Source organism: Eleutherodactylus coqui, chromosome 1 (genome assembly GCF_035609145.1).
Source record: "Eleutherodactylus coqui strain aEleCoq1 chromosome 1, aEleCoq1.hap1, whole genome shotgun sequence".
Lineage (NCBI taxonomy): Eukaryota > Metazoa > Chordata > Amphibia > Anura > Eleutherodactylidae > Eleutherodactylus > Eleutherodactylus coqui.
Window position 1 is genome coordinate 525,351,889 of NC_089837.1, and position 72,089 is coordinate 525,423,977.

A 72,089-nucleotide genomic window follows, 5' to 3' on the forward strand; every position below is an offset into this window, starting at 1 on the left:
TCCAGGGCCAGTAGTGGTGGTGAGGCAGGGACAGAAGACATATTTATTGAATATAGGCAGTGGGCCTTTCCAAAAACATTTGGGAAAAAAAAATCTATTTGGGCTGCCTGTGACTGTCCTCAGTGTACTGGGTCTGTGCTGGGGGTAGTTGTCCTAATTCATACGCAGCCAGCTAAGTGTTACAGCAGGCTTGCGCAAAATTATTTCCTGGCTCTGTGTTGGCTGTTACATCACCGCTGTATTCCAGTCCACAGTGCAACAGTCTGCAGTTATTTTACATACTCCAGGGCCAGTAGTGGTGAGGCAGGGACAGAAGACATATTTATTGAATATAGGCAGTGGGCCTTTCCAAAAACATTTGGGAAAAAAAATCTATTTGGGCTGCCTGTGACTGTCCTCAGTGTACTGGGTCTGTGCTGGGGGTAGTTGTCCTAATTCATACGCAGCCAGCTAAGTGTTACAGCAGGCTTGCGCAAAATTATTTCCTGGCTCTGCTGTGCGTTCCGTAAGCGAAGTCAGCCTCCAACCACAGGCCAATAAGTGGCACATTTAATTACAGCGTTCTGTTTCTGCACTACTGGTAATACAGCATGCTGAGGGGTAAGGGTAGGCCTAGAGGACGTGGACGCGGGCGAGGACGCGGAGGCCCAAGTCAGGGTGTGGGCACAGGCCGAGCCAGTGCGGTGGCCAGGGGTAGAGGCAGGGCCAGACCGAATAATCCACCAACTGTTTCCCAAAGCGCCCCCTCGCGCCATGCCACCCTGCAGAGGTCAAGGTGCTCTACGGTGTGGCAGTTTTTCACAGAGACGCCTGACGACGACGAACAGTGGTGTGCAACCTTTGTCGCGCCAAGATCAGCTGGGGAGCCACCACCACCAGCATGCGCAGGCATATGATGGCCAAGCACCCCACAAGGTGGGACGAAGGCCGTTCACCGCCTCCGGTTTGCACCGCTGCCTCTCCCCCTGTGCCCCAACCTGCCACTGAGATCCAACCCCCCTCTGAGGACACAGGCACTACCGTCTCCTGGCCTGCACCCACACCCTCACCTCCGCTGTCCTCGGCCCCATCCAGCAATGTCTCTCAGCGCAGCGTCCAGACGTCACTAGCGCCACTGTTTGAGCGCAAGCGCAAGTACGCCGCCACGCACCCGCACGCTCAAGCGTTAAACGTGCACATTGCCAAATTGATCAGCCTGGAGATGCTGCCGTATAGGCTTGTGGAAACCGAGGCTTTCAAAAGCATGATGGCAGCGACAGCCCCGCGCTACTCGGTTCCCAGTTGCCACTACTTTTCCCGATGTGCCGTCCCAGCCCTGCACGACCACGTCTCCCGCAACATTGTACGCTCCCTCACCAACGCGGTTACTGGCAAGGTCCACTTAACAACGGACACGTGGACAAGCACAGGCGGGCAGGGCCACTATATCTCCCTGACGGCACATTGGGTGAATTTAGTGGAGGCCGGGACTGAGTCAGAGCCTGGGACCGCTCACGTCCTACCCACCCCCAGAATTGCGGGCCCCAGCTCGGTGCTGGTATCTGCGGCGGTGTATGCTTCCTCCACTAAACCACCCTCCTCCTCCTCCTCCAACGCAACCTCTGTCTCGCAATCAAGATGTGTCAGCAGCAGCACGTCGCCAGCAGTCGCTGTCGCGCGGCGTGGCAGCACAGCGGTGGGCAAGCGTCAGCAGGCCGTGCTGAAACTACTCAGCTTAGGAGAGAAGAGGCACACGGCCCACGAACTGCTGCAGGGTCTGACAGAGCAGACCGACCGCTGGCTTGCGCCGCTGAGCCTCCAACCTGGCATGGTCGTGTGTGACAACGGCGGTTACCTGGTGGCGGCTCTGCAGCTCGGCAGCCTCATGATGCCTGGCCCATGTCTTTAATTTGGTGGTTCAGCGCTTTCTGAAAAGCTACCCACACTTGTCATACCTGCTCGGAAAGGTGCGCCGGGTCAGCACACATTTCCACAACTCCAAGACGGACGCTGCCACCCTGCGGACCCTGCAACATTGGTTTAATCTGCCAGTGCACCGACTGCTGTGCGACGTGCCCACACGGTGGAACTCTACGCTCCAAATGTTGACCAAGCTCTATGAACAGCGTAGAGCTATAGTGGAATACCAACTCCAACATGGGCGGCGTAGTGGGAGTCAGCCTCCTCAATTCTTTACAGAAGAGTGGGCCTGGTTGGCAGACATCTGCCAGGTCCTTGGAAACTTTGAGGAGTCTACCCAGATGGTGAGCGGGGATGCTGTAATCATTAGCGTCACCATTCCTCTGCTATGCCTCTTAGGCAGACGCAGACGCTTTGCACTCGGAAACGGAGGCGGGGGAAGACAGTATGTCGCTGGATAGTCAGAGCACCCTCATGTCTATATCTCAGCGCGTTGAGGAGGAGGAGGAGGAGGGGGAGGAGCATGAGGAGGAGGGGGAAGAGACAGCTTGGCCCACTGCTGAGGGTACCCATGCTGCTTGCCTGTCATCCTTTCAGCGTGTATGGCCGGAGGAGGAGGAAGAGGAGGATCCTGAAAGTGATCTTCCTAGTGAGGACAGCCATGTGTTGCATACAGGTACCCTGGCACACATGGCTGACTTCATGTTAGGATGCCTTTCTCGTGACCCTCGCGTTACACGCATTCTGGCCACTACGGATTACTGGGTGTACACACTGCTCGACCCACGGTATAAGGAGAACCTTTCCACTCTCATTCCCGAAGAGGAAAGGGGTTCGAGAATGATGCTATACCACAGGGCGCTGGTGGACAAACTGATGGTAAACTTCCCATCCGACAGCGCTAGTGGCAGAAGGCGCAGTTCCGAGGGCCAGGTAGCAGGGGAGGCGCAGAGATCAGGCAGCATGTACAGCGCAGGCAGGGGAACATTCTCCAAGGCCTTTGCCAGCTTTATGGCTCCCCAGCAAGACTGTGTCACCGCTCCCCAGTCAAGGCTGAGTTGGCGGGAGCACTGTAAAAGGATTGTGAGGGAGTACGTAGCCGATCGCACGACCGTCCTCGGTGACGCCTCTGCCCCCTACAACTACTGGGTGTCGAAGCTGGACACGTGGCCTGAACTCGCGCTGTATGCCCTGGAGGTGCTTGCTTGTCCTGCGGCTAGCGTCTTGTCAGAGAGGGTGTTTAGTGCGGCTGGGGGAATCATCACGGATAAGCGTACCCGCCTGTCAACCGACAGTGCCGACAGGCTTACACTCATCAAGATGAACAAAGCCTGGATTTCCCCAGACTTCTCTTCTTCACCAGCGGACAGCAGCGATACCTAAGCAATACGTAGGCTGCACCCGCGGATGGAAGCATCGTTCTCTATCACCATCAAAAACGGGGACATTTTTGCTTCATCAATCTGTGTATAGTATTCCTCCTCCTCCTCCTGAAACCTCACGTAATCACGCCGAACGGGCAATTTTTCTTAGGCCCACAAGGCTCAGTCATATAATTTTTCTAAACATTTTTATACGTTTCAATGCTCATTAAAGCGTTGAAACTTGCACCTGAACCAATTTTTATTTTAACTGGGCTGCCTCCAGGCCTAGTTACCAATTAAGCCACATTAACCAAAGCGATTAATGGGTTTCACCTGCCCTCTTGGTTGGGCATGGGTAATTTTTCTGAGGTACATTAGTACTGTTGGTACACCAATTTTTTGGGGCCCTCGCCTACAGTGTAATCCAATTAATTTTTTGCCCACCTGCATTACAGCTGACGTTACCTCAGCTGTGCTGGGCACTGCAATGGGATATATTTATGTACCGCTGGTGGCTTCCTGGCACCCACCCATGCTGTCGGTCCACACGGAGTTGTAACTACATGTGTCCACTTCTAAAGAACCCCAGTCTGACTGGGGCATGCAGTGTGGGCCGAAGCCCACCTGCATTAAACATGACATTACCTCAGCTGTGATGGGCAATGCTATGGGATATATTTATGTGCCGCCGGTGGCTTCCTGGCACCCACCCATGCTGTCGGTCCACAGGGACTTCACAATAGGGAGTTGTACTTGCCTGTGTCTATGAATTAAAAAGCCCGGTCAGGTTGGGGCATGCAGTGTGGGCCGAAGCCCACCTGCATTTAATCTGACGTTAGCTCTGCTGTCCAGGGCACTGCAATGGGATACATTTATGTACAGCCGGTGGGTTCCAGGGAGCCACCCATGCTGTGGGTGCACACGGAATTCCCATTGCGGAGTTGGGGATTCCCAGTTGTACCTGCCTGTGACTATTTATAAAAAAACGCGGTCTGACTGGGGCATGCAGACACCTTGACAGAATGAATAGTGTGTGGCACATAGGTTCCCCATTGCTATGCCCACGTGTGCAGCTCCTGATGGCGGTGGCACAGGATTATATTTCTCATTGCTTCTGTACAGCATTGTGGGCTATCGCCCTGCCCCTTTTAAAGAAGGTCGCTGCCTAGCCGTGCCAACCCTCTACAGTGTGTGCCTGCGGTTCCTCCTCATGGCAGACGCACTTATAAATAAACATGAGGGTGGTGTGGCATGAGTGCAGCTGAAGGCTGCGCAGGGACACTTTGGTGTGCGCTGTGGACACTGGGTCGTGCGGGGGGGTTGGGCAGCATGTAACCCAGGAGAAGTGGCAGCGGAGTGTCATGCAGGCAGTGATTGTGCTTTGTTGGAGGTAGTGTGGTGCTTAGCTAAGGTATGCATTGCTAATGAGGGCTTTTCAGAAGTAAAAGTTGTTGGGAGGGGGGGGGGGGGGCCCACTCTTGCCGCTATTGTGGCTTAATAGTGGGACCTGGGAACTTGAGATGCAGCCCAACATGTAGCCCCTCGCCTGCCCTATCCGTTGCTGTGTCGTTCCCATCACTTTCTTGAATTGCCCAGATTTTCACAAATGAAAACCTTAGCGAGCATCGGCGATATACAAAAATGCTCGGGTCGCCCATTGACTTCAATGGGGTTCGTTACTCGAAACGAACCCTCGAGCATCACGATAATTTCGTCCCGAGTAACAAGCACCCGGGCATTTTGGTGCTCGCTCATCTCTTATAAAGGTAACAGAAAACAACAGAAATGAACACCAGTACTGATCTGTATATGGGAGTATATCACCCAGCATAGAGACACCAACCTACTCCAATCACTCTTCTAAAGAACTGAAATCAACAGCAAGGGGAAGAGGGCATGGTAAGAATATAAAGCTCTTCACACCTGCTGATTGGTAGACCAGCTAGCAAGCTCTGCACAATGTGCATTAACCCTTGCCCTGCATAGTAACAGGGTGACAGGTCAGGCCCTGTGTCGTGGTCACCATGCCATGACACTGCTGCGACTGACAAGCAGCAACACATTTCTTCTGCCCATGTGCATAACCTTACATTTATCAATACTGAACTTCATTTGCCATTTATTAACCCAAGCCCCCAGCTTATCTAGGTCCTTTTGTAGCCGTACATTGTCCTCCGTTGTATTAATTATCTTGTATAATTTTGTATCATCTGCAAATATTGTCATTTTACTGTGCAGCCCCTCTATCAGGTCATTGAAAAATATATTGAACAGGATGGGGCCCAATACTGAATAGTGTAATGCTGAACTCTGTGGCCCCCCACTAGCAATGGTGACCCAATAAGAATACAAACCATTAATTATCACCCTCTGCTTTCTATCTCTGAGCCAGTTCTTTACCCAGATACACGTTATTGCCCAGACCGAGCTGTCTCATTTCATATATCAACCTATTATGCGGCACGGTGTCAAATGCTTTAGAAAAATCCATATATACGAGACCAATAGAATCTCCCAGGTCCAGACTAGAACTTACTTCATTGTAAAAGCCAATTCAAGCTCGTTTGACATGATCGACCCCTCATAAACCCGTGCTGATGAGAAGTTATACCGTTGTTTTCCTAGAGGTATTCTAGGATGGCATCTCTCAGAAACTCCTTGAATATTTTTCCAATTATTGAAGTGAGACTTACCAGCCTGTAGTTACCAGGCTCTCTTCTTGTCCCCTTTTTGTATATTGGAACCACATTGGCAATGCACCAATTTTAAAGGTCCTCCATCAACCTTTTAACTTTGTCATTGGTGTCAATGTGCACCATGACCACTGGATGTGCATTATGACCGCAGGACAAGGACCAATGTGCACCATGACCGCAGGACAAGGACCTCCAAGGTAGTTTTTTCAGAAATACTACCTGTACCACACCAGAAAGGTAGTGGGAGATTAGGGAGGCGAACAAGTGGTCTAAGCAAGACTTCAGACTGGCTGCAATGTTTTTTGTACAGCAGCGGCTTCCTTCGTGGTGTCCTTCCATGACCACCATTCTTAGTCAGTGTCTATTTAAAAGAAGACAAATCTGTATGGTCTTGTGAAGGTCTTTTGCTGTTCCTTTTGAGTCCTTCCTCGACTCTCTCAAGATTGCTTGCTGTGGAGTAATATAACAGGATGCTCCTGGGGAGAGTAGAACAGTGCTGTATGTTCTCCATATGTAGATAACAACCAGGGAATGATGTATACCTGGGTCTTTTAGTCTTTGCAGCCTTTTCCATCTTCATGCATCTCTATAACACATCTTCTGACAGCTGCTTACAACAAGGCACAGCTCACACTGACCAGCTTTACCTGAGATGAACAGATATGTCACTAACCAGGCTTTGTGTAGATTTATTAAATAGGTAAAGCACTTGTGAATTCCGAACTTCCATTCACATCCCCTTCATTGGGACCTCTTTTGCCAATTAGAGCACTTACTTTTCCACTCTGCACTGTGCATGACACAAGGATTCACTCTTTAATGGTCTTTTTCTCCATGCGTCATGCTCCATACCCCCCAGACCCTGCATTAGGTATAACACAATGCATCCACTGTGCCTGGACAGTTCCTTTTAGCAGCCATGGTAAACATCATAACCGGGCGGGTTGATATGAGAGGTATATGAATATAATAAAAACAATAACATGAGACGTTTAGACAGAACTCCAACCACATAGATAATTGTAAGATAACAGACGGGACTGGAGGTAAATACCACACAGGAGCTCGTGCTCCATAACAATAAGTCATGTTTACCCACCAGAGACGCCGCTCTTCAGTATATTTGTCCTCTACTTGTTCAAGATAATTTTATTGCGGAAGAAACAAATTATAAACATGATAGTATTTTCCTCTTACAGCAATACAGAGTTTCTCAGGACCTTTCCATTCATGTGAGTCTTCAACAAACACACTCTGGACCATTATGAAATGTTGTTACATTGAGTTAATATGCTGCTGAGCTGTGTATCTAAACCTGTTGTATGTGATACTGCCTGCTGAGCTGTGTATCTAAACCTGTTGTATGTGATACTGCCTGCTCAGCTGTGTATCTAAACCTGCTGAATGTGATACTGTCTGCTGACTGGCGAACTTTTGTGGTTCAAGCAATTTTCCACCAAAATGACACGAAGAGTGACCGTTGTGACTAGTAACGAATCTCTTACGTTGACATGATGTCCTGGATGAGTCGGTAAAAGGATATCCTTCATCCTCCCCAGAAGAACAGGGACGCACACGGTATCTGGTCAGGGCTGGACTTTCATGGTGAAGTTGAAACGTGTAGGTAATTCTGTTACCCACATCCCTTCTTCTGTGTTCCTAGGAAGGATAGGATTCTGTCTGAAGGTCTACACAGGTATAGTGTGTGCGTTGTGTGGGGGAAGAGCTCATCCACCCTCGGCCTGTGGGGATATTCGGTGTAACCTGGGTGGAGTTTTAGCGCACCCATTCAGTCGCTGTCCCTTCTCTTTTGCCAATGCCAGTCGGACAGAGAGGGTCAGCAGGCTCGTTCCTCTGGGAACAGACTGGTACAAACGGGGAGGAGGAAGACCTGTGGGGTCTCCACGGGGTGCCTGACCAGCCCAGGTGTGTGTGTCTGTGTGTGGGGGTAAGTCCTGAGAGACTGGGGCTGCCCTTAACCCTGGTAGCAAAATGCACCCCGCTGCTGAGTCCAGAGAGACAGAAAGATGGATAGAGAGGAGGTAGATGCCAATTCTGCTGCATCCTCCCATGAAGACAGTGCAGATGAAGAAAGTGAGAAATAGCAAAAACAGGAGAAAAAGTGTAAAGGAAGAACAGGAAGGAAAAACAGGGTATCTCCCTCTCAAGAGTGGGATCATTTAATGTGGTGCAGATACCAAAGGATGGCCGCAGTCGTTACCTCCTCTTCCTTGCCAAGGGTGAGGTGCCGGAGGTGGTGGCAGAAGTCTCTAAGGAGGGTACTCCGGGGAATGCTGGGCCGCTTTTTAAAAGGGATGTGGTTTCCTCTGGGAAGGGGGCTACCCTGAAACTGAAGGGTGAAGGTAAGGATAAGAGAAAAAGTAGGGATGTTACAGTTTGCATAAAGAGAAATAAAGGGGAGACCTCTTCCTTTGATAGGGAGTAGGCAGAGAGGAAAGCCATCCAATGATGGCGGCACTCACCCTGTTGACGCTGGCATCAATTAATGTTGCAAGCATTAGGTCAGATGCTGCCATGTTTGGGACCTCTGATTTTATAAGGCAAGTTGAAGCTGACATTTTATTTTTGAAAGAGACCAGGCGGATGGATTTGTCGGCCATATACAAAGCTAAGCGTGAGGTGTGGAGCCTCCTACTGGTGTCTTGCAGCCGAACCGTATAGCACGGTGGGGGATGATTTTAAGACCGCACAGATAGAACGCAGACAGCTTATCAAGGTGGAAATGAAGAGGTTCCTGATCTTGGATATTTACACAGGTGATCAAGAGTTGCCTCTTATCAATATCTATGGACCCCAGTCAGGATGGGGGTGCACAGAGCTCTTTACGAGAAAAAGGCCGCATATGGCCGAAACATTGCTGTCTGTCTGCGTTATGGGTGAATAAATGTTTCTTCATCATTTGCACCTATTTATGCTGCCAATCTTTTTTTTTCTATTTGGACACTTCTTGGGAACGGTGGTTTGGATTCCCAGCAGGCTGCTGCATTTATATATCTGATCCAGCCCAGTGTGGGCTTACTAAGAGCCTACTGGTGGGCTTACTGGTACACATCTTAGCTTTATCTCTATCTATGGACCCCAGTCAGGATGGGGGTGCACAGAGCTCTTTATGAGAATTAAGCCTTACCTTTTTACAAGCCGACAAGTGGTTTTGGAGGAGGCTTTAATAATGTCACAAGGGTCTGTAATAGAGGAGGTTCCAATGACCGGCTAGACTATGATAGCGTTGCATTACATAGCATAGTATGAGGCAGCCTTGTGGATGACCACGTTTGACACATAGGGTTCACTTACTTCAAAGGTAGTAATTGTAGGTCTAGGATAGATAGCCGTCTACACAGTTATTGGTGGTGGAGGTGGAGTTCTCCAGTCACTGATTGTTTTTTTTCTAAATGTCACAGAGACACCTTGGATGGGCAGAGGTTTAGGGAAGTTGAATTCGTCACTCCTGGAGGAAGCAGAAATAATACAGTCCTTTGAGGATTTTCTTCAGGGCCAGGAACTACTACTGGGCCAATGCAACAGTAAGTCAGAGTGGTGGGAGATATTCGAACATCGGGTAAGAAGGTTCTTCCGACAGCTCTCCAACCTCAGAAGCCTGAACAGAAGGCGTATGTATCAGAGCCTGAGGAGGATACTTAAGAGTTTGGTCTCAACCGAAGGTATCCTCAAGGAGGTCTTCAGTGTGAAATCCTTGCTCAAAAGATGTCAGTATGATAGACACGCTATTGATGGGCTTAGGTCCAAAAAGTCACCAGGTCTGAATGGCTTAACATCCAAGTTTTATAAAACCTTTAGGATAGTTTTGGTTCCCCTCTTGAATGAAGTTTTTAATGAGTGTCTATCCTCGGGAGTTCTACCAAAGTCAAGGAGGTCTACCCTAATTCTGTCAAATTCTGGTGTCCCATAGCGCTCCTCAATACAGACAAAAAGATTCCGGTGAAAGTGCTTTTCAGTATGTTGGTGAAATTTGTGCTCCAACTCCTTTGAGGCGCTCAGCTATGCTCTATTCCCAATCGAAGAATGTGCACAAGTCTCTGGAAGGGTTTTTTTTACTTTCCCTTCATCAGATGATTGCTTTTGATTGAGTAAATCATAAATATCTTTGGTCTGTCGTTTTGACATACGTTCTGCCGGTCGGGTTTGTAAATTGGTTAAAGGGGTTGTCCCGCGCCGAAACGTTTTTTTTTTTTTTTTAACCCCCCCCCCGTTCGGCGCGAGACAACCCCGATGCAGGGGTTAAAAAAACACACCGGGTAGTACTTACCCGAATCCCGGCGGTCCGGCGTCTTCATACTCACCTGCTGAAGATGGCCGCCGGGATCCTGTCTCTCTGTGCACCGCAGGGCTTCTGTGCGGTCCATTGCCGATTCCAGCCTCCTGATTGGCTGGAATCGGCACGTGACGGGGCGGAGCTACACGGAGCCGGCATTCTGCACGAGCGGCCCCATTGAAGACAGCAGAAGACCCGGACTGCGCAAGCGCGGCTAATTTGGCCATCGGAGGCCGAAAATTAGTCGGCACCATGGAGACGAGGACGCCAGCAACGGAGCAGGTAAGTATAAAACTTTTGATAACTTCTGTATGGCTCATAATTAATGCACAATGTACATTACAAAGTGCATTATTATGGCCATACAGAAGTGTATAGACCCACTTGCTGCCTCGGGACAACCCCTTTAAATATTTTGTTTTCAGGAGCTGAAAGTTTTCTATTTGTAAACAGTTGGGCTGGGCATCCTTTTGGGGTCTGGTGTCCACCAGGGATGATGTCTGAGCCCCTTACCTAATGTGTTCACTGTTGATCCCTTCCTCACGAGAGACCATTGGCAGGGGTAAGGATGGTGCCGGGCTCGGCCTTGAGGACAGTGGCATATGCTGATAATGTTTCTATCTTTGTCTCCTCCAGAGAGCAGGCAGGGTGGGTGATGTCAGAAATTCACTGCTTCTTGGGGGTCTCTGGTCAAAGATCAATCTGGTAAAGTGTGAGAGTCTCTGGCTGGAGGGGAGATCCTGATTGTGATCTTCTGGGTACCCTCCAAAGATTCTGCTAAGATTTTAGGCATTGAATTCGACCAAGGGAATTATCCCGAGAAAAATTGGGAAGACATATCGAAGAATGCTGCTTAAAGGGTGGATCAATGGAAAGGGTGGTCTTTGACCAAGCGATAAAGGGTCTGCTTGATTAAAACCTACATGCTCTCTTTGTTAATATATCAGGGAAGTATATGCAAAAGTATTTTGCCAAAACCTCTTTGGTCGCGGGTTTACAGGCTGTTCTTCCAGCTGTTTTGGGGGAACAGGTTGAACCCAGTCAAGAGGGAGGTTACTTACCATATAAAAATAGGTGAGTTGGGTATGGTGGCGAAATTGTACTGCCCATGACCGTGTACTCACACGCGGTCAATTTAATTGCGTATGGGCACGTGTATATACGCAATACTAGAGAACAATCGGCCCTATCGCACTATTTTGCGCTCACATATTTCGTAATTCTAACATGTTAATGTGAGCGGAGCTGCGTAAAGCAATGTTACTGATTGCCTGTGAGTTACCGCATATCACACAGTCGTGTGCGCCCGGCCTGACTCTTCTTGGAATATGCAAATTATCCTCCAGAAGCTCCAATGTCTGGTCCAGGGATGTCCTCTGAGCAGATAGACCCGGCTAAGCCCCCCTGTCCACGGCTGTTGCAGAATATCGCCAGCGATATTCCACCGCAGGGGAGAAGGGTGGGACGCTATCTGTCTGACAGATAGGCTCACCGCGGAGAATCGCAGCATGCAGTGGAAAATCGCTATGATTCTCCGCTCGTGGACGCCACGGCTGCGCTTTCCATAGCAACGCTATATAAAGCGTTCACTGCTTTACCTGTAGCCCGATTATTGTCGTGAGTAACGCAATCAACAATCGCCCGTGGACAGGCAGCCTAAACCCAGCAATTATCCGACTTACAGTGACTCTTCGCTCTCCCCAGAATGCACCAGGAATATGCAAATTACTTTTCGGGAGTTTTGATCTTTGGTCTCTTTGATTATCTTTAAATATATATTTTATACGTATATTTTGTATGAATGCTTATGTGACTGGACCAGTGTGGGTTTTTTTCTCTTGGTTATTCTGTAATATTTTGTAAATATCCCCCTTTTTTTTTGCTTTTGACTATTGTATTTTAATTAATTTTTGACTTGATATATTATGTTTTTTCACAATTTTCCTGTTATTTTGTTATTATTCTTTGTTATGCTTTTTATTTTTATAATAAAAAGATCTGCTGTGTTTAATTCTACAATGTATTACTTGTGTATCTAACCCTATCATGTGTGCTACTGTCTGCTAAGCTGTGTATCTAACCCTATCATGTATGATACTGCTTGCTGAGCTGTGCATCTAATCCTATCATGTGTGCTACTGTCTGCTCAGCTGTGTATCTAATCCTATAATGTGTGATACTGCATGCTGAGCTGTGTATCTAATCCTATCCTGTGTGATACTGTCTGCTGAGCCGTGTATCTATACCCTATCATGTGTGATACTTTCTGCTGAGCTGTGTATCTAATCCTATCCTGTGTGATACTGTCTGCTGAGCTGCGTATCTAATCCTTTCATGTGTGATACTGCCTGCTGAGCTGTGTATCTAATCCTATCCTGTGTAATACTGCCTGCTGAGTTGTGAATCTAATCCTATCATGTGTGCTACTGTCTGCTCAGCTGTGTATCTAACTCTATAATGTGTGATACTGCATGCTGAGCTGTGTATCTAATCCTATCCTGTGTGATACTGTCTGCTGAGCCGTGTATCTATACCCTATCATGTGTGATACTTTCTGCTGAGCTGTGTATCTAATCCTATCCTGTGTGATACTGTCTACTGAGCTGCGTATCTAATCCTATCATGTGTGATACTGTCTGCTGAGCCGTGTATCTAATCCTATCATGTGTGATACTGTCTGCTGAGCTGTGTATCTAATCTTATTATGTGTGATACTTTCTGCTGAGCTGTGTATCTAATCCTATCATGTGTGCTACTGTCTGCTCAGCTGTGTATCTAATCCTATCATGTGTGATACTGCCTGCTGAGCCGTGTATATATACCCTATCATGTGTGATACTGTCTGCTCAGCTGTGTATCTAACCCTACCATGTGTATCTAATCCTACTATGTGTGATACTGCCTGCTGAGCTGTGAATCTAATCCTATCATGTGTGATACTGTCTGCTGAACTGTGTATCTAATCCTATCCTGTGTGATGTCTGCTGAGCTGTGTATCTAATCCTATCCTGTGTGATACTGTCTGCTGAGCCGTGTATCTAATCCTATCCTGTGTGATACTGTCTGCTGAGCCGTGTATCTAACCCTATCCTGTGTGATACTGTCTGCTGAGCTGTTTATCTAATCCTATCATGTGTGATACTTTCTGCAGAGCCGTGTATCTAAGTCTATTATGTGCTTTACTCTGTTGAGCTGTGTATCTAATCCTATCATGTGTGATACTGTCTGCTCAGCTGTGTATCTAATCCTATCATGTGATACTGTCTGCTGCGCTGTGTATCTAATATTATTATGTGTGATACTATCTGCTGAGCCGTGTATCTAATCCTATCATGTGTGATACTGTCTGCTGAGCCGTGTATCTAATCCTATCATGTGTGATACTGTCTGCTGAGCTGTGTATCTAATCTTATTATGTGTGATACTTTCTGCTGAGCTGTGTATCTAATCCTATCATGTGTGCTACTGTCTGCTCAGCTGTGTATCTAATCCTATCCTGTGTGATACTGTCTGCTGAGCCGTGTATCTAATCCTATCCTGTGTGATACTGTCTGCTGAGCCGTGTATCTAACCCTATCCTGTGTGATACTGTCTGCTGAGCTGTTTATCTAATCCTATCATGTGTGATACTTTCTGCAGAGCCGTGTATCTAAGTCTATTATGTGCTTTACTCTGTTGAGCTGTGTATCTAATCCTATCATGTGTGATACTGTCTGCTCAGCTGTGTATCTAATCCTATCATGTGATACTGTCTGCTGCGCTGTGTATCTAATATTATTATGTGTGATACTATCTGCTGAGCCGTGTATCTAATCCTATCCTGTGTGATACTGTCTGCTGAGCCGTGTATCTAATCCTATCCTGTGTGATACTGTCTGCTGAGCTGTGTATCTAATCCCATCATGTGTGATACTGTCTGCTAAGCTGTGTATCTAAGTCTATTATGTGCTTTACTCTCTGCTGAGCCTGTATATCTAAGCCTATCATGTTGTCTACAGTGTATCTCAGCCCATGATGTGTGATACTGTCTGCTAAGCCTGTATCCCAAAGCCTATCATGTATGATACTGGCTACTTAGCAGATGTATCTAAGCCAATCATATATGACACTGCTGTGCTGGTGTATCCGTTCTGTCATTCATCGTCCGCCCTTGTTTTGCAGCGTCTGCGCCGTTGTCTGAATAACATATTTGCAGCCGGCCGGCTCCTCCTGACATCAGCACATTAACCTGCCGAGATAAACATGTGGGAAGCGGAGACACAATATTTTCCGGGGGAATTACATGTGGTCGCACCCGCTGCCCCTCAGTCTGCAGGTTAGATGTGTTTGGGACACTGTGGACGTTCCGGTAATTGATAATTCAGACAGAAAGCAGTGAATTATACAAATATCCTAATTATAGCAACAAACACAAGTATTAACGAGACCGCGGCCGGGGGGGGGGGGGGGGGACACGCGGCTGGGAGGGGGGGGGGCACTCGGAAGTTTTGTTTTGTTTTTTAACTCGGAAAACAATATTTTATTAGTACTTTTGTCTGTTTTATTTTGCAGTATTGTGTAATTAAAGGTGAAATCCAAAATATTTCCCTTCTGCAGTAGAAATGATAACAGGTGACACCCCGTAATTATCAGTCTATTGTAAGGGGAAGATGTTATCTGCAAGGTATCCTCATATAATAGGAGGATCAGAGGCTCTAATGAGACCGAGATAAACATGGAGACAGTGGAGAAAATCAGGAACCAACATTTAGAGCCCCCCATCGTCATAAAGCCCCCCCATCGTCATAAAGCCCCCCATAGACATTATACTTTGGGGCCCTTTTACACGGCCAATGACTCCCGCTGGATGTAAATGCCGCCCGACTGAACGACGAATGAGAATTTGTTTGCTTCGTGTTTGTCGTTCACTTTTTGCATGCATAAACCTGAAGAACGGATCATCCGTGTAATCAGGCGGTCGTGCGGTATGTGCCGCACTGCGGTACTTGTTTGGCGCTGTTGGGGTGATATTTTGCAACATATGCCTTGGGGTTTGCGCCCTTGATTTTTTAAGCCCCTCACAATGCCCCTGCTGATGTGTACGGGTACCTTTACATGGGTGATTATCGCCCCAGTTCTGGGTGGAAACAGACAGGATTGGGGCCGCTAAATTTCAACACCTGATTCTATTGTTCCCTGGGAGATAAGCTGATGCCAAAGCTGTGTGACTGCGACTTACCTCCCCAAACAAACCTTCATGTCAGGGGCGTACATACCATAGAGGCAGACCATAAGATTGCTATGGGGCCTTTGGAGAGCAGGGGCCCAGCTCAGATTGCATCATGCCTTTTACTACTGGGTAGCAAGAACATATGACCGTCCTCCAAAGAGAAACGGCATTGCAAGCGAGGAGTTGAAGAACTGACCACCGAGGTGAAGAACTGACCACCGAGGTGAAGAACTGACCACCGAGGTGGAGAACTGACCACCGAGGTGAAGAACTGACCACCGAGGTGGAGAACTGACCACCGAGGTGAAGAACTGACCACCGAGGTGAAGAACTGAACACCGAGGTGGAGAACTGACCACCGAGGTGGAGAACTGAACACCGAGGTGGAGAACTGACCACCGAGGTGGAGAACTGACCAATGAGGTGGAGAACTGACCAATGAGGTGGAGAACTGACCAATGAGGTGGAGAACTGACCACTGAGGTGGAGAACTGACCCAAGGAGGTGGAGAACTGACCCAAGGAGGTGAAGAACTGACCACGGAGGTGGAGAACTGACCACGGAGGTGGAGAACTGACCCGAGGAGGATTTAAAGGACATAAACACACACACCAGGCCCTCCACAGCATGCGTAAGCGCAAAAACGCAATAGCGTGCCTTTTTGTGGCGTGAGCGTTGCGCTATCGCACGTGTATCTGCACATCTTACTGTACTTTTCGCACATCCCAAGACGGTTCACATCGGCGTGGGACACATCCGCCCCACAATTTAAAATTTGCCAGGAGTTTTCGATTCCCCACGAAATTGCGCACCAAAATAAAGAATTCTGCCGGTTTCTCTGCACGTGCGAAAGTGAGAAGGTACCCATTGAAAACAATCGGTTCTATTCTCGGAGTATTGCGCATGCATATCTTGCTTGTATCTAAGCCACCCTAAAAGCGGACACCATACTGGGGGGCCCATTTCAGTTTTTGCAATGGGGTCCCATCAGCCCCTGGTTATGTGTACGGGGGAAACGGGGAAAATGGACGTCAGATGAACAACGCGACAGTTGTTGAATGTGTAAGGCAGCTGAAGGCGGGGGTCTCACATCAACGGATTCTAATTGCGGAATCCATGATCGCCGTCTTCGTGGAAGATCCGCAGCAAAACGCACTCCTGTACCTTCGTTCTTACTTGTGGATACAAACTACGTATACTGCCAGCTGAGGAAAAATCCCAGCATGCACCACTTTGCCGCGGACGCCTCCGACCCGCAGCCCATACGCAATTAATATTGAAACACAAAAATTGAAAAAAAGCGAACTCGATGGCGCATGACTGATGGCGAGCGACCACAGCCACCCGCAATACAGAAAAATCAGGTGCGCAGGGTCGCTGCAATCCGCTGCGGGCCTCCTGCATGCGGGATCCAGTGCAGCCGTGTGAGCCCGGCCTGAAGGTCTTTTACATCGCCGAGGATCAGGCCAATGATCAGATTTTGAGCTAGCGGTCCTGATCGTGTCAGACGGAGGGGTTCTTCTCCACTGCCGACCAATGGGATCAGCCTTGGTAATCTGGATTTGACACAAACCAATTCAGAAAGTACAGAGTATGATCGATCGTCCGCAGGATGGCTGCCCCCGTACAGTTCCGTCATGGTCAGCGAGGACGAAGACGTTTTAGGCTGCAGTCATCTGAGCGTTCACACATCTGATGATCGAAAACGTGAAGGTGCCTATGAACGTCCTCGCCCCATCAGCGGGTCGAGTAATAGGCCTTTAAAGGTGAACAATCGCCTAAACTGTTGGTCACACAGTCCACCGCACTGTGATATCCGCATGTGAGTGGAAACCAGTGAACAAACGAAAGCTTTGCTATATCGTCGATTGTTACTTGTAGCTGGCAATATTGACAACGGGCCCTAACCGGGGGGGGACGCTCACGCCAATGATCGGGACTTACGCAACTTCTTTATTTGCCCTTTAGAAAAAAAAAATTCAAAAAAATCCATTAATATAAACAAAAGCTAAAGGCACTGAGCTGTGGTCATGTACTCACTGCAGCATAGGCCGGACAATGGGGAGACCGTCTCAATGCTTCGCCACGATATTTTCATGTGATCTTAAAATTTTATCTAGCTGATTCTTTCTTTGTCTGTTTTCAGGAACGCTGTGTGACATCCAATATGGCTGCCATTACACCGCTCACAGGTGATGTCACTCTGGTTTCCCAAGTCTGCCTAGGGCTAACTGCACAGGGGCGAGTGTGATATCGGGCTGAGAAACTCAATAACGTGCCTTTTACCTGCGGACACGGGGCAATTTTCATGCAAAAGTACAACGCTTCTGAGAAATTCGATCCCCTCGTGCAAGTTTCACGCGTGGTAGCGGATCGGAAGTACTGAAATCAATGGGTAACCCTGCATCGCACAGCGTGTGCGAGTCATGTGATATATTTAGGGTCCCACTGAAATCAATAGGCGATGCGTTCCGAGGAACACGAAAAAACACAACATGCCTCACAGCATCGCTCATGTGTAGGACTCCTTCAAAAGAACGGAGTCTCCTCAAGCATTCTTGTCCGAGCGTGCTCGGGGAGGCGGCAGGGGTGAGAGTGAGAGAGATCTCCCCCCCCCCCGTAACCCCTCGCCGCCCCCTCGAGCCTGCTCGGACAAGAATGCAGTTACTCGAGAAGAGCGATGCTCGCTTATCTCTAGTCTGCACCCATCTGACCAGGAGATGTTTCTCCGCTGCTCAGTGATACAAGTTTTGCGCTCTTTTGCCCGCTGGAGTCTTTCTGTTTCTCTTAGACACAATGGTGCTGGAACTGGTCGCCCGCTGTTATACCATCCGTGCGGAGGAACGGCGAGTTGTGCGGTCGGACACGTTAGTTGGAGCTCCAGCGTTGTATTCGGCTGACTGTGCAGCCTGTTGGTCAGAACGATTCCTGACATCCTCCTCCGACCCCTTTCAGTGATGAGCTGTTTCCGTCCACAGGATCCTCTTTCACTGATGTTTTCCTCGATCGCGCCATTCTCTGTATACTCTCCACACCGTTACATGAGAAAACCGCCCGCGGTTGGCAATGAGCCCCAATGACCGGGCCGTGATGCGTGGGTGGTGTTTTATCGCACCACCTATGCTGTTTGGTACCCTGATTTGGGGGCCATGGTGACCATGCACTGACACCGCCATACATGGACGGAGGACGCACCGCTGACACGTCTCCATCTTTGACCGGCCTCGTTGGGAGTCGCTCCGATCGCTGGATTCTCCCATCTATGGCTGCTCTCAAACCGACGCCCGTTCTTCAGCGTGTCCGACAGCGTTTTTCACGCACCCCATCATTACAATGGGCGAGGAGGTGCGATAAACATCATGGGATCATTCTAAAATAGCGCAGTCGGCGTTAGAAACCGCGCTGAAATCAGTGGAGGCGTCTTCCAGCGTTTCGCGCGCGGCACAATGTGGATTCACGCTGAGACCGATCCACGGGAATCTTGTCACGTGATTTTATGCCGCACGCCGCCGCGGTCACGGAGGGAATGTCCGTCCAGTGGAGGGCCAATATTACCAGTGTTCTCCTATGGGGCAGCAGGACTTTCTGGGTTCAGGGCTGTCCTTATAGTTACGGCCTTCATGCTGGGGGATCATGAGGCCTGCAGACCCCTGAGGATCCACATCTGGGGTCACCGGGCGCCGCACTCACCTCTTCACACACGACTCTCGGTTTACCTCAGCGCCGCACCGTGCAGTGGCTCCCTGCGGCCGCTAGATGTCCTCGGAGGGCGCTGTGTGTGGCGGGAAGGGGCGGGTGACGTCACTCCGGGCTCCTGTGATAAGCGGCTGACTGGCACTGAGCGCTCAGAGCGGCGGTGTAACGGCTGCGGGACGATCGGAGCCACAACCTACCGGCTGTCGGACTGTCAGAGCGCTACTTACGGTCATTCCCCGGAGTTTAGGGTGAGTTCTGACTGGAAGTTGGTGGGTCTCAATTGTACAAGTACATGTGGGGGGCGCAGGGGCTCTCGGGCTGCTGCACCGGCAATGCAAGGGTTAATTTTGCAGTTTTCTTCAGTAGCTGAGGTAAAAAGTGATGCTCTGCAGGCTGAGTGCTCCACAGAGTTATGGGGGGTGAGGGGAGACTCGGTGAGTGATGGTCTGCAGGGTGAAGGCTGAGTGGCTGTCAGTCTCCTGCAGACCATCACTCCATGAGCCTCTCCTGTGAGGGGTCTGCAGAGGTCTAGATGGGGTGGTCCTCAGGGGCTAGTGATGGTCTGCAGAGGTCTAGATGGGGTGGTCCTCAGGGGCTAGTGATGGTCTGCAGAGGTCTAGATGGGGTGGTCCTCAGGGGCTAGTGATGGTCTGCAGAGGTCTAGATGGGGTGGTCCTCAGGGGCTAGTGATGGTCTGCAGAGGTCTAGATGGGGTGGTCCTCAGGGGTGATGATGGTCTGCAGGGGTCTAGATGGGGTGGTCCTCAGGGGGTGAGTGATGGCAGCGCTCTGGGTCAGGGGTCCTCAGGGGCTAGTGATGGTCTGCAGTACTCTGGCTGGTGGTTCTTGGGGTTAGTGATGGTCTGCAGGGGTCTACATGAGGTGGTCCTCGGGGTAAGCGATGGTCTGCAGCGCTCGGCGTGAGGGGTCTGCAGGGGATGAGTGATCTGTCTTAAACTCTGGCTGGTGGTCCTTATGGGGGTTGGTAGCGATGGTCTGCAGGGGGGAGCGGTAGTCTGCAGAGTTCAGGATGGGTGGTTTGTCCCAGTCATGTCCTCTGCAGACTATATGTAAAGTTCCTGTATGACCCAGGACAAGGTGCTGTGCGATGCTCTGCAGAGCTGTGTGCTGCCGGCTAGGATGTCCTGCCTGACATTGGCAAGCTGCGGCTGCTGCGGTCCTCTTGTATAGGTGATGCTGAGCTCTACGTCAGCCGCTGTATCCCCGCTCTCCCGTGTGACTCCTCTGACGTGATACATTGTATCGCTGTCCGTGAGGCTCCTGCGTCTGAGAAAATAATATGGAAAAATACGTACATTGCAAGCGGATGGTTTTAAATCGCGCGGTTTACGGTTTTTTTTTCTATTTCTGTAGCCGAGGCCTCCCGCGATCCCCAAACCGTACATGTTGAGCGTGTGGAAACGTGCCGCCATCCTCCTTGCATTGACGGCGATATTACTAAAGTGTTTCCATACTTTTTGTTTTTCGCCGGTGTGACTCCTGCCTGACCGTAGACAAACGGCTGCGTGTTTAACCCATTAGAGCCCACAGATCTGTGAAATGCTGCGGTTTGCATCCGTTATTTGGACAGAATCGGTGTGCGTCTCACAGGTAAACAGACGCCGCCTTGGGTTGCGTTCGCGCGGGGCAGAATGTGCCGGTGTTAACCGTTTGTAACACCGCTCTGGTTGAAGAGGACGACCGCGCAGCGTAAACGGCGCTAACCTTTATATTCTTTGGGTATACATTCGGCGCGGCGGTGTCCGCCCGGGTTTGGCGTGGATTTTTTTTGTTTTCCCCGCAGCTTGTGAATGAGATCTTCAGATCTCCCGCACGTGGCCGCTACAGCGGACTTCCTGTATAGGAGGGAGTCCGCCTGGTAAATCCTCCCCCTGAGCCCGGCCTCGCTGCAGCAGCGTTCTCAGGACCCTCCAGCCGCTGTGGACAGCCCTACAGACCCTCGTATCATTCAGTTGTTGGTTCCACTACAACTTGTGTCGTACCGCCGTCTTGTTGATCCAGAGGAAGGCAACGAGGTAGATGCCAATTTAGCTCATTTGGAGGAGAAAATCAGCTTATGGGTGAATGCACACTGGCGCACATTCCACGGCGAGATTTCCCGCAGAATTTCCGTCCGTACACGCTGCCATTGCGTTGGTTTATGTGATCCCATGCAGACAGACGCAATCTGACTGCGTGAAAACTCTTGCGGTAAACAAATCGCGGCATGTCCTATTTCTGTGCGACAGAGGCCTGCCCAGAAACGTCACCGCTGATGTCAGCTGGCACATCGCAGGGAGAAGGTGAGCCGCGGGTCGCTGCAGGGGCACGGGTCGCATCCCGCTGCAAGGATTCTCACAACAAAATCTGACCCGGCCGTCTGCATTTGCCCTAAATGCAGCCTGTCGCTTAGCTTTTGGCCAACTACACAAGGTGCGCCATTATTTCTTTGGGTCTGTCTCCATTGTTTAGGGATCTCTTCGAACACCCCTTTAAGGTCCTTCTAGACTGGCTGGCTTTATGGCCCAGTCTACGGAGCGCCGGCAGTCGGCTCTTGTCTGACATTATTTTACATGGGCCTAGGATCGGATTACTAGTAGGACGATTCATCCCCATAGGCCACATGTGGCAAACTGAAGCCCGCGGTCTAAATCCGACCCACCAAGTACACGGTGGATACACATGTATCGCTCATATTTACTGAGATGGATATCTATATCACTATTGTATCGCTGAGGGACAAATCACTCCTGTGAATAGACCCGCCGCAAATAATGCCGTCTCGCAACGGCCACAAATTGCGCAATAAAATTGTCCATGTAGATGCGGCATTAAGATGCATATACTGGGGCTAATCATCAGGCTCCAACCAACCTTGGCTGATTGGCTTGTTTATATGAGGCTACTCGTTAGCTGGCTGTGCATCCTCTCTGTGACTGAGGAGCTGCAGCTGACTAATGACTGCTTCTACAGGGGGCAATCCTCTGCATGAAGGGCCTGTAACGTGCCCAGGATCCAGCTGGTACCCCTACAGTGACGTGCCGTTTGGTGGTGCAGCATCCCGGGACAAGGGGCCGACCATGATGTATGCAGAGCGCTGCGCTGCCCCTAGTGGTGACTCTGTGACGTTCCCTGACATGATGGGGATGTAGTGCTGATCTCGACTCTTCCTGTGAGTCACTGCAGATATTCTGGTTTCTGTCTTCTGCTTCTCTCGCTTGCAGTAAAAATAGACTTGACCTCAGAGTGCTATCCGGAACCGGAGGGATCAGAGGAGTGCGAGCTGCGGCGACTGGCCTCGGTGCTGTGTATATGGGAGGCATCTGCAGGTATCTCACAGCACCGATGTTACCTGCATATCGCCCTACATATAGTCTTAAGGAAATCTCTCCTGCGTAGGATGCAGTGGTCGCGTGCCCGGATATCTGTGTCCCCTTTGGTCAGGGTTTGCTAGTACTTTACTACATAGTAACATAGCATGTTAGGCTGAATGAAGACAATGTCCATCTAGTTCAACCTGTTTCAACTCCCTTGTTTGGTTTTTTTTGCCTTCCTCTGGATCAACATCGATGACCTATCCCCTGGGATAGTTGATTGGTTGGGTTCGCCACTTGGAATTCCTGACAGTTAGCTATTCGCTGAGCCTGCTGTCATTGTGGACAGAGCTGGAAGCAAATAGCTCCGTCTGTTGTGCAGTGGCCTAGGTTGGTATTGCAGGCACAGCCCTTATTCAATTCAGTAGCAACCTGGCCTGCTGAAGGATGTTATCTCCTCCAGCCGTGGGCTTACTGACAGCTAGGGATCCCGCTGATCACCCTCTGGACAGGTGTCAGTAAGTGGACGACCCCTTTAAGGGCACTTTCAGATGGGATGGAATATTCTACAAGATGCTGCAGAATATTCCATGGTTGAAAAATTCACATAAAAACGGACAATTTCTGATGTAAAATTGAAGATGACAGAATTCTGCATGACAATCCGCAAGTAGAGCTGCAGGCTGACGGCAGAATAGGTCTTGCAACGCGTAAAACTCATGGGGGAACTTGCCTGCGTGAATCCAGTCTGGGGCCGATTTCACGCAACCACATTTGAAAATGAAAATTGTGTGCGCAAAAAATATCCATTGCTTTCAGTAGGTTCATTCACCTGCGAGGATTTGGGGTTCCGTTGTGCAAAAAAGCGGCGTGCTCTGTTTTCCTGTGCCGGGGAAGAACACAGCGTGAACTCAGTAGAAAAATTGGCCGTTTTAACATCTGAGATCTTCGTAGTACAAAAAGGACAAAGTACAGTAAACAACGCCGAGGCACAAATGCGCGTGCGAATTTATATACTATTGAAAAGACCTAATGTCCACACGTGAAGCCCGTGAGCACAAAGAAGGGTTGTCTGTGTTGTAAAACTCATTGCACTGTCAGCGCACTCCTAAACTTGTGGTTTCGTCTATCGGTCCGCGTTTCTCCCTGGCGCTGCGGTCCTGGAGGGGCTCCGACGTCCTCGCTGGGTTGGCGGGAGCTACAACCTCCAGATCTCTGCATTGTTCCTGTGAGTGGGGGGGAGGTGACGATGACAATGGCCGGCCAGCAGGGTCCCGAGGATGTGAAGCACACAGATGTCATTAACCCCTTACTTGCACAACTCTTGCACTTGCTGCCTCGGCACGTTGCATGTTTTTCCCTCTAATCTTTGAGTGCCCGTCTCGTTGTGGCCCCTGATAAGCGCCAGGAGCTCACATGTCCTCAGGCTACACGTCTGCTGGAGATAGATAACCGGGAGCGTGTTTACCCGGAGATGTAGAACGTGTCAGGGTGTACATGAAGTATGTGTTCCTCCGCTACATGGAAATCTGTAGAATGTTTCGTAATCTAGTGGTGATGGTAACGGATGACGTCCCGACGCTGAGAGCAGGAAGGAGAGGTTTCACCAACGTGTGGTTTTTCCATCACTTCAGCTGCAGGTGACGGCGTGGCCGGCGGCGTGTGGATGTCAGGTAACCCGGCGGAGGAGCTAGCGAACGTGAAGGATGACTCAAGGATTTGCATATATGCTTACACACGTGTCCTCGAGTCACCTGCCAACTTGTTACCCTTCTGCTTTACACTTTCCCGAGGTGTGACTGATGTTACCGTACAGAACTGTTCGCTCCTCACCCATCACCTCCGTCGTCCCTGGATGAGTCCCGAAGGTCATATTGACCGATTTTTCTTTTTGCGCTTCCTGCGAGCTGATTCGCACGGGCGTATGCAGTTCTCCATCCTTAAGACTGCGTATTTGGCCCTGCTGGGGTGGCTTTGTGTGCGTATTAACATAGAAACTTCCGTGATTTATAGCGCTGATCTACGGCAGCGGTTTATTTCCAGAAGTGGTACGTGGCCGCCGTGGGATGCGCTAAAATTACGGAGAGGCTCGCACCTCTTATTACATCTGGCGTATCCTACTCTGTTGACACTTATGTAAGATGGTGCGTAAAACTGTGGTCCCCACTAAATGTACCTCATTGTATACGGGCTGCCCCGGGCCATCGCCCTTTGACAGCTGTGTGATGGTGGACAGATTGTTGGGTGTCGCCCGCTTTTCCGTATGTTACTGAGAACAGTTGAATAGAACTTTTGCGTAGAGGCAATAACTTGAAGATTTGTCTTTTTGGATTTTTGAGGCTACTTTTCAATGCACTGGGCCATGATGATGCAGGATGCCAATTACTGTAATGTTGCTGTAGAGTCTGGTGTTGGGATGGCAGCCCTGTTGGACAGGTTCCACCACAGTGTACGGATGCATTAACCCTCTCACTGCTGGGTCCCCTGTAGGGGGGGGGGGGTGCAGCACCATGCCGGCCTGTGAAGGTCACCCCCATAGTTTATATATAGCTGTAGGGTCACCTGATCTGCAGCTCTCCGCAGTCCGCTGTAGTATTCATTCCCTTTATGGTCTGTGCTGACAATAGCCGGCGTCCTACCGTCAGCCGCTGTCACCTACATGATGCAGAACTCAGGACGGTGGAGGTGACAGCGCAGCCACAATGAGGCCTTGGCGTACCAGCTGTAGTAACTGGGGCGGGGGCCTCCATCAGGGAGATCTACGGAGCAAAATGTGGGTATGTATCGTGCGCCAAACTTGGCACTTCACTAGATTGTATTGGGAAGGAGGTGCAGCTGAGTGGTAAAATATGCCAGAATTAATGGCGCCTGCCGCTTTTGGTACGAGGCAATGATTTAAAGTAACATTGAGCTGGCATAAAAGCTTGACCTACTTCTCAGCATGCTCCTTACCTCTCCTCTGACCAAATCACCCCCGAGGTGTCCTGAGCCCCCCCCCCTGTACACTAGGCTTTAGTCACCCTAGCCACCCCCCCCCCCCCCCCAATAGTGGAGGTGGCCGCTCCACTGTCCCTAACGGATGATGTCTGGTTAGGAGTGCGGATGCTGAACTTCTGCCTAATCCTATTGTTTCCGGGAGATAAGCCGCTGCGGCGTAGACCCTTCTACACAGCTGGTAACTGTTCTGCATGTACGGCGCAGTCTGGACAATTATCGCTCGGTGTGAATGCAGCCCTGACCGATCGACGAACAGGTTCCCTCGCTTCTTGTTCGTCCTGCAGTCGGGGGCGGCATTTACACCGAGCGATATCTGTTCAGGTTCTTGCTGGATGTGGATATATATATATTTTTTTCCCCTTCCTTTTTGTCCCATGCAAAAGGGCCCTTGGATAAAACTGGTAGATCTGGCGGCGCTGCTCCCACCTCTCTTCTGTAAACTCCTTTCCATCTCTACTACAAGCCGCTATGACACAAGCGCCGCGTCGGAGGTGTGTGTGACCTGAGGGAACGGGAATGCTGGTGTGCCCGGAGTTGTGACATGGCGCTGGTATGAGGCGGAGGTGTCGCTGCCTCATTCATGTATCTGCTCCGCCCGTGTGACAACAGGGAAATTACAGGCCTGGTTACTCAATGACGTGGATTTATTGCGTTCTCGTTCATCGGTTTCATTGTTTTCCGCTTCTGGGAAAGCTGGGTGATTATAAAACATTATGACGCTTCATAGCCCAGACTGACCGTTCTGTGCCCGACACCCAGGAAAATGCCAGTGCTGCTCTTGGCTCGTACCACCCGCTGCTGGGTGCTCATCCTTCTAAGTTGTGGTTTGTCTTGAGTTGTACATTAGACTGCAAGCCCTTTTACACGGAACGAGCTGCCGGCCGCAGATCCTAATAATCGTCCCAGTGATAATCCTCATTCTGGTGCTTTCACACAGAATTACTAGTGAATGGAGGGGAGCGGCTGGGGGACATTTGGGTCCAGCTGCCTCCATCCACAGTCTACAGGTCGCCACTCCTAGATGAACTACTACCTGTTCACACGGACGATCCATCATGCATGTAGAAAACCGAATGAGGAGCAAACTTTATTGTCGTTGGGGCGTGTAATCTGAACAATTTATCATCTCATCTAAAACGGCCCTAAATTGACGAGTTGACGAACCTTCCCTCAGAGAGCGGGAACACATGGGAGCGTTTGGTGCAGTTATTGACATGGATTCGCAGTCGTGTTTTTATTTTATTTTTTTTATTTCTTACCCTCCATTAAGGTGGTGAAGTCGGCTGTAGACCTGTGTGTGTCTTAGTCATTCACAGGTTGTTGCATGTAAAGGAGATTCAGTTGAACAACCAATGATTAAGTGAATGAGCAAATGCCAAAAAATAAAAACTATCGTTATTCAGTTGTTCAAAAAATAATCCGTCCGGAAGCAATGGGCTTTAGTAGAAATCAATGTTAGTTGAGGACATTTCCATAGGAATTAATGTAAATCCAATTAATTGGTTCTAGACGTACTAAACACACCAAACCCCATTTAATAGAGAATAACTCTGGTCTTTAATATCAATAACAATACTGTGACTATAAAACACAACTGTAAAGAATAAATTAACATTGCAGGGACATCATTATAGCAGCACATATCACGGTTATCTGTAGGACTGCAGTAGTTACATTTTGCAGTACAGTGGGGATTCAGGAGGCAGGCAGCGTTCAGCCGACACTTTGGGGATTCAGCTGCTGTACTATTAGGAGGCAGGCAGACACAGCAACGTTCAGCCGGCACTGTGGAGAGGGGAGGCGTAGGCACGAGCTGATGCAGGAGAAGCAGGAAGTGACCGGCATCAGCTGCGCGTTGGCTCACTGAGCGCTGCCCGGGATCATGGAGCAGTTGGCGCCCTTATTTGAGGGACTGCCGCTGCCTTGACACACTGACTTTAGTTGAAAGCTGCTTTACTTAAGAGCAATGCTACTCAAGGGTTTACTGTATATATTTTTTTTTCATTTTGCCACATGTTCATGCATAATAGAAGTGCATTGGGTTTTCTGCTGCATTTTACATATGAGATTCCCAGAAACCTCCTCCGGGAATCTACATATAACCTGTGGGCGGATTTTAAGCTCTCCGCTGGTCCACTTATGCTGTGGATGGAATCTGCATGTTATGTCCTGAAATTTCTAATGGATCTCATGGAAAACCTGCTACGTGGCTATAATACGGCCCGGTCACACGGCGTCTTCTTGACGCAGACTTTGTTTCCGAATCTGTCTGCATCCCACTGAAATGGATGGTAATCCATCTGGTCGTTCATACAGCGGGGATCCATCAGTGCGTGATTGGAAGGAATCCTTGTGTCAACTCGGGGCCTGCGTTGGGCGGCTGCGGGTGGATTTCCCTTATTAATTGGGTAAATCCACATGTTGATCTGCATGCGACTCCGCACAGAAGTCCGGCCTCAGCTTTCTGCCGTGTCGGGAACAATCCCACAGATCTGACATAAGGGCGCCTGCACACGTGTCGTGGACGCTGCGGAAAGTCACGTGGCCAGACTTTAGATATCTCAATCACAAGGTACGGACACTTTCCAGAACCAATCCGCTGCGGCTCTGACTTTGCTATGACATTTAACCCTTGAAATACAAGCCCTAAATCCCACAGAATATCTGCACCATTGCGGAGCGTATCTGTTGGAGGTTTTCCGCCGCAGAAAACCCACCGTGAAGACTGCATGTATGAATGAGGCTGAAGGCTTCTCTCTGCTGCCCCCTCCAGTCTGGTTGTAGAAGTGTCAGCATTTACTGTACTTGCATTCTATTCCTGCATCAGAAGCCCAGTATGAGCAATGCTAGAAGTAAACACTGTGATGTTAACTGTTATCTGGAGGGAGGGGTCTGATAACCGCCCTTGTAGCCATTACAGAATGACACCCACCCCCTACTTCCCGGAAGGGTCTCTTCCTCTTCCTCTTCCTCCTCACACGTTCTTAGTCAACAGGAACCCTGTGATTGTGTGTTTTGTATCTTTATGGGAATCTCCTTCATTCCGGGTGTCGTCACCGCATGAGCCAGAACTTCCGAGACCACTGAGCCAAAACTTCTAGGAGTGCTAGTAACCGGAATCTGTGATAACGCAGCGCCCGCCGCCCCCTATGCCGGCGCTGAGGATGTGTAAATACAGCGGATTAATTATATCGCTGCTATCTGAGCAAAAGCTTCATTACACGAGAGTGCGGTGGCTACTGACACAGAGCTTGTGCAATGTATTAACCCATTGTTTCAATGGGCTCACTTACATGGGTGTTTTTCCTCTGCAGCACATTCCATCCTCTGCAGTGTTTATTTTTTTGCATGCAAAAATTGCTTGTACCATTGTTTCCCACAAAACCGCATCGCCATCACATAAAACGCTGATTTAGGACTGCAATATTAGCTTGCGTTTCTCGGGATATCTTGCCCATGCAAATATGGCCTAACGATTCTTCTAAAAACTTACCCCCCCCCCCCCTCATCTACCGTTGATGCTTCCCCATCTCCGTCTATGTAAGGCGATGATCGGACCTGCATTCATGGTGTTGGTTCTGCTGTTCGGCTCCATCTCCAGAGTTGGATCTGCCGTATCGGCACACGCTGGATTGGATGAGCCGTGGACTACCTGGGGGTCTGGGCGGCTCTCAGCATGCAGGACGAAAGTTTCTCATATGAAGTAGCGCTGCTTGGGTGCGTTCACACGGAGCGCACTTTCCAGTCCCGACTTCAGGAACTCTTATCACACAACCCGGCAGAAAAATGTGCCGTATAAACTGACCTGCAGCGTGGATTTTACATTGGTTGTATGGAAATGGGTGAGAGGCTGTAAATGCAGGCCAAAATGTGGATCCACAGTAAAACCTGTGCAGACATTAACTTGGATCTTCTGCTGTGGATAATCCGCACCAATTCCTGATGGTATAAGTCTGCATGTTGACACACGGCAATAACCGCGGCAAACTAACACAGATTTTGCTTTGTCTTCGTGCAATTCACGTGGAAACGTCTGCTGTGATTTTCATCTGAACATACTTTTATTAGAGCTCATATTTGCGTTGGGATCAGCCCGGTTAACACTCAGGTTAGGTCCGCCCCACCAGAGGAGTAACCTTGTTTATCCCACCTGACAACCCCTGCCAGAGCTATAATGGTGGCCCTATTGGTTGTCACCAGCTGATTGTCAGCTGTCCCCTTCGCCGATGGCCTTGACGGTAGCGGATGCCTGAAGGTGTCTCTGTGGAACTTCTTGGTCACCTCCTGTGGATGACAAGTCTGTACAACGCCCCGTGTTCTGTCCTTGGAGCAGTCCTTCCTGTCATGCCGCGGCGGTGTTGGTGCGGAGTCAGCGCTGCAGGTGCTCAGGTGATGTCCTCTGCCCAGACTCGCTACCTCACAGGTGATGACATGGCAGAAACTACAGAGAAGTGGCGGCCGGCTCTGCAAATAGCTGCTTATTACCGGAATAGATCCCAGCGAATGACGTCTATAGAGCATAACAAATGCTTCCCCTCTTCCAGGATGGCTGGGGTGCTGCAGAGCTGGCATCACAAACATAAGCTTATTTGTGGAATACATTCTATTCTCTGCTATCAGCCATTGCGGGCTGGAGTGCTCAATGGGATGGATGACAGAAATCACACAGTCCAACTTTACAAAAGAAACTATTACTATTATGTCTTTGTATTGGACTTGCTTCTGTAACCATGGGGGCTACTAAATGGTGCAGAGCAGATACATTTATACATCTTTACATACGTGAAAAACTGATGCAATTGTGCGTAACTTGCGAAAACAAAAAAAAAAATGGTAGCCTGCTGTTACGGCTTGCAGTCGCCCATGTGAAATATGGCCTCTGTCAGAGGGGTCTTCACTCCAGTCGCTTGTGTTGTACATTGTTGCGTTCCACTATGTGTGAACTCTCCCTTGCGTCCCTTTACAGGAATGCCGCTCGGGGTTATGGCTGTTGGGTGTGATGAGTTGTAGTATTTTAACGACCCGATGGGTGACACACCGGATGGCTCTAAAAATAGTTGAGCGAGTGTCAGAGGTGACATCGGCCATTGGGGGTGTAGTTGGCTGTATCTAGTTTCCTCTTAAAGGGGTTATATATATATATATATTACATACTCTGTTGGTTTGCCACCCCAAAGTGTTTATAATATATTTAACTTAAGCGAGGGTCTCTGCACTTGGACCACCACTGATTATCACTTAAATGAAGGGGCAGCAGCACTCAACTGAGTGCTCTATCTATTCACCTGTCATTGTTGCCTGTTGGCTCTTCTTGGCTGAAGCCTGACACACCAGTATCTATAGCAGTCCAGCTTCAGCAGTGATGACAAAGGGGCACAGCGCTTAGATGAATGCTACAGCCCCTTCATTTCAGCGATCAGCGGGGGTCTCGGCACTCAGACTTGCACTAATCAAAATTATATGTCAAAAGCTTCTATTGGCCGTATTCTAATGTTTTGTTCTTTTTGCAGGTTCTCTCGGTAAAGCCGCCGTCTTACAGCAACAATGAGGAGCCTGCGTGGTCTTCTGCTCTCCTGCTGCTTCATAGTAAGTGATTGTTTCACCGCAGCCGTCTCCGCCGCTTCCTCAAACTCTTGTATTGAGGTCAAGGGCAGCTGAAGGGCTTCGTGGTTCTTGAGTTCTGATACTTGCTGTTTAGTAAATAGGAGAGTCTCTACCCGACACATCCACTCCCTTTTGTTGCAAAAATTGCTCATATCCTGTGTATAGTGTCAACATATGACGGGGTTGTCAGAAGACTTTATTAGGCTGCCTGTCCACAGGCGAGATGTCATGGCGAGATCTGTGGCGATAAATCCCCCTCGGAGCTCGCATGGCATGCTTTCCATAGGATAACTCAAGAAAGCGCAGCCCGACGTTCACTAGGCAATTCTCTGGTGAGCTAGCGATATTCTGTTGCGGCCGGGGACAGGCTATCAATAGTAGGTCAGGGAGGGTCTGCTGCCCAGGATCCCACCAACCAGCAGTTCTGAGGGGGCGGTGTATTGAGGTGATTTCTGGAGGAAGCAGATGGCTTTGTTCAAACCGCAGAAGCCAGACTTGGTATTACGTCTGTGATATCAAACCTGCCCACTCCAGTAAGAATGGAGCTGTCTGCTTCCTGCAGAAATCGGGTTGGTGTTGGAACACATCAGCCCAGTGATCAGCTTGATTGGTGATCCTCAGCGGCATACCTCCACTGATCTATTCATGGTCTAGCCTGCAAATGGGCCATTAACAATTTACAACTGGTTAACTTCTTTAAAGGTGCCCACAAGCCTTTAACAGCTGTCTATCAAATGATCATTCAGTTGCTTGCCCCAACTCTGGCAGTTAACCACCCAAGGGGCAGAATGATCAGATGTTAAAATTGAACGTTCTTCTATCCCCTATGTCATCTGTTCCAAAAGCTCAACCACTCCCCCCACTTCCCCAATGCACATCGGATTCATTCAGCCTCGACGAAAACTGCAGGTTCAGACCCCCTAAACGCACTTGTATATTGGGGGGGAAAGACTGGCCTGAATGTCTCATGGCTAGGTGGATGAGGAACTCTAACTTGCTAAAGAGCCCTCAAATCTCTGAGGGGGAGCTCAGGTCACCCCCTGCAGACGTATCACACTGTGGAAGTTTTTGCGGAGGGTTAAAGGGTCTGCACGTGCCCTTTTAACTCTTTGTCTAATCTCCTCGAGATGCAGCAATGATCATTAACATCTCTAATTTTAAAGAAACGGAAACTGTGCTGCCCTGGAATTTCTCAGCGGAACTCAAGTTCCAGGAACAAAAATGGTGTGAAAACTGGGCTGGAGCGACCACAACTATGTGACGTATCCCAGGAACATCCGGAGCAACATTAAAACTGTCTGCAAAGCTAACAAAACAATGGTGCCTGGTAAATGCAAGCCATTCTGCTAATGTCTCCTTAAAGGGGCGCTGTCATAGTGCGGGGTCCACTGTGTAAGGAGTCTTTACAGTGGAGTAGTCGGCATTATAATACCTCTTGGGTCTGAAACTGCCTTTTTTTTTTTTTTTCCTGAGTTTTGTGCAGACTTGCAAGCCTGCAGGGTGTCACAAGGACTGACGGCCTTTGGAGGGAAGGGGCCATGATTGATCTGCTGTTTGTGTCCCTTACAGGGTTTTTTAGTGGGTGAATGATCCCATAACAAAGATGGCCCTTACTGGCATTATCAGTCCACTAATTTAATGAGACCAACACTCAGGTTATTGGTTAAGGGGGATCACATGATGCCATCTAATGCTGAGGCGCTGTAGACATCTGTCCTCCCTGACAATGGCAGATGCCCTGACTTTAGAATTTGGTCTCTTATGCCAGCAGTTTGGCGTGGTCTCTGTTGCAGGGAAAGAAGGTTCCTACTGCAAAATTCAGCCCCGTCCTTTGTTCCTTCACATGCACCAGTAGGTTAATGGGGTTGTCCCCACTCCTAGTGGTTTTGCTGCAGGAAACACACAGCTCTGTACATTGTGCAGTGGCCCAGGTTGGGACTGCAGGCTGAGTACCATTCACTTCAATAGGCTGCTGTACCAACGCTGACCACTGTGTAATGTATGGTGCTGTCTACTTCATGCTGCAAAACAGCTACCAGTGGGACAACCCCCTATAAAGTGACCATGCAGGACAAACAAAATGGGCACATTGCTCCTGATTCGCATAGGTAATAGGACAATACACCTTGCTCTGATGGGCCATCTCGGTTTGGACTGTAGGGTCACTTTAAATAGAGTTGCTGCACTGTGACAAACACTGTTCCCACCGCAGGACAGGGCTGCACTAATTGCACAGCCGGGCTGCGGAACATTAAGGATGTGACTTGGTGGCTGACAAAGTAGATCAATGGTGCACACTGCTGCACTGGCATCAACGATGCTGGGGAAAACATACCATCACCACTGCCAGCTCGGATAGGACGTGCTGTGTGAAGGAGACCGCTGTGCCGCTGCGAAGGGTGTCGTTTCCCACCTGATTGGGGGGTGGGGGGACAATCTGCATCAATGGCCTGATTTTTGGATTTCCACACTAAATCCGGCTCGCTCAAGGACTTCACATAATGGTCCTGACTGGTTAGTATGCCTAGTTATACATGAGACCCCAATATCGCTACACTTGCTTAGTAGAGCTGCCCTTTAAGTCTACAGTTGGTGCCGGTTAGTTGAGGACAGCTTGAATGTATTCTGCATTTTTGGAAGTTGGCCCATTAAACGTATGGCTGGACTCCTGCAGAAACTGCTCTAATGTTCCATCCCATTAAAGGCCGGGTGGTCATGTGATCCGAGGCGCGGGCGCGGGATCATTCTGGTGTGAACAGATTGCATCATTCTAATGGATACCAACAGTTGGTGCCCTCAAAACCTCCCCAAAAGAGGGGGAGGGGGGGGGGGGGGGATTGTCTGCATCTTGTGTTAACATTTCAATATCATTCACAAAGTTTCCAAATGGAAACCTTCATGTACTAAATATATTAGCGCCAGTTGCTTCAAAGTAACTAAATGAAGTTAGTATTATATTCTTCTACATAGGGAGCGTTATTATAGGAGATATTTTCTTGTACGTAGGGGCCGGTATTATAGTCGTTATATTCTTGTACGTAGGGGGCAGTATTCTAGTCGTTCTTGTACGTAGGGGCCGGTATTAGTCGTTATATTCTTGTACGTAGGGGCCGGTATTAGTCGTTATATTCTTGTACGTAGGGGGCGGTTCTATCTGCATGACATTTGCTATATGCAAAAATATATTGGGCTTCCTCAGCTTGTATCCTGGCAATCTATGCTAGATAAGTGTCAGGCTGTAGTACACATGTGTAGTTGTCACATATTGGCGGCTTTACATGCTACACAATAAGGGATGCTGCGGCTCTGGTGTTGGATGTCCTACTAGTAGGGCAGCATTTCCTAGATGTGTCAGCGCTTCCTTCTGGGGGGGATGTCAGAGTGTTTCTAAATCCATCCTATATAGTATGTCCGGCCTGTCGTTCCTCCTCTGCTATAATGTGTCCGGCACATCCTCTGTCCTGGTGCTATAATGTAGAGATGAAACGTCTGTATTGGATTTCATGACCATTCAGCACCAGTTGTGTGTCATGTTCTTGCAGAGAGTCATCTGCCCCCTGGCTGCAGCTATAAACATAGCAGCTCTGAACACAACAAATGCGCTTCTACCGTGCGGATAACTGCAGGCTACTCTTATGGCTGATCTAAAAGCCATATTGTTAGCGAATTCATTTCTGAACCTTAATGTCCTCTGCATATACAACTGTGGTGCGACAGCCGCACAGAACAATCGTTGCTCCATGTGTGGCCATATTGGAATGTGAGCCCCTTCCCGGCCCTCAGGCGGAACATCAGGATGAGCCGTATGCGGTCGCTCCGCTGTTTATCTTCTCTTATTGTTGTAACTGTAACAAATTGTAACTTTATTTTCTTAGTTGTATCTCTGTGTTTATTGTTTGCTGACTAAACACTTGCTTATGTATCTGGCTCTCGTACCGGTTATTACTAATGATCCCCCTGATGTGAGACCCCAGAAGTCGCCTTTATTGACATTCAGACACAGAAATTTGATATCAATGGAAAGTAGTTAAAAAAAAATTTCGTTCAGCAAAACTGTCCTTGTTCCCCACAGCAACTCATCACAACGCAGGTGTCACGTTGGGAGAGGGGGAGAGACTCTGCACTGTGATTGGTTGCTATGAACAAAGACAGTCTTTCTTTTAGCCTTTTTTTTTTTTTTTTTTTTTTTTTTTTTTTTTTTTTAAATCCGCGGATATGGGATAGAGTGGCTGGCGACAGACTGGTAGATGTGAAAAAAGCCACACCATAAAACTGTTTGAAACTGACTTTACACACTAATAAAAGTTTGACGCTCCGCCCAGTGGGCGCACAGTTTGTGACTAGTACTTTAGTGTTAAGGAAAAAGGTTACATCTGTAAGCAACAATTATCCTGCCGTCCACCAGTAAGCGTGGAAACAGCGGAGCATTCGTGGAAGTCTCACTGTAAATCCAAAAGTGAGCAGAGAATTGGACATCCCACCGCTGCCCATGTGGAAGATTCTGCGCAAGTGATTCCGATGTAACGATTACAGTTGGTAGACATGACTACGCTGCGACCACCAGACAGATGGATTGGCTGGCAGGTGCTGATGATGGTGAACTACTTCCTCAGCCTCCATGTTCCCCAGACCCATGGGCCTTACATGATACCTTTTTTATGTCCAACAAAAATACATGAGGTCACAGCAACTTTCGGGTTTTTATCGACCCTTCATCAGGCTGAAGTAATATACCTTTTTACACATTTTTTTTCCCCAGAGCGGACACCCCTCTTGCTCTAAATAAATATTTACACACAAATTTGAGACTGTTTCACTGAAGACTTAAAATAACATCAAACAAACTGAGCAATGAGATACATTCTTAATCTGTTCACTGACCTAAGGAATGTGACAGTTTTATGATGTCTGCTAGCTCTCCTCGACAATCTCCACATAGCAGACTACCTCTGCAGCACCACCTACTGGATGGCAACATTCTTACAAATTCATTTCTGAATTTTTACGAAGGTAAAAAACACACGCACGCACACAGTTTGACCTCCTTCAGACCTTTCAGCTTCTCCACTTCTGCTATGTCCGTGACCACAAAAAGGCTTTGCCACAGGTAATTCTGTCTTTCCCATTCTAATTGACTGGTGATGAGATCCCATCCTGACTCTTAGTTTTTTATCCTGTTTCCTCGATCTAGAGCCCCACCCCAATAGGACATTCACTGCATTGGATCAGGTACACAACATCAGACATGGAACATGTGAATGTCCCTGGGGTCTTATAGTCCTGCTGTGTGTTGGGGATTTGTATCCTATCCGTGGTCCGTACATGTCAGCAGGTCTTGCAGCTCCTACCTTACAGGGAGGAGTTCCTTTTTGTGTGTCCGAGGGCAATACACTCCTGATTTTATAAAATTCTTCAAATTAGGAGGTTGCCTGTAACATAACTGGTGAGGGTCTGGGAATATGGGTTTTTTTTACACTACACCAAACTGGAACAAGACCTATCTGTGGGCTCTACGAGGTGTTTTGGCTTGATACTGGAGAACCCCAGGGTTGGAGTATTCTATATGCTCCCCCAAACTACATAAAGCTGACAACCCAGGTAGGCCGATTATCTCAGGTGTGGGAACCCTAATTGAGGGGGAGGGGGGGGAAGAATCAGCCATAGATCCTCTCCCAGATGGTGCAATCCTGGCCACCATGGATGTGAAGTCCTTATACTCTAACATGCCACACGAAGATGGATTGACTGCCTGCCAGGCACACATTGAGGCCAATAGAGTTACCTCTGAATCAGTGTTACAACTCAAGATTCATCCTCGCACACAATTATTTCTCCTTTTAGCAAAGAGATATTCCTGCAGCGCACTGGGACTGCCATGGGCAGTAAAATGGCACCGCAATATGCCAACCTTTTCAGGGCAAGACTGGAGAGTGACTTTCTGGCCTCCTGTCCCAACAAACCATTGGCCTACTTCCACTACATTACTTCATAATAATTTAGACCAACACCAAACAAGAATTAATGAAATTCCATGAGAGATTCAATGCATTCCACCCCACCATAAACCTGAAATTATGCTACTCGTATACCGAAATCAACTTTTTGAACGCCATCATAAAGATTTCAAACAACTCAATACAGACATCCCTATACCGAAAACTGATTGATGGACCCACATACTTCAGTTACCGTCCTAAGCACATCAAAAAAGTCCATTGTGTACAGCCAGGCCATCAGATATAACTGGATCTGCTCCAACCTAACAGGTGGAGAGAAACATTTACACAATCTCAAAAAGACCTTTTTAAATCGGGGTTGCATCACACCTCTACTGATGACCAAATCACCAGAGCCACCTGGATACCCAGAAATCAACTACTCTGATACATAGAGAAGCAAGAAAACGGTTGTGTGCCTCTAGTAGTGACTTACAATTCACAGCTGGAGGTTCATCATAAACTCCACCATACCCTACACAAGGATGACCGTCTGACCACCATATTCCCGGACCCTCCCCTTCTGTGATACAGGCAACCTACAAGTCTGAGTAACTGTATAACCAGGAGTGCATTGCCCTCCGAAACACAAAAAGGAACTTATCCCTGTAATGTAAGTAGCTGTATAAGACCTGCATACATGTATGGACTGCGGACAGGATAGGGATCCCCATCACACAGCAGGACTATAAGATCCCAGAGACCTTCACATGTTCCACGACCAATGTTGTGTACCTGATCCGCTGCAGTGAATGCCCTATTGAGGAGGCTTTATATCGGGGGAACAGCACAAAAACAGAGCCAGGATGAGATCTCATCGCCACTCAATTAGATAGGAAAAGACAGAATTGCCTGTGGCAAAACATTTTTGTGGTCATGGACATGGCATAGAGCAGATGAGTAATCATACCGAAGGGCAGCTTCAAGTTGCAGAAGAATTTGGGAGTATAAGTTTATGGCCATGTTTGATACTCTCAAGAATGAAATGAACCTTGGCCCGGGATTCTTGCATAAGTGGAGAATCTGAAGGAGTTCAAGACGGGGGTCCTCTTCCGTGTTTGTTTTTTAACTTCATAAAAATTCAGAAGTTGATTTGTAAGAATGTTGCCATCCAGTAGGTGGTGCTGCAGAGGTAGTCTGCTAACAGACATCATAAAACTGTCACATTCCTTAGCTCAGAGGACGGATTAAGCATTTATCGCTTTGCTCAGTTTGTTTAGTGTTCTTTTAAGTCTTCAGTGACCGTCTCATTTCTGTGTGTGAACATTTATTTAGATCGGTGTCCTCTCTGGGGGTGTATGTGTAATAATTATATATCATTTAAGCCTGATGAAGGGTTGATAAGAACCCGAAAGCTTGCTGTAACATCATGTATTTTTGTTGACCATAAGTATCATATCTGCAGTATTACTTTGTTCTCAGTGAGAGAAACCATCAATCACACTTCGCTCTACTGGCTAACACCGTACCAAACCCTCTTTTTCGTTTAAAAAAAAAAAAAAAAGTTTTATAACCGACAATATCTGTCCTACATAAAATACAGACAACACACGGACAGGAAATATGCCCACGTGAACGGGCACTTAATTGTACAGCTCTTGGCATCGTACAATACCTCTACATTTATGTTGTCAGGGTATCTCAGATTTCATAAGTATTTATTTTTCCTCCCCCCTCTCTAGATCCAAGTCTGGGAAGGAATCTGTCAGGAGTGCGGAATGGCGGAGTACCTCAATGATGATGGGAACTGTGTGTCTTGTAGGAAATGCCCTCGGGGGCAGGAGCCAGATGGGGTAAGACCACTCAATACCCACCCGGTATACAGTAATATTTCAATACTATTAGTGTCATTAATGCATATTACAGTTTAACCCCATATGTGGGAAAAGACCCATTACAACACCTACTGTCAAAAAATGTGGTTATAACATGAACACCAAAGTAAAGCAACAAAATGGGAGTCTGAGAAACCGCCATCAAGACGGGAACTTCTGCATAAGAGTACATCTTTGAGGTTTCCTCTGTTATGCTGACTTGGTCTCTCCTTCTCTGCCAGGTATGCGGCTTCGGGACGAGTGCGGTCGTTGGCTGCCGGGTATGTCCCGCTGGGTCGTTTTCCAGTTCTATCGGTACATCGCCATGCTCTATGCACGTGGACTGCGATAAGAAGAGAAGGGTCCAGGTGACCGCAGGGACCGCCAGTGCCGACGCAGTGTGTGGCGACTGCATGCCAGGGTACGTGCCACTTTTTAATTTTTTTGCTTTAATGTAATGTACTGGGCATGGCGCCGGGCACTAAGTGTCTTGTATTTCTCACGTTAGGTTTTTTCCTCTGGCCGCTAGTAGTGTGAGCACTTGCATGGCGTGCTGGCTGGCACCCGCAGGCACTAGAGGATGTGAAGGTGGGTTCTCCTGGCTTTGTGGTGACGAGCACTGGAACGTTCATATGCACTATAAGGCTGTATCTATCTTGAAAAATCCTCCCTTCATGTGACTAATCAAAGAGCAACTTGTTTGTGGGGTGGTGGTATATAGTACTCCTCCTTGATCCAGGTCCTTGTCCGATTGCAATCCAAAGGTTTAACTCCTGAGAGACCCAGGATAGGCCATCGATTGTTTACAACTGGACAACCCCTTTAAATCACTACAGCCCACTTAAGGGCCATTTACACGGGACTATTATCTCGTTCAAATGAAATTGAGCGATAATCATCCCATGTCAATGCAAAAAAAAAAATTGTTCATTTCCCATTATCGCTGACTTTCAGTTAGCATAAAAAAACCTCGCTTGATCGACTGTTTCTCGTTGAGTATTAATGCTTCCCGCTCAACACTTCACATTCTGATAAGAAGCCCGCGATCCAGCGGTGAACTCTACTTGTCTAAACCCTCTGCATGAGCGCTAACTACCTCAACCGTTGTGTCGGTGCTTGTGCAGTCATTTACTCGCCTGTCAGCCCGTGTAAATGGGACATTACATCCACCTCCTCCAGCAGATAGGAATAGCTAAAATAATGTTAATCTCATACCAATGCAAGTAATTAAAAGCTGTCTGCATAGGGAGCTCGCTAGCTAATAGCCCTGTGCTCACAGCAGCATCTGCACGATTTCAAGCACTTATGGTCCTTTTTGCACAGGCTGATTACCAGGCCTGAGTGTTCCTCCAAAAGCTCGTTCGCACAATGACTGGGCTGTGCAAAAGGGACCAACAATCAGCTGCTTGGCTGCACATCTCCGCATATAAACAGGGAGATCATCCGCCTTTGTATAAGGACAGTTTAGTTTCTGCAGTGGAGGACTGTCAGATTTCAGTGTAAGCTTGTAGGGATAGTGGCCGTGACCGGACTGCAGCTCTACTGTAGCTTTAACACTGAATTCCAGTTATTGGAAGGAAAGGTCTGCTGTACAGAAACATCAGCTTTAGGTTAGGCCCTACGTTGCAGATTTGGCCACAGACTCCCTCTGTAGTCCTGTGATTATTTTTTATTTTTTTTGCACTTCTATGTAGGGTACCAAAGAATTCCAAACCAGATCTAGGAGCCCTGACGTTATATATTTTCCACTGGAGGTAGCTTGGCCCCACGCGAGTGTCTCTATATCCCTTTATGTCACTCCATGTAATGATCCTTAAATCTTTTGTCCTATTTGGTTAGATAGAAACGCAGTAGTTCAGGGTATTGAATTCCATCTATATGATCCATCTGCTTCCTCCAGTACCTTTTGGTGCAGAGATCCCCCTAGAGACTAAATCCAAAATTGCATTACAGAACTTCTCTATTTAAACTACTTGTAGTTTAACTTCTTCCCTTTCTTCCTCCAGGTCAGAGAACTCTAAGAAACCGTCCTCCAAGAACACTAGAGGCCCCCAATAACCTAGAGCAAAAGTCCTCCCACAACAGTACCCGCAAGGGGGTGCAAGAGGACTCCGGGACGCAGTATGCAGTGCTGGCTATAGTCCCCGTCTTCTGCATGATGGGGCTGGCTGGCATACTATTGTGCAATATCCTAAAAAAGAAGGGTTATCGCTGCACCTCTCAGAAGGTGGACGAAGAGGCCCCTCCAGAGAAAGATGGTGAGTACCGCTGAGCCCACAACTATTCAGATGTCCCCTCCTTTCAACTTAAAAGTCAAATTGTGTGAATGTTCTAAAACATTATCTCTGTACCTCGCTGGGTATACATATGACGTCAAGGTGGGAATTGTAGCATGTGGCACACTACAAACATGCATTCCCTTGATGGGGCTGTGGCTCAGAGGAGCTGAGAACCGATGCGAATCTTCCTCGGTACAGAACCTCTCGTCTAACGCTGCTCCAAGTTCATTGTTGCCGACTTAAAACTTTGGATATGAGGGGTAAAACAGTTGACAGGATATTTGAGACCCTTTGGGATTTACATGCAATGGGGAAATGCCTCTTAATATGGAGTCTGATGGTACAGAACAGCAGAGGAATCTACCATCTCAAACTCGGGAGCCGAAGACTGGCACTTACTCTGTCCTTGCTGGATTAAATGAAGTTTCTGAATAATTAACGGGGAAAGCAAGAGTGGTTTCTTCCTACTTAAGGGGGGAGAAAAACAATTCTATGTCTATTCCTGGGAAATCTAGTTGGTGTCTACTATTTGTTTCCCATCTGCATGGCCACGTTATTAGACAATCTAGTAATGTATTGGACTCCTTTTGGCCTTCAGAACTTCTACAATTCATTCCCCCTCTCAGAATCTTTCTGTCTGTCTTGACACAATGGCGCTGGAACTGGTGGCCTGCTGTTATAGTCCATCCGTGCGGAGGAACGGCGAGTTGTGCGTTCGTATGCTTTAGTTGGAGCTCCAGCGTTGTATTCGGCTGACTGCAGCGCCTGACGGTCAGAACGATCCCTGACATCCTCCTCTGACCCCTTTATCAGCCCCATCTAGTAGCGTTGGATTCCTTTGGTCTTCCGATCCGCAGCAATTCCTCCTGGCATAGATTCCACAAGGTGATGAAATGGTTCTGCAGAAATCTCTGCCCCTGCGGACAGGAAGCTGCTTGTAGTTGTTGCAGATTAGATGGCGGTCTGACATATTTTGATCAGCTGACAGGAAGGGGTCATCGATTCATGCTGCTTGCTCCAAATTCTGACCTCCCATCAGCACGGTGCAACAGAAATCTGGATCCATCTGACCCGGAGATGTTTTTCCGCTGCTCAGTGATGCGAGTTTTGCGCTCTTTTGCCCGCTGGAGTCTCATCTGTTTCTCTTAGACACAATGGCGCTGGAACTGGCCGCCTGCTGTTATAGCCCATCTGTGCTAAGGACCGGCGAGTTGTGCGTTCGGACACGTTAGTTGGGAGCTCCAGAGTTGTATTCCGCAGACTGTGCAGCCTGTTGGTCAGAACGATTCCTGACATCCTCCTCCGACCCCTTTTAGTGATAAGCTGTTTCCAGCCACAGAATTCCCTTTCCCTGGATGTTTTCCTCGATTGCGCCATTCTCTGTATACTCTGCACGCCGTTACACAAAAAAAACCGCCACAGGGTTGGCAGTGAAATCCTGGCCCAGGCTAGTCTAGTACTGATGACCAGGACTCATTGAAAATCACTCAGATCGCTGGATTTTCCCTATCTGAAACTGATCCGCAGAAAGCTTTTTATGCTGCACTCTAAGGTCACGGTGATAATTTCCATACAGGGTAGCGCCAATCGTGAGGGCCGGGGTCTAATAAAGAGGTCATTCAGTGTATAGCAAAACTGCTTAAAAAAACCTAATGGACTGCACAGAGAGACCTGTGGACTTGTATGTATGGGGGCTTTTGATCATGGGGCGTAAGGGCTCTGGCATACAGTATTGCCTGCAGGAGGTTATACCTTCCTTATGGGCAAGTTTGTTTTACAGACCTGTAATAGTTCTTCATTAGGGCCTGTGGGATGAAAATGTGCTTTGACATTTTCTACTGCACAACCAATGGAGCGAGGACAATCTGCTGGTCTTCTGTCCCTCTTAAGCCTCTCATGGTGCTGCAGGATCCTGCTGTCCATATTGATGAGATCCCAGAAGGACCATTGTAACAGTTTCATCCAATTAGTCTATACGCCATTTGTACTAATGTTTCGCCTGACCTGCGGGGTCTCATTAGTTGTTGCTATGGAGACTAAACATCTTCCTGTCATTACTCACAACAATTAATAAATCCCCCCCCTAGACTCTTCCGTCTGCTCCACATCAGAAGCGTTTAGTTGTGTGACAGGGTTGGCGCTCTATATACTAAAGCTACAGAATTCATGTCCTATATCTTTACTCGCAGGTAACATCATGTTAGAAGAGAATGGGAATGAAGACACCATTGGGGTCCTCGTGCGACTGATCACGGAGAAGAAAGGTTTGTAGCTTGTGGAGGAAAGCGCTAAATGCATTGGGTTTTAGATGCTCTCTAAACTGAAGGACGGTGCAGAAAGCAGCTTAAGCCTTTTGAAGGCGGCCATTAAGGGACTTTATTTTGCAGCGTCGTCAAAACCTGTGGCGGGTCTCCTGTCGGGAGCGGGTGTCTGGCTGTCGGCAAATTTCAGTTCCTGCTATTTAACCCTTTTACATGCTGCGGTCAGTGCAACCGCAACATGTAAAGGCAGACAGAGGGAGCAGGCTCCCTCTGCCACCCATCGCATTCCGCAATAGCACCCTGAGACTTCGATAGAGCCCCCAAGTCTGCCAGCTACTGGATATAGTCTCTAGATTTTCCAGCCTCTGGCTGACCTCACAGACTCTAATGCACTACTATACTAGTCTGAAGTGTAGTAGTGTATTAAAAGAATGATAAAAGATGCTGATGATAAAGTCCCCCAGTGGGACAAAAATAAGGTTACAGTATAAATAAAATGTGCCAAAACCCTACCTTTCCCCTTTAAAATAGTAACCTTACATGTGGTGTCGCTGGATTCATAATGACCCAGAGAAAAAAGTTAAACTGTACAGTATATGGGGGGGGGGGGGGGGGGGGAAATTACAAAAGACTTGTCGCCAACTAGCCATCTTGCCTTACAAAAATGAGAATGGAGAGTGATTTAAAAAGAAAAGAATTGCATGGATCAACAAATGGTAACAGTAAAAATACAACTCCTCCCACAAAAAAAACACAACCTCACCCAGCACCATTGAGAAAGGGAAAAAAGTTGGAGGTCTTTGAAGAAGTTGCAAAAAAACCCAAAATCTAAATTTGGAATTGGTGTAATCGTATTGGCCTGCACAATTAATGTAATCGATTTTTGGTGAATGCTGTTAAAAATAAGTCATGCAGAATTAGAGATTTTAGTCTTGTCATCTAGAAAAAAAATTGAATAGAAAGCAATCAAAATGATATGTTTGCGATACATGAATTAATGAAGACGAGATCATCCTGCAAAAAAACAAGTCCCCCATAGAGCTCCGACGATGGTAAAATAACAGCATTCCTCCTCTTGGAATGTGGCGACACAAAGCAAATCCTTTAAAAAAAAAAAAAAAAAAGGAGCAAACCATAAACTATATAACCTCGGTATCGCCAGCATCGTTCCGACCCCGAGAATAATCGCATCACAGAATTTATTTTGCACATTGATTGCCATAAAAATTCTCCAAAAGCAAATGACAGCATTTCTCTTTTTAGGAGGATTTTAGCCACAGTATGTATTTTGCTCCCTTTTTATATAGTGCATACATGGTCTGCAGCGCAGTACAGGCTGCACAACCCTCGGGTGGTTGTATGACTTTTTGGAAGAAGGCATCCATGTTTTTTGGATCCTGGACACGGCTAAGAAACCGCTCTTATTAAAATGCTGAAATTTTATTTTAACCAATTTTTTATTTATTTTTTACCCCCTCAGAAAATGCTGTCGCTCTGGAAGAACTCCTGAAGGAATATCAAACCAAACAGACGGCCCCAGTGGGGAACAAGTCTCCTCAAAAGTGAGTTTTGTTATGTGTTTTTGTTCCATACAGCTTGTGAGTAGAAGCCATGAGATGCGATATAACATCACTTGTGCTTGTTTATCGGTTGCAGCTTAACACAGACTGTAAGTTGGGCAAACGTGTGCCATGTTGTCGGTTCGTTTAAAAGGACCTTAAGTTAAACGCAGGGGATCTTGGTAGCAAGTGTTCACCAAACCCCTTTTCAGCTGATCATAGTCTGTGCAGGGTTTTGGCAGCAAGGCTTCATTTTCTCTGCTGTGTCACCACAAGATGAATGAAGTACATAAGTATTACACAGGTCATTAAATCAATGGCTCGTTGATGCAGTGCATGGTCTTGTGTCCTCCAGAGTGCAATATGCTCCTTTCACAGCTGCTCCGCCTAAATAATGAGGGCCCTGCATGAGGAACATCTCTCAGCGTGGTAATCTAAACCAGATATCCCCTTTTAAGAAAAGCCTATATATGATTTCCTGAGCCACTCTACGTGTGTGCGTGCGTGCGTGTCTCAGAGGTCAGTACAGAGATCTCTCCCATCATCTATTATACCCAAGACTGTAACACGGGGACGCTCTCTATGTCTAGAGAACAGAAGGGCTCCACACAAACGCAGAAGGGGTTCTTTACTGTAAGAGCAGTGAGACTGTGGAACTCTGCCTGAGGATGTGGTGATGGCGAGCTCACTAAAATAGTACGAGTCCTTGACTCCTCCTTTCTTGAGTATTACAATATTGCAGAAGAGTTGGTGATCCAGGAATTATTCCGATTGCCAGATATGAAGTCTAAAAGGATTTCTTCTCTCTCCCCCGCCCCCTTCTTCCCCAACCCCTAAAATGAGGAAAATTTTGGCTTCTGCCTCATTAGGGTTTTTGATCTTTTCTTTTCCAAGACCACCATTGGGTGGGGCAATGGGTCCTTTTTTCGGTCTAACATGCTACGGTAAGTTCTCAGGTAAATGGAGAGCTCTACATTGTCTGACGCTCTTAATAAATGGCTGTCTATTGATGCCACACTGAATTGTAGATTAACTGGAAATAGAAACTGTGAGCAAGAAAGGTCCTGTACTAAAAATTACATTGCAAGAAATCTATTTTTTTTCCATCCCCGGTGGCAGCTTGCTGAGAAATGAGTCTATTACATGAGAGACACACACACCACGTTGTACAGCTAGGCCTATCATGGTGGCCTTGTTTGTCATCCAGCTTTATGCATATGCAATATTTGTTAGGTTGGGCAAGTGTAAAGCTCCACTTGGATATCTGATTGTTAATGCCTCCACTTTCCTTACCTTTTCAGCAAGCTTCACCTCTTGCCTGAGATGCCAAACCTGTGCAAACACCAGCATCACCTGCACACAGTCCAGGGCCTGGCGTCCCGCTCCAACAACTGCTGCACTCGCTGCAGCCAGAAGAAGTGGCCCGAGGTCATATCCCCTCCACAGTCACTGGTAGCGCCCGCCAACAATGGTAAAAGCTGCAGACCCTCCGCTAAGACTGCTCTGGGAGAGATCACCATCCTTTCGGTGGGCAGGTAATGGTCTTACAATTGTGTACAGGATGACCGCGCTACAGTGTCCTTTTGGGTGCAGCTGCACACAGGGCAGAAATATCTGCCACACGTGCGGATTTCATCCCTCTACATTCACAGCATGTTGCTTTTCACACCTTTCAATGCGAAGATTTGCATCACAGGTCAAATTCTGCACAGATGTGTTAACGCCCAGTTGTCTAATAACCCCTAATCGTTGTCCTTTTTGACCCTCCAGGTTCCGGGTTGCTCGTATACCAGAACAGAAGCCAAATCCCCCAGAACTGAAAGCCCTCTCTGACTCTAGTGTCAACCTCACTCAGAGTCGTCCTCAGAACGACATCTGTGAGCAGAGAGTGCTGCTGTCTAACACGGTGAGGGCCAAGAATCGTAGTCTAGAAGATACCAGCAAGTTGGAGGTAGGTATCTAGGAGGGCTTATAAGTGCAACCGATATACAAATGTACGGCAAGTTGTCACGACGATCCTAGATGTTCTCTTCCTTCTCTAGTTGTTGAGCCGTCGGCCTCTTCCTGTGTGTGTCGTTTGTGTTGTCCCCAGGCGCTCTCCAGCCCTCATTAATGACATCCCAGGGGATGACAGTCTCCCTTCCCAGATGCATTGGGCTAATTAAAAGCTTCATCTTCCAGTACTGAGCTTTTGGGATTAACTTAACCTTTTAGTTTACATAAAGCAACTTCTTAATGGGTGACCTGACTGTAGCCCTCTGAAGGGGTTTTGTTGGATGAAGATCTCTTCTAGATGGGTCATCAATATCAGATCGGTAGGGATCCACAGCTAGGGACCCTTTACTGATCAACTGACTGAAGAGGCTGTGGAACTTGGGTGAGGGCCTTGGCTTCTTCTCAGGTCTGTGACTTCATGTACATTCATCGCACGGCCTGAGAGCAGCTTTGCTCAAATCCAACGAATGGGATTGAGCTTCTATATCAGGCAAATGTACAGCTGTGTGGCAGGGGGTCCTGAGAGGCAGAGCCCCCACTAACCTGATATTAATGACCCGTCCTGAGGACAGGTCATCAATGTCTTGGTTGTGGAAAATGCCTTGTTAAAGGAGTTGTCTCACCTAAAGAAGTCCTCCCCAGGATATGAGATGACTAGTCCCAGCATTCAGGTCCCCACTGATCAGAGTCCTAAAGTTCCTTGAATGAATGAAGTGATGGTCTTGCATGTACATACCTCTCCATTCATTTCACTGGGACTACCACTACTCCATTCAATCAGGACCCTGCTTTATGTCATCAGTTGACCACAACCAATCAACTAGTGATTCCTTATCCTGCGGTTAGAGGATAACTACTTTTGGTGGGACAACGCCTTTTTAAGGGTTCTCCGTCATTTTAGAACACCATTTAGTCTGTGGCTGTCCCTGTTGGTTCACCTATCTGGGCTTATAGTTGTGCGCTGTGAATAAAGAGCTCCGTATGTGAGTAAGCGCCAAATGTGGGGCATGTTTAATGAGCCACCTGATGAATCCTGTCACTTGAATGAATAGCATTGTGTGTAATGAAGGGTGAATCGATGACGACTCTGTTCTGTCACCTGCTTGGAAAAATGCTTCGGGCAAATGAAAACGGCTGAGCTGTCTAAAACCGGTTCCTCTGCAGACGGGAAGACACTAGCAGCTGCTTAATTACCTGCTGCTCTCCATCCAGCTAAAGGCCTCCTTCCCCCTAGGGATAGAAACTCATGTCTGGACTCCCTTGTGATCACAATAGTAGTTCAGTAGGAAAAGTTGGACTAAACCTTTCACCGTACGCGGCAGCCATATTTAAAGGGATTGTCATCCGATTGATGCTGCTTGAACCGAGACAGAAGCCTGTTGCCATTCTAAGTGCTTTATACTGAAACTCTGTAGCATTTCAGAATAACTGTGCTCTGAAGGGGGCAGGTTGTCCCCATCTTCTCTTCCTGTTGTATGAAGACTGACAGCTCCTCACTGCTTGTGAATAGGGAGAGGGCTGTCAGTCTTTATACAGCCGATGCAGCCCACCTCTGTGACTTGGAGTTCAGCTCAGAGTCAAAGTTAACTTATTCTGAAACACATCACTGTCTCAGAATGAGGCACTCGCATGGGGCAGCGGGCATCACTGTCTCAGAATGAGGCACTCGCATGGGGCAGCGGGCATCACTGTCTCAGAATGAGGCACTCGCATGGGGCAGCGGGCATCACTGTCTCAGAATGAGGCACTCGCATGGGGCAGCGGGCATCACTGTCTCGGAATCTATCAGGATAATTCGAATGACAAAATTCCTTTTTACATGTGGAGACAGATGGCCATTAGATCCTTGCGGCGATTGGCCATTAGATCCTTGCGGCGATTGGCCATTAGATCCTTGCGGCGATTGGACGTACTTCTGCCTTTTGAAGGTGTTTTAGCTTTCAGAGGTAGTAATGTTAAAAATGGTAACTGACTTTCCATTCACTGATTCTACAGCTGTGGTCCCCATCATTAGCGACCTTGATTATTAGCTTTGGAGATGAGCGCATATGTAGTAACGCTATGTCATTAGAGTATGGAATAGCATAAAAAAAAATTCCAGTTCTTTGTTTCCTATTTTTTTGGAATGGTGCATTTTTTCACATAAGTGTTTTTTGTATTTTTCTGTAAATCCAGAAATTTCCTGAAGCCTTTTATTTTAGATTGTAGATGGGGTACTTGGAGGGAGTTGTACCAACATTTATTTACAAGCTTTTTTTTTTTTTTCCTACCCGGAGAATGAGGGATAACTGGGGGATCTCGTTGCTGAGAATCCTGCTGATTGACAGGACCTCCGTTCTCTACTGTTCCCTGCAGCTGCTCACACGGGTGCCCCGGAGCGCTCTGTAGGAGGTTGCAGAACTTGTGATTGTCCAATGATTCTTTCCAGTTTTATGTCCCTAACCAATATTTCTTTTAACTTCCAGGATGTTATCTGACTCCGCCTATCTGCCAGCCCAGCCAATCACCTGCAACAATCCAAGCTGTGCTGGGAGGGTCCTCCTGCTGGTCCCGACAAGGCAGCAAGATGTGGAATATAGCGGAGAGCCGTCTCTGCAGCGCCTCCATTGCACGGCATTTTACACCTATTGTTTCTCCAAGGACAATGCCATTAAATACCTTGTAATAGGAAACGCCATCCAGGGATTTCTGCAAGACGAGCGCAGTGGAAGGCGTCTTAAGGCCGCGCTACAGTTTCTCATGGTCCATTTAGTAATATAGATTATTTATTTTTTTAATAAGAGACTCGTCATTGGCCTGTTAACAAGGAACTCTTAGATTCTGGGCACGTGAAAGTCGAAGTCTCGGAAACTGGAGAGGACACAACGCCCAGTGGTGTCTGTCCTCCATCTTTAAACGCTACAAACTTGTGTTGCTGCTACTTTGCCTTTTTTATAACCTAAATTAATATTTTTAATGCTAATGTAGAAGAAAACAAGACCTGCGGAGTAACGACCGTCACCTGACAGACCAGGGGCCGCCTTATCACTGGAGGGCATGTAATAACTTCTTTAACCCATGTTTGCACTGAAGGGTTAGTAAATGGGGGCGGAGCTACAGTGTTAAGGATCTGGCAACTTGCCCACTCCAGAGTGTTTTAGAACTTACAGGTCCGCAAAAAGGCCTAGAATTTTACTTGCTTGTATCAGTATAGAAAATGCAATGTAGGATATTTGAGGCACCGTTACCTAATTTTAGCCCTATGAGCTAAGCTTATGGACTGAAAGTAGGTGAACCACCAAGTCCGGGGATGTAAGTGTTCCATAGCCCCGCCCACCCACCCCTAAGTGTCGGCGTTGAATGCCGCTGTTAAGTGCATTGAGCGACGCTGCCAAGTGGTTCATCCATTATAAAATTTTAGCAGGTGCACTACTTGGCAGCTCCACTCCAAGCATTGAGCAGCGGCTTCCAATGCTGATGGGGGAGGTAAGTATAACCCTTGCATCCCCCGGACTCGGTGGGTCACCTACTTTTTAGCTCATAGGGCTATAAGTAGGTGACAGGTTCCCTTTAAGATCATTGAAGGTTCTGGGACTTTGCAGTGTTAGCTGGCGTATAGCGGACCAGTATTTCACATCCTTGATAACCTTTTTCTTATCACGTATTTATTTATTTTTTTAACAGCTAGAATTGTAATTTAAGCAAATGTTGTGTTTCGTTCTTGCATAACTCGGTGAGCATTGTCTCTTTGAAACCCCAGAAGTGGTTCGAAGGAAGCAGGAGTAGAAACGTGTTTTTGTTTTTTTTTTGTTTTTAGGCCATCACATTTTGAGATGAATTGTGCTGATTTCTTATAATAATCTCATTAATTTTATAGTGGTGTTTCCACCAGAAACAAAGGTCCAAATCCCCAGCATGGACAAGTTAAATAACATTTTAATCTTTATGTAGCCACCACTAGAGGGAGCTCTCACATGCGCTTTATACTGAATGGCCACTTTAATAGACCCCCTTTTAATCTAGTAGCGTTGGACTCCTTTGGTCTTCAGAACCACAGCAATTCATGGTGTAAAGTCCACTTCGTGATGAAACCGTTCTGCAGGAACCTTCTTGTAGTTGGTGCAGATGATGGCTGTTCTGACCAGCTGTCAGGCAGGGGTCAGTGATTCATGTTGCCTGTGCCAAATTTTGACCTCCCACCATCACTGCTCACCCTTCAGTTTCTCTAAGACACAATGGCGCTGCAACTGGTCATCTGGTGTTCCAACTGTTCAGAAGTGTTAGTTGGAGCATTTGTGTTGTCTGTGCAGCGCCTGTTGGTCAGAACGATTCCGGACATCCTCTTCTGACCCCTTTCCTTGATCAGCTGTTTCTGTCCACAGTTCCCCTGGATATTTTTAATCGATCACTCCATTTTCTGTATACTCTACACCCACTGTTACATGCGACAGCGCCAATCATGAGAGGGCCGGGAGATCTAATAAAGAGCCGTTCAGTGTAAGCTCATGAAGGGGATTCGGGGCTCTTAGTTACAGCTGAACAGGCATGTTTCATAAATCTTCTGTGTTTTTTTTCCTCCTTTTTGTGTTTCTATTCCATCGTTGGCTGCTCTCACATCTGTGTCGGGGTTCTTGTTTCCTGCTCCAGTATGGAGAGAAATCTTTTGCTGAACAGGGTCTATCTTATGATGCAACTGCACAGACCCCATTGTCTATAATGGCGTCCGTTTGGTCTCCAGTCGGCTACCTGGCATTTTACCAGACGAGTGGTGCATGCAGCACCTCTTCTGGTACTTTGTGCCAGATCTGCGATGGGGGCTCCGGGGCGGATGTAAAAGTGGCCTTACTTTGTGTTAGTTCACAATGATTGCCTTTTCTGGTCCCCCATACTCTGCGCATAACAGTCTACTACATGCTGATGCAAGGTACGAACCATCAATTATTGGTCCCCTATGTAGAGGTGTTGGCATCTAGTAATACAAGTACATCACAGGGAGTTGGGACTTTGTTTGGCTGACACATGAAGCATATGTAATGTGAACGCCGTGTTGGCACCCTCCTCCTGCACCCATGGTTGTTGACATTTCCTGGCTTCTGTAAGCGGTGATCTGTTGGGTGGGTTATTCCTCTCCCTTGGCCGACCTCGTTCCTAAACTCCTTGTTTGAACTACCAGTGATTACGGCTGCTGGGACGTGATGTCTGGTATGGAGAGCCGAGAATAGGCCCGGAGAGGGGTGTAAAACGACCCCCCTCCATTATCTTGTGCTTGGGATTGAAAGATGGACGTTGTACTGACCTTTCTCCCGCGTTCCTGGAATATGTTGGACTTTTCCACCTAGTGCTGATCCAATCCCTTCATACAAATGGGCCTTGTCCTCTGCCACAAGAAGTTGTAATGGATACTGCTTCATGCTGCTTGAACCGCGGGCGGCATGAACGCAGGACGGACGCCTGTTGCTTCGGTGGAAACTTTTATTCTCAAACACCGCAGCGTTTGAGAATAAACACTCATGAAGTCTGACTTCCTGTCTAGGAGAGAGCTGTCACTGCAGGCGGGAAAAAGCCAGGATGGCGCATCCCGGTGACCCCAGAGTTCAGTCACTTAAAAGGGCATTTTGGCAGCATCACCTTACAGATTCACTTTTTAAAACTTATGTCCCAGAAAAACTCCTTATTAAACCGCTTTAATACAAAGAAAAATTGAATATATGCCAATCCTGGTGGCTCCACAATCGGCGCGGCACAGAACCTGAAGCAGGTGGCAGGCGCGCACGTGCATTCAGTTTTTGGCGATCCGGATAGTGAACAGGCCCTAGCAATGTCATACATTGAACTGCTGTTGGGTACGTTGCCCCTCGTTGACCAGTTGTTGCCGGGCAGATGGGCCTTTTTCTTTCTTGCACCATTCTAGTAACCTTCACTTTGTAAAGGCTCAAGCTGATCGGTGCTTCTTAGCTTTCAACACTGAGATATTTGCACTCCTGTCATCTTTTTAATTTACTCCTTGAACTCTTGTATGCAATAACCCGGGCCGGGAGAGCAGGATTAACCCCTTGCACTCCTGGATGAAACTACTTGAATGTGTGAACGCTCCTGGTGACTAAGACAAGACGATGCGATGCAGCAGATAGAACGTGACAGCCCGGCACTATATCTGGTGCAGTGATTAATTCTTCTGTCATTCCGTTTACTGGGAGCGTCGCCTCATGAACACAGTGGCATCCTACTTTAAAGTGAACCTGTCATCAACTAGAAGCAACGTAAACTAAGTTATGGTTATTCTAGTTTTAGTTTACATGGAGTCTGAGGAGCTGTCTCATCCTCGCCCGGCTCTATGCCCCCTCATAGAATGAGTGCGCACAGCCTTCTGAAGGACAAGCTGCTGTGAACGCACTGCCATCGTATGGGGACCGGGCAAGTATGGAGCACAGCTTCCCAGGCCTCAACTGTACTGTGGGTCCAGAATATCTTCAGAACCTTACTTTTTTATATATATATTTTTTTTTTTTTGCAAGGCAACAACATGAGGATATTAAAAAAAATCCAGCCACACCCAACCCCTCATTCTGCACTCAAGACCCCATAATAACAATGTGGTAACAAAATGTTAGAAATCTTTGTTTTGAAAAAAAAAAAATGAAAACCTATTCTGCAGTGACATAAGTATTGAGTCCCTGTACTCTGCACTTTGTTTAAGCCCCTTTGGCAGTGATTCCAGTCTTGATGATGCCACAAGGTTTACTCATATGGATTTGGGGAGTTTCTTCCCTGTCAGGTTGGATGGGGGCCGCCTGTAGCCGCCATTATCATGTCTCTTCAGAGATGTTCCGTTGGGTTCAGGGCTCTGGCCGGGCCATTCAAGGACATTCACAGAGTTGTCCCTAAGCCCCTCCTGTGATGTCTTGGCTGGGGGCTTAGGGGCATTGTTTTGTTTGGAAGGTGACCCTTCTCCCCAGTCTAAGGTCCCTTGAGCTCTGGATCAGGTTGTCATTATCTCTGTACTTTGCTGCGTTCAGCTTTCCACCCACCCTGACTGGTCTCCCCTCACCCATCATGATCCACCACCAGGCTTTACTGCAGGGATGGTATTGGGCAGGTGATGAGTGGCGCCTGATTTTCAGCCACCCTGACCAGTCTCCCCTCCCTCAACATGATGCTCCACCACGTGGCTCCACTGAGGGGATGGTATTGGGCAGGTGATGAGCGGCGCCTGGTTTTCTCCAGACAGACACTTGCTGGCCAAAAAGTTCCTTCTTTGTTTCTTCCTCTTAGTCTGGTGGGTCGGCGGCTCTAGGAAGAGTCCTGGTGGTTCTTCCATGTAAGCGTTATGGAGGCTGCTGGGCTCTTGGGAACTTTCAGTGTAGCAGAAATGTTTGTGTGGAGGCGCAGATCTGGAGAAGCTACACAATCCTCTCTCTGGGCTCTACAGGCAGTTCTGCCCTCCCCATGGCTTGGGTTTGGTTCTAGTATGCCAATGGTTTTTGTTTGAGAACAGTTTAATTTTCAAGAGAAAAAAAAACAAACCCTTAATCATAATGAGGTTCTGAGTGCAGAATGATGGGATGGGGGCAATAAGGCCACAACATAACAAAGTTACAGGGTTTTAAGACTTTCTGGACCCTTTCTACGCACATAACTTAGTTTATGGTGTTTATAGTTGATGATTGGTAATAAGTGTTGGGTGCGTTTTAGAGAGGATTGTATTTTATAACTTTGTATTGTCAGGCCTCTAATATAATGTTACTTGACTCCTATTTTTGGTTTGTAGTACTTCTCATCTACAAGTCTTTTTGTATGTGTATTACACAATGAGATGAACATGCTGACCATCATCTCTGATTACCGTGTTTACTTAATTTCTATATGGAATTAATCTATATGAGCATTTTGTGTCACTTTTGTAAATGTGTTACTGATCCCGAGTTCCATCCTGTATTCAGGCTAATGCCCTTGGCCACATTTATGCCGCCCTCCCCCGCGGTGGAAGAACGCAGCTATTAGGTTCCATTGAACCTAATGGCCCAGTCCTTATATGCGGGATTCTGTTGCGGATTTACACCGTGGGAATAAAATCACGGCATGTTCTATTTTACCACATTTTTCTGCGATCGCCAGCAGGGACTTTTTTGTGTATCCCCGTGGCGTAAAACCGTGTGCGTATCCCACTCCGTCAATGGGCAGGAGGCCTTATACTCCAGAGCTGCACTCCTTGTTCTGCTGGTGGAGTCACTGAGGATCAGTACAGGATAAGTAATGTATATACAGAGTTACATACTGTATTATACCCCAGAGCCGCATTCATCAAGCTGCAGAGCTCAAACCTGACATTTCTTCCAGCAAGCTTCCAGTCCGTAGGGCCATAGACTTTTCTACAAGCTGTAACTTGGGATTCGTACAACTAAATGCATTTGCCAGTGTAGACTGATTTTCTATGTGACACGATGCTCGAGGGTGAACATGGCATTGCAGGTGGCACATTCTGTGAGCCCGGAGCATTAGCCTGGATGGCTTCAATAATTTCAGTAGGGTATCATTGTTTGTTTGCCCCTCCATGCCAGTCCATTTCCCTCTCTGTATTATTAATTGGTCAGCGACCAACATAAATGGCTGCTTGCAATTTCCGTGAGCAGATAACGTATTGTGACCCCCATGAGGGTGTCTTGTAGTATCTGCTTTATAAAGTCAGACTGACCACACGATACAAGTGCTACACTGATCACCCGCTGGTGGCGCTCTGTAGATTATAGCTTGTTACAAAGTTTACATCTACGTGTTTTACATCTGAAGGATCTGAAGACATTGACTTCTCATAATTTTGTAGATCCTCTTCTTTATAATTACGTTCTTGTACTTTGTGTTCGCATACTGGAATTTATTACACAACTACAATAAAACGAAATTGCAGCACCAAAATCTTGTTTAAATCTGCCACCGGAAGGAAATTCCAGTATTGTTAACATGACCCACTTGTCGTCTTTTTTTTTTTTGTTAATTTTGAACCCTTTTTTCTTTTTTTTAAAATTTAAATAAAGTTTAAATTAAACTGGGATGCAGTTGTTGTTTTGTTTGTTCTTACTACAGTTACAACTGGACAGCCCCTTTAAGTAACCAACAGATCAGCCGTTCACAGGGCATGCGTGGAGCGGATTTCTGCAGGAAGTTGACAGAACTAAGGGGTTAAAGCAACTGGGCTTGTTATTGCCAGTGATCTCCACTTATGGGCCATTTTACACAGGATGGTTATTGCTCAAAATTAATTTAAACGAATGAATTTCAGTGATAATCTTGCAGTGTAAATACACGAATATCGCTCCCCTATTCGTTCAGATTCTTATCACTGACTTTCAGTCGGCATTAAAACCATCATTGGATCGCAGGCTTCACAAATGTCGGCCCGTGTAGAAGGCTACGTTCATACAAGCCTGGCTCTGGCCGCCTAATTTTAATACAAAGCAGGATTATAAAAGGTTCCGGAGCCTTTACACCAATGTTATGACAGAAGAGAAGAGGACATGTGTGCACAAATTGTGTCAAGTTTTGTGCCCCCCATACAATATAGGAAGGATTATAAGCAGTGGTAGATTAGGGCGGAATCCTACCGTAAATCTCGCAGTTTGGCCGCAGCAAGATTTCTACCGGCAAAGCATGGGTTTTGGAGCAGGTTGGCCGCGTGCTTTTCCTTTGCAGCCGGCGCTCCCATCAAGAAGAGCACGGCCATAACAGAAAAAAGAAAAAGAATGGACATGCTGCGGCCGGGGAATATGTGCCGCAGCGCCAGCTTTGCTGTGATGGATTCTCCGTCCTGTGTGGACGAGTTTTTTTGACAAATCTCGTTCACAAGGCAGGCTAACCCTGGGATTAGCGACCGCGGCATAATTCCAGACGGAATTTCTGCAGCAAATCCGCCGTGTGAACCCAGCCTAAGAGGGTCATGGCGCTCCAATTAATCGGATCTTCTGTGGACGCAATTAGTGCTAGGGTCCTCTGTGCTCCAAATGGTATTTTCCCTTCCTCTAGTTCTAAACTCCTTTTGTACAACTTTCCCTCTCTGCATGCAGTCTCAGAGGTGCACAGCAGGACATCATCACTCCTCTCCAAGGCTCTGGCTCTACTGTACTGGAGGAGTGATGATGTCCTGCTTTGCATCGGTGAGATCTCCAGAGAGGGAGGGTTGTGTCTGTAGTAAGAAGTTCAATACCCTCCTTTTACTGTGTTTGGAGGTTCAACAGCATGGATTATAATAGGGGTGATGAACAGCTGTGGGCACCCTGGAGCCTCAGGCCTGGCACAGTCAAACCAATCATGCCTATTATAATTAGCCATTGGTGGTAGGAACTGCATGGGGAGGAATAGGAGCCCTTTGGCCAATAAGTGGCAGCTATAGGTGGGTTTTTGCATCTTAATTAAATGGGGGAGGGGGATGTTTCTCCTTGTGGGCATATAGAAACCTTCCATCCCGGACTTGTGTTGCTGAGTTCTCACCCTGCACAACCAGAATCTATATGGGTGACTTATCTCTGTTGCAGTGGCTCTTTAAAGCTTCTTCCTGCTAAACTCCCCTTCTTGTAAACTTCCTTATCTTACGAGTCTGCAGATCAGAGCCGGGAATCCTCAGCAGGAACTGCAGCCAGTTCTGTGATCTCATCAGCTTTTTCCTTCTAACACATAATTCCTCATTCCATAAATGTGATTCATTCGGGTCTTTCATCTGCCACGGTTTTGTCTTCTCATCATTACTTGCTACAAGTTCTAACACTTTGGCGAAGCTGTTGTGATCTTTATAAACCATCACCAGAGATCTGTAATGGCCAACCAGCGCTGCCCAGTCACGGCTGGAATACACCGCTGGGGCTCCACACCTGCCCTACCTGACCACACAACACGTTACTCCTCATCACGGATGGGCTATAAAAGCAGACAACCAGTTCCAGCACCATTTTTGATGCCATAATTGCCCCCTGAGAATATTTCTATCTAGCACTATCAGGAGGTTGGTCACCCAACAAACAAAAGTGTCAGCCCAAATGGCTTCCAGCTAGTTTTGCTTACAGCACAGATTAAACTTCATTCCCCTGAACAATCAGACCATCTGAGGGATCGCAGCCAACGCATAGCGACCCATGAAATGTGCTGATTAGGGAAGTGAATCCATTATATGACAGTTCATTGATAGAAGCGCCGGCTCTTAGATGAACAATAGGGACAATGTGTGGCGCTACAACTGAATCGGGTTATTGTTTCCGGACAATTGTTGCCGGCGAGATAAATGACTTATAACCAGCCCTGACAATAACCGGACCGTCATCACATCTACACTGCGGTGCTCTTATAAGTAAATGCCCTTTATCCTGTGTATATTATCGCATTTCCAACAGAGATTGACCGGCGTTTGACACGAAAGAACATTTAATCGCTTTAGTGGCAACACACCAGAAACATGAAAAAGCTGCACATTGGGAACGTGGCCAGATCTGGCATTGTAACGAGGTACAATGATTTCCACTCATATTACACCACATATTAACATGCATTTTGGAGTCTGTGGCCTGAATGGGGTAGATGTAAACCCCATTACGGTACTGTTTCTATCTCCTCTAGACCCGTGTTCTCTAACCCGTGGCTCTGCAGCTATCCCATCATGCCCTGATAGGCTTACCAAATGAAAAAAAAAAACAATATGTTTCAGATTTAGTGGCTTATTTGCTGAGGTTTTGGGTTGCGGATTTGATTGCAGAATGTCACATAGCACTTTGGTTTATAATGAAATTCTGCATCAAAGATTTCCCCAACACACAGTGGCACCCCTACTATGTGTCTGCAGGACCTCAGAGGGGTGACAGGTTGCTACCCACTCGGTATTAATAATGGCCAATGACAAATAATCGACGGCTTCAAGAGGCCCAGGAAGCCGACAAGTATTTCCCTCAATCTGCAGCTCTGATCCAGTGGTGGCAGATACTGTCGCGTCTGCAACCCCTGACTTATCCTCCCATTGGGGCCATTACAGGAGTCACTATTACTACTAGGGCCATTAAAGGGGGTCAATATTACTATTGAGGCCACTACTGGGAGCACTAGTATTCTTTCACTTCAGACAAGTCTCAATGATTCAAATATGTGTTGGGTATCTTGTGTATTGGCGCTTTCAAGGCCTGGGTGGCATAGGGTTGGAACATTGACACAAAAAGAACGATAGTATCGACTATCGCTGAACAAACTATCGATTATTGTAAAATATCGGTAGAAAACTATTGATATTTCGATATATCGACTTTTTAAAATGCTGTATAAAAATAAAGCAAGTCTCGGGTTAATAAAGCAACAATCAGCAAAAACTATAGTTTTCTTTTAAAACTTTAAACTGTTGAATTTATTAATAGTTAGAAGTTAATAGGAAAATATAATGAAGTACAAATGAAAATAAACAATTACAGATGAAACATAGAATTAGGTTTATGAGAAGAAGCTTTTTTTTTTTATCATTGGCCACAATAATCGTTATCTAATGAGCCAACAAACACACTGAAACAAGGTCCTGCCAGCGACAAGGAGGCCAGAAGCTGCCGCTGGAGCTGACGGGATGTGAGCGTGATCTCTGTGTGTTTGTGGGGCTGCAGGCCCTGCATTTTTTCAAGTTGCCGCTGAGGGACCAACGGTCTCCATGGCAACTTGTAAACAATGCAGGGCCTGGTAATGCAAACACAGTGCCCAGAACGCAATTGTAATTGCGTTAAAGGGGTCTCCTATCTTTTCTATTGGCACTGCGTTCGCGTTAGACGCTGAACGCACGAGATGTTGCTTCTCCTTTTCTGGCCGCAACCTTCACTTCGTGCGTTCAGCGCAGCCCTCCATCTTTCATTTAGAAAGCATTGCCCACCACCATCGCGTTAGACACGAGCGTTCAGAGCCTCATCTAACGCGATGAACAAATGCATGTGGAGGAGGGGCCAAAGACCCCACTATTCTGAGAGTCGTTTTGCCTGGAGCAAACCTGATTGGTGACTAAGAGTCTCCTCACAGTTTCCAAAAGTTTCTAGAACTTGTTTATAAGTTCATTAGTGCTGTGAGCAAAACTACATCCTGTACAACATAAAGGAAATCTGGTCACCGGACCGCAAGACACGTCTCGTCTTTACAACAATCGATATTATATCGCCTTAAACTATCGATGTTACCGATATATCAGACATAGCAAGATCAATGAAAAGCATCGCCAAATCGATGTCCCAACCTTAAGGCAGCATAAAGTCTTGGGGCCCCTGATTACACATATGGAAAATGGTGCCGAAAGTATTACTACAGAAATATTCTGTGCAAAGGCTAAATCCTGTCCCTGCTGCCGATTTTACTTTTTCACCCGCAGGGATACCTGGTGTAAATTTACAAAGGAGATCTTTCTGTTCTGAGAGTATTTGGCACATGACTCCATGTAACACCTTTTCCATCGCAGGTAATATCAAGGACGCAGAATTGACTGCTTCCTGGCATATTTTTGTGACAGACAATATGGATAACTGTACTACTCCTCGTTAGGCTGTGTTCACACGTAGTGTACATGCTGCGTATTTTCAGCATTGTCACCACACAAGGTTATATGGACATCCACACAATCGCAACAGGACTGGAAAAGATCTGTCTTCATGCCTCTACCAAAGAAAGGCGACTCCCAGAACTGCCCCAACTACCGAACAATCGCCCTCATTCTGCATGCAGGCAAGATCCTTCTCACAATTATACAGGAAAGACTGAGATCAGTAGCTGAAGCGGCGCCCCCTGATGTGCGGGAAGGACCCAACGAGGACGCGGCACCTGCCATCATATTGCAAAGCTGCGATGGACCATGGAAAAAGACTTGAGAATACCAAAAGAATATCTACATGTGCTTCATCGACTACATCAAGGCCTTTGACTGCGTCGACCATGACAAGCTGTGGCGCCCCCTACAAGAGCTGGGCTATCAGCACATCTAGTCAGGCTGATAAAATCCCTTTATACCAATCAAGAAGCCACTGTGAGAACACAGTATGGGGGCACAGATTGGTTTGGGATCGGCAAAGGCATCCGACAGGGCTGCATCCTCTCACCCTTATTGTTTAATCTGTATGCAGAAGGAATCATGCGGAAAATGGGCCTAGACGAGTTGGAAATTTGGGTGAAAATAGGTGGAAGAAACATCAACAATCTCCGTTATGCGGATGGATGTGTAAAATGCTGATAGAAGGAGGATTGATGTGTTGGAGCTGTGGTGCTGGTGGAAGCTGCTGCACAAACCCTGGAGGACGAGAGTAACAAACAGAAGTCCTGAATCGTATAAGACCCGATATATCACTGGAGGGCAAGACGGCCAGCCTCAGGCTCACGTATTTTGGCCATGTAATGCGAGCAGAGTCGCTAGAAAAATCTATAATGCTTGGCGAGATCAGTGGCAAAAGAAGACCCGGCCGCCAAAGAACATGATGGCTCATACTGTCAAAGCGGATGCTGGTATGGATATCACACAACTGAAAGAAGCAAAACCAGAAAACATGGAGGGAGCTTGCCTTTAGGGTCGCCGAGGGTCGTGACCGACTAAACAGCTAACAACAGTGGTAGTATTCAAGCATTCAATAGCATTATTTTTTGAGTACTATATGGTGGCGGTATTTTGGTACCTCAGTGATTTTTTTGGTTGCTTAGTGTTATATCAGCATTTAAACATGCGCATCTGATGACGGTATTATTCGATCACACTGGAGCTCACGGAAAATAATTCTATAGAGAACAATACTCGCAGGTAAATATTTTATTGGAAGAGGAAACAGAAGAATGCTTTCTGCATCTAAATAGGATGATACTTGCCTGATTAAATATGAATTATCCATGGAGACTGTTCTGACGAGGGAACTCCACGTCCTCCAGGCTGAAAAACTAGATTGAATTTTCTAGGAATCTGCTATTTCCATCACTCACGCACTGTGCGTTCCGGTTTCCGACTGCTCTGTGGTTAAAGAGGTCCTTAAACAGAAATTGTGAAACTTTCCATTAGCTACAATGACAGGAAACAAAGGTATCTACTGCCCCCTAGTGGAGCCATCACAGATTCATACATGTGGAAAATATATCTGCACAGCGCTACTTGTCCCCAAAGTGATGGACATCTCATCGACACTCGTTGGTGTTGTGCAAATGCTCTGTTTATAATCACTCTTATCTATATAGCACCAACATATTCTGCAGCGCTGTACAAATTGGGTAAATCATATATAATGGGCAGATCTCATCCAGATGGCAGTAATGCAGCGTATTTTAGCGCCTGTATTACATGTGCGATTGGTGACCCAACGGTGGGTCTTATGACCGGAACAGCCGCAGCCATGGGATGCTATTCGTTATATCCACGAGGTTGGGAGTTGCAGCAGTAATATGGATGCTACTATGGCCACCAGGGTCAGAAAGACCAAAATAAACTGGAAGGTGAATCCAGAGGCAGAACATCACATCTCTTCAAAAGGCGCTAGAAACACGAAAAGAACAGCAGTCAATAGAAGCTTCTGGAATCTTCCAGTGACGTCACCAAAAGTTTCCAACTGGTGATCGTGAATTCATTTGAAATGGCACAATGTAACATCGGATCACTGGCAGGTCTGCCCTAATGTGTTAACCCCTTATGGAATTATTCACTGCGGAGACATTTCTCTTATTCTGCTTCTTCACACATGAACAGAGTCAGCAGAGAGTCAAAAACCAGAACTCTGACTGCAGGATAGATTTGTTCAAAAAGTGCGATTTTAGTACGGACTGAGGAATGATTTGGCATATGGACAGTTGTATTCATGATGCAACCCTCTAATTCAGGTAGGGAACACCTTCAGCCCCTTGTGATGATGCCTATTTTGGATTTAAGGATGCAACGATTTGGGGGGTGGGGGGGGCGGGGGGGAATTTTCATCTCCACATTTCAAATGCCATACCTTTTTTATTTTTCCGTCGGCACGGCCGTATAAGGGCTTTTTTTGCGTGGCGAGCTGTGGTTTTTATTGTTACCTTTTTGGGTACATATAATGTATAACTTTTTATTATAGCAAAAACACATCAATTCTACCATTTTTTTTCTTTTTCTAACAGCGTTAATCATGCAGCATAAATAGACCTGATCATCTTATATGCAGGTTGGTACAATTACAAGAATACCTTTTTTTTTCCCCTTTAAATATTTTTTTGGCATTGCTGCAAGTCCCATAACTTTTTCCTTCGATGGATCCCAAGGGCCTGTTTTTTGTAGTTTTTACTGGTATCAATTTCAGGGCACATGCCACTCGATCACTTTTATTGTGTATTGTTGGAAGACTTAGTGAACAAAAAAAACCAAAAAACATTTTGGCTCTTTTTTTTTTTTTGCAGGATACAATATTTGTTCACTTTGCTGTACAGGTCATTACGGATGCGACAATACCAAGTGTGTTTTTTTTTATATATATAAAAAGAGGTGAAAGTACACAAAAGTTTTTTTGTTTTTTTTTTTACGTCTCTGCAGGGGACTTGAACCTGCGATACTGTGATCACTATAATACACTGCAGTAATTCTATATTGCAATACAATATCACTACTCATAGTGAGCACAGGCAATGTCAGACCCAGATACCAATTGACTGGTGTCCTGTTGTCATAGCAACTGATCGCGACTACATGCTGGAAGGCTGATGACGTCACAGAGGGAGTACCCTACCTCTATGAACCTCTTACACGCTGCGATTAACTCAGTCACAGCATGCATAGGGTTAATAGCGGGAGGTCTGCTGTTAGTCACAGCCAGCTCCCGCTGCGGATTGCACGAACTCCACTTCTGAGCCCACTTCATCCATAGGACAGAAGTGTTTGCCCATTCGAGGGAGCGCCTTCCTATACAGGGTGCACATTTATGCATTGGGGTGGGAAGGGGCCTTCCCTTTCCTACATCCTCCATACATGTACATTGGTTATCTAAGAGGATTGTATGGAATGGGTTCAGCTTGATACACACCTACAGCGGCCGAGATCAGGGATCACCCCAATCCTGGCCAATTAACCTGTAAGGGCTCATTAACACGGATGTATGCATAATTCGGCCCATGAATACCTTGCATATTTATGGGCCGAAACTCTGCGCATTCATGGTGGATTTCAGGCGCTTTGACAGAATTTTTGCGTATGTTTGCGCGCAAAACCCCCCCCAATAAGCCCCATTAATTACAAGCATAAATACAGTGAATATGCAAGTGTGAGTATTCACTGCATATTACGCAACCCCATTGACTTTAATGGGACATGCAGTGGACTTTTTTCACATGGTCGAAGGTTGTGTGAAAAATAGGCTCAAAAATCGGTTTTTATTGATACCATTCGGGGGTACATATGACTTTTTGAGCGCTATTTATTCAATTCTTTCTTGGAGATGAGGACCAAAAAAAAAGGCGCAGTTCTGGCTTTGTATGCCATTTTTTTCTCACTGTGTTCGCCATGTGAGATTTATAATGTAATATTTTCATAAATTAAAATGAGGTCCGGTCTATCTTCTGATTTAATGACTGAGAAAAGTGGAATATTTGTAACTTTACAGTAATTAAAATACCTTTACTTTATATTTTTTCTTCCTTTGCGCCCTTTAGGGGACTTCAGCTTGAGATCGTCTGATTGCTTATACAGTTCAATGTAATACCATATTATTCTGACAAACATTCTATTTAGACGCACCACCAAAGACCTCAGACTGCGATGCCGCCCGGACGGCACCTTGTGATCTCATTGCAGGGGGTTGTGGTGGTGGTGGTGGGGATGGGGGCGGGGGTGACACAAAGGAATGAATAGAGCTTTTAAATGCCACGGTCAAAACTGAAAGCAGCATTTAATTGGTTAACAACCACGATCGTCGTTATCTCCTATTATGGCTGTTACAGGCGGGTGTCACCTGTTGAGGACAGCCGACACCAGCCATGTATGGAATGAGTTTAGCTCTTGAGCCTGCTCCATACGCAGACACTTAGGCCTCATGTCCACGGGGAAAATAAGAATTAAAATCCGCAGCGGTTTTCCCGCACGCGGATCCGCGCCCCATAGGAATGCATTGACCACCCGCGGGTAGATAAATACCCGCGGATGGTAATTAAAAAATTTCTGGAGCATGAAAAAAAATGGACACACTCCATTTTAGTGCGGATCCCGCGTGCGGAGCTCATAGGGCACATAGATTAATTGATTAATTGATCTCCCGCATGAAAAATAAAAGACAATTACAGTGCATCCGCAGCGGATCTGATTTTCCCCGTGGACATGAGGCCTTAAGGTGACCAGACCTCCTGATTTAGGCGGGACAGTCCCACTTTGGAACTCTGTGACCCGCTTTCCCCAGGGTCCCAAGCAGGACATACATTTGTCCTGCTTTTGGGACTCCAGATCACCATGAAGACGATTACCAGGCGGGGTGCTGTGGCTCTGTAATCACTCACAGCCGCTGCTACGGGACGCACATACTGACGGCAGTAGGTGCACCCGGGATCATCCTTCCTGACCTCTAATCCTTGTTTCCACAGGAACAGGCGCATACACTGCCATTATTGTGTGCATCTGCAGCAGCGCGGAGCGAAGGAGAATGAAGAGGTAAGAATATTGGTTTTAGAGGGGACTCTATTACCATTGAGGAGCACCGTGGGGGTGGCTATTACCATTGAGGGCCACCGTGGGGGTGGCTATTACCATTGAGGGCCACCGTGGGGGTCGCTATTACCATTGAGGGCCACCGTGGGGGTCGCTATTACCATTGAGGGCCACCGTGGGGGTCGCTATTACCATTGAGGGCCACCGTGGGGGTCGCTATTACCATTGAGGGCCACCGTGGGGGTCGCTATTACCATTGAGGGCCACCGTGGGGGTCGCTATTACCATTGAGGGCCACCGTGGGGGTCGCTATTACCATTGAGGGCCACCGTGGGGGTCGCTATTACCATTGAGGGCCACCGTGGGGGTCGCTATTACTACTGAGGGCCACTGTGAAGGTCCCTAATACTATTGAGGGCCACTGTGGAGGTCCCTATTACTACTGGGGCCTATATTACTACTGTGGGGGACACTAACTACTGGGGCTAACATAGGGGTCACTATTACTACTGAGGCCACTATGCATAGGGCAGAATACCTCAAGCTGACTTTGGGGTATGTTCACACGTGATGGAAATGCTGCGGAATGTCAGCAGCAGAAATTTCAGCAGATTTTGACTGGAAATCAGCCGGGTGTCCGTAGCTAATTTCATACTATGCGGCACTTCCCCTCACCTCCTCTGAAGACTTCCCACCGCCAGCGCTCCCCAACTTCGGGCTCCTTGCGGTCTGGTCAGGTGAAACCACTACAGGCCGCTGGGAACAGTTAGCCAAGGAGTGCTCAGATCAGGAAGTCTTCGGAGATACGGGGGGCGCCGCATAGTATGAAATCAGTGGATACACTGTTGATGGTACGGATTGTGACGCCTTTTTAATGCAGAAAGGCTTCAGAATTTGCTCCCTGCCTTTTTCAAACAATCACTAAAAACGGCCCAATACCTACTGATGCAGGAGGGCAAATACGTGCACCACCTCAACATGCAGCCTGCCAGATGGCCAAATGAGGGCGCCAGTTACACTTGTGGACACCGATGAGACAGCCACTAACACAACCTAATATAGAGGGGGGCGGCTTGGTGTATACGCCTGTCTTTACAGTCTTTTTTGAAAGGGCTCTGTATTTGTCATAATGATGGAGGTAAAAATGATACCTTGTGATAAGCCCCGCCCCTGACCACACCCCTCGGTCCCTGTCAGACACTGAATGTGCACGGTACATGCGTGGCACATGTCGGGATCAATAGATGATCGGCAGGAGTCAGCAGCTTGGGATCCCCGCTGATCAGCAGATTCCTGGCACTGCTATCACTACAGGCAACACAGGAAGCAGATGGCGCCGTCGGTACTACAGTTTGGACGGCATCGGTAAGCACTCACCTCCTAACAATGACTGCTGCGGTCAAAACGCAATCCTATGCAGACGGCCGCGATTTGTCCGCGTGAAAACACATGTGGAAAACAAATCGTGGCATGTTCTATTTCTGCGAGCCCCGCACTGAAATGTCTCTCCAGGCGCCCCAGCTCTGCTCTGCTCATGCGTCGGCTGGCCGGAGCCGCGGGAGAGGTGAGCGCTGCGCTGGTCCCTGCAGGGGATCTGACCCGGCCGTCTGCAGGCGGCCTAATAAAAAGAACAAAAGTGATTGCGCAACTATTTCGCACTCACTGTTACCGCGCTGACTGAACATTTTAAGGCTGGGTTCACACAGGGCGGAATCCCGATGGAAATCTTCTGGTTTTGCCGCAGCTTCAAAACTGCGAGATTTCCACCGGGAAAGCGCAGCTTGAAAACCCGTGGCACTTAGCTATACTATGTTAGACACGTTGAGGCCAGGGAATCCATGCCGCAGTGCCGGCTAATGCCAGCTTTGCCGCAATCGATTGGCCGTCACATGTGGACAAGATTTTTGACAAATCTCATCCACATGGCGGGCTAGACCCGGGATTAGCAGCCGCAGGCGGATTCGCTGCAGCAAAACTCTGCACGGAATATCTGCGGCCTTGTGTGAACCCAGCCTAAGAGTAGGTCTATGTAACATATAGGATATGTTTCCACGTGGCGTAAACACTGCGGATCTTCCACCAGTAAATTGTAATTAATGAACTGGGTTTTTACAGGTCATTGGTTAGACTAAATAAAAGAATCAAAATCATAAAAAAATATACGTTTGGTATCACTGCGTCCGTAAAAGTCTGATCTATCCAAGTAACGCAGTATTTACCCCGCACGGTGAACGCCGTCCGAAAAAAAAAATTAAGAACCCCAGAAATGCAATTTTTGTTATTTCTGTCTCCAAGAAAAAATGCAATAAAAAAAAAAAAAAAAACCTACATAAGTTGGGTATCGTACTAATAGTACTGACCCATAAGGTAAAGGTATGACGGCATTTTTGTTGCAGTTTGTGCGCCGTAGAAGCAAGACAAACTAAAAGATGGTGGAATTTTGTTAGTTTTTTTTTCATTTTACTCCGCTTAGAACTTTTTAAAAGTTTTTCAGTACATTATATCGTACATTAAATAGCACTATCGAAAAATACAACTCATCCCGCAAAAAACATCCATCATACAGCGACGTCGATGGATAAATAAAGGAGATACGATTTTTTTTATTCGAAACAAAAAGCTTGGTCACTAAGGGGTTAAATAACCTAAAAATCAGACGTCCTGCTATTATTCGGTCTTGCCGCTGTAGTCAGCAGGTATTTATTTTACAGAAACAGATCAATTACTTTTGTTTATGATACTTTTTTGAAAATTTGTTGCACAGTCTCAGGCCGCCTGCAGACGGCCCGGTCGGATCCGGCTGCAAGAATTCTCACAGCGGGACCTGACTCGAGCGGCTGCAGAGAGCAGCGCGTCACTCACCTGCTCCCCCGACCCTCTCATGTGCCGGCTGCCGGGCAGCCAGCGCATGCGCAGTGGAGCCGGTGGCCGGGGAGTGACGTTTCTGTGTGGGGCTCTGCCAGCCCCACACAGAAATAGAGCATGCCGCGATTTGTTTGTCGCACGAGATTTCGCGCGGCCGTCTGCCTAGGATTGCGTTTGTTAACGGCAGCTTCCAGGGGAAATCCCGCCACGGAATTTCCGCCCGTCTGCAGGCGGCCTAAGGCCTCATGTCCACAGGGCAAATCAGGCCCGCCGCAGATTCTCCATGCAGAATCCCGCAGCGGGTCCCTCCTTCCCCGGGGACATGAGGCTAAAAATAAGATTAAACTCACCTGTCCGGATGCTGCGGATCTTCCCACCGTCGCGGCCGGATCTTCTTTCTTCGGCCCGGTGGATGTGCTCGGCACGCCGGCAGTGTGCCACGCGCATGCGCCGGGCACTCCATTTTTCTTTTGAACTCCTGCTCTCCCGCGCTACCGCGACGGAGAGCAGAAATTCAGGTACGGGTGTTCTGCGGATCCGGACGGCTTCCATGGGCTCCAATAGAAGCCTGCAGGAGCCGTCCCCGTGGGAGACCCGCACTAAAATGGAGCATGCTGCGGGTGTTTTCCCGCAGACGCAATCTGTGCCTGAAGGGAAAATGACATCCGCAGGTATTTAACTACCTGCGGGTGTCCAATGCATCCCTATGGGGCGCGGATCCGCGTGCGGGAAAAACGCTGCAGATTTAAAATCCTATTTTACTCGTGGACACGAGGCTTTATTGTCCGCAGCTGCACCCCGAGGCCATTGATTGGGGACAGCAGAAAGCACAAGAGCCGCTGCCGGGAGGAGAGACTCGTTTGTCTTTAACCCCTTCACGAATGACAGTAAATTTACATTGTGCGGTCGTGCAGGGTGTATGCAGCGGGCTCGGGAGTCCAGTTCGCTCCGTATTTAGCGGCTATCAGCTGTATCAGAGTTGGCTCTGATCGCGGTAGTTAACTGTTTAGATGCCACAATCAAATCTAACCACACGTCTAAACAGTAGGCGCAGGGTGGAGGGGGGAAGGGAGGAGACCCCTTCCCCTGCCCCACTGGCACATTCCGCAAATCCATCAGTCAAATGATTGAAAGTTCTAGTAGCCTGCGGGACTAAATGAAAGTGTAAAGAGTTGCATCACGAAACTGCAGCAATTCACTGAGGGCTCCATTAGGGCTGCCCGCGTCTCGGGTCTGTTTTTTGAGCAGAGAAACGGAGTTAAACTTCCCGCTTCCATTCCTTTGATTAAAAAATAAAAAAAAAAAATAGAAAACCTTTCAGTTTGCTTTTTGTTTCCAGTATTTAATGGAAAAAAAAGAGCGAAAAATGTTAAAAAAATGAAAACCTAGGGCCGCCTGCACACGGCAGAGCTGGATTCCGCATGCGGCACCCTGCGTACCTGTATATTCTCTTCTTTTTCTGTACTGGGCACAGGGGCGGATTCCGCTCAGTTGTATATAGCCGACTTCAGGGTGCATTCAGACGACCGTATATCGCCTGGGTTTTCCATCTATCGGCGTGAAAACCCAGCCGATATACAGTCGTCTGAATGCACCCTAACACTGTAAAAAAAAAAAAAAGGCAAAAATTAATGTTTCTATTCCCTACCATGCAAAAAAAAATTTGACAAACGTTCTACATTTTATGTACCCCCCAAAAAATGGTACAAATAAAAACTGCAGCGCGTCACGCAAAAAACAAACCGCAAAATATCAAAGTTTTTGAAAAGTGGAGATGAAAATCCCCCCAAAAGTCCTTGCATCCTGCGGGCTCTCACACACGAGCGGCTTATTTTAAAATAAATTATTTCATTTCGGTATCCGCGGCGGCGGCGTGTAGACAATCAGCACTATGAAATATGAACCAATCAGGTCACGACATTCCGGTAATATATGCGGCATATCCATGAACCAACCTGAACCCACTCTGTACAGGTGCGCCAAGGTCTTCTAATTACCTATGGAATCTGCGTGGGTCACCAGCACGGATAAGCCGCAGTTCAATATGCCCATACACTATCATTGGGCATCTGCAGGTATTTAAATACCTTTGGACGCCATTTTTTTCCTGGTGTGCAGATCGCATGTGGGGAAAAAAAACGCAGCATGCTCCATGTACCTGCGGATCCCACGGGGACGGCTCACATTGACGTTAATGGAAGCCGTCCGGTCGGCGGCGTCTCCACTGCTGACACTGCGGACTGCGGCGAATCTGTGGGAAAGCAGGAGATTTTAAAAAAAGAAAAAAAATAATAAAAATCCCAACACGCGCGCAGCGAGCCGAGTGCGTCCGCCGTACAGAAGAAAGGAGATCCAGCCGCAGCGGTGCAGACCCGAACCGCGTCCGGACAGGGGAGTACATGTATTGTTTGCCTGCCTCATGTCTGCGGGGTCCCCCACTCAGAATCCGTGCCCGTGGACATGAGGCCTACGTCAGGAACTGAGGGGGGAGGGGGAATTGGGGAGGAGAAAAGGAAAATTAAGGTAAAGTGTGTAAGAAAATGTTGGGGGACGGGCGTCTTTTTTACCACATATTACACGCGGCTTTGTCACATGTAACACGCGGTAACAAACTTTACATGACATTCAACGATGCCTTAAACTTCGTGGAAAAAAAACCACACCATCTTGGCGCATATTAAGCGTGCCACACACCAGGCAGTGTGCGGGGTTCTGTCAGCACGCAGTATGGGCGCAACGCATGGTGTACCGCAGCGCACTCCCCGCATATAGATACAGACGCCATAAACCCTCGGGCAAGAAAGATCTAATCTCACAGAAACCCCATCAGATCAGCATCAGGTGGAGGTAGAACCACTAGTCCCAGCATTCACCTGTGTGACTGTGGCCCCAGTTTTCTGATCCGATCCCCCCCCCCATTCTGCAGGTTATTGCCCTCACCCTCTCTGTCTGCTCCTCTGCTCGGACTGTACCACTACAACAATGGGGAGAGCGGCACTCACTTGTAGGCTGCTGACAAGTTATGTGGGAGAAATTCGGTGCCCCGTCTCTAACCGAAGAGGAATGAGCGGCGAGGGTGAGGGCGGCATGTAATAACCACCAGCATTGCACACCGAGGAACGGGACATTACACTGCTACAGACGGAGGCAGCTAGAAGGATACCGAGAAAGCCGGCAGCCACTAGCAGCTTCTGGAAGCTTCCCGCCCAGTGACATCACATCACCGGCAAATCTAATTGGTCAGAACAGCTATCTTCTGGAAACTACTGGAAGAGACCTGAGTGACGACATCACCAGAGCTCTCCTGTGATTGGCTGACGGTAGGGGAAGCTTCCTGAATGTTCTGGAGTGTTGCTATGGGCACAAAGCAGCGTGTGGAAGGGAGAGTGTTGATTGGCTGTTACCTCAGTGGCTGGGGTGTGGCTTACAGTATAAATACACATGACAGCCACACATCAGGGAGAACTAAAGAGAAGCTGAAACCAGCTGAGAGCGTTAGCTGACACTGCTACATAACAAGAGCAGCAGCGCTACAAGACCAGAGCCAGCAGAGAGGAAAGCGGCGGCACTACAAGACCAGAGCCAGCAGAGAGCAGAGAGGAGAGCGGCAGCACTACATCACAGATACTGGGAGAAAATCCAAGATTTATATCTCATAA

At 47.6% G+C, this 72,089-nt stretch overlaps 2 protein-coding genes across 4 annotated transcripts in view; both read left to right on the forward strand.

The window, feature by feature from the left end:
* Positions 1 to 19,289: 19,289 nt before the first annotated feature.
* Positions 19,290 to 55,997, forward strand: RELT (RELT TNF receptor). 3 transcript variants are annotated; one of them, XR_010787745.1, is made up of 12 exons: positions 19,290 to 19,406; positions 30,979 to 31,054; positions 38,751 to 38,861; positions 39,125 to 39,303; positions 39,391 to 39,470; positions 40,889 to 41,140; positions 43,351 to 43,425; positions 44,903 to 44,984; positions 46,283 to 46,516; positions 46,752 to 46,932; positions 49,442 to 54,051; positions 54,152 to 55,997. XR_010787745.1 is itself a non-coding variant. In XM_066588324.1 (11 exons), the coding sequence occupies exons 2-11, from the start codon at positions 31,013 to 31,015 to the stop codon at positions 49,451 to 49,453; spliced, it is 1,248 nt and encodes a 415-aa protein (XP_066444421.1). In that variant the 5' UTR covers positions 19,290 to 19,406; positions 30,979 to 31,012; the 3' UTR covers positions 49,454 to 55,997. The 3 variants fall into 3 exon arrangements, 2 of the variants coding, with proteins under 2 accessions (XP_066444421.1, XP_066444422.1); XM_066588324.1 differs by having other exon boundaries at positions 49,442 to 55,997; XM_066588325.1 differs by lacking the exon at positions 19,290 to 19,406 and adding an exon at positions 23,973 to 24,144 and having other exon boundaries at positions 49,442 to 55,997.
* A 16,032-nt stretch (positions 55,998 to 72,029) lies between these two features.
* LOC136589766 (heat shock 70 kDa protein-like) overlaps positions 72,030 to 72,089 on the forward strand; it is a 2,254-nt gene continuing 2,194 nt past the window's right edge. The window contains exon 1 of the mRNA XM_066588326.1: positions 72,030 to 72,089. This exon is cut by the window's right edge and continues 2,194 nt beyond it. The gene's annotated coding sequence lies outside the window, so the exon portion shown is untranslated.

Excerpts from the sequence above, each read along its gene's own strand:
- RELT (XM_066588324.1), top strand. The coding sequence starts at position 31,013 with ATGAGGAGCCTGCGTGGTCTTCTGCTCTCCTGCTGCTTCATA. Across the intron at positions 38,862-39,124 it reads GGGGGCAGGAGCCAGATGGG|GTATGCGGCTTCGGGACGAG; the intron begins GTAAGACCACTC and ends CTTCTCTGCCAG. Across the intron at positions 39,471-40,888 it reads AGGCACTAGAGGATGTGAAG|GTCAGAGAACTCTAAGAAAC; the intron begins GTGGGTTCTCCT and ends TTCTTCCTCCAG.